This window comes from Suncus etruscus, chromosome 5 (genome assembly GCF_024139225.1).
Source record: "Suncus etruscus isolate mSunEtr1 chromosome 5, mSunEtr1.pri.cur, whole genome shotgun sequence".
NCBI classification, from domain to species: Eukaryota; Metazoa; Chordata; class Mammalia; order Eulipotyphla; family Soricidae; genus Suncus; species Suncus etruscus.
The window spans coordinates 115,369,751-115,441,839 of NC_064852.1; the positions used below are offsets into that span (position 1 = coordinate 115,369,751).

Genomic DNA, 72,089 nt, shown 5'->3' on the forward strand with positions numbered 1-72,089 from the left:
CTCCAGGAGATTAGACACTGATCATCCAGCCTTGAACCCTAAATTCCATAAAAATGACACAATTCTGCACAACAGCTACAGGAACCAAATCCCATCCGGGACATCCTGAATACTGCTCAAACACCAACATGTGCCAGCTCTCATATGATATCCTGACAATGAGGAAATTAGGAACAAATGGACATAAGAACAGGGTATCCTACCTCACCAACTAAAGACAAGACAAAATCAGAAGACTTGTCACGCTTTGTGACAAAAGCCAAGAACGTGATCTACAGTTGACTGGCAGATAGAACCATGACTGGGCAGTATGTAATCTGGGACCAGCAATAAAGCCCTAGTCTAGGGTTTGTTCTACAACCTGCACAACAACCATGATCTCTAATTCCAGAGACAATTGCAACTGAATGGGTCCTCTGGAAACATAACAAAAGACGATATCCCAGGCTCCACCCGAGGTTCAACACAAGGGCCAGGACCACCAACCGCAGAAGACAGATTAAAATGACATTGAGAAAATAGAACTTCTAAAATCACAAAGAAAGACTTCACCGTAAGTTCTACTCCTTGACCTGTGCAGAGACTGAGATCTCTAGATATAGAGGTCTGATTTTATCATCCAGATCAGAGCAGAAGTCTTCCATACAACACAAAAACACCAAGGGGAGAGTAAATGAACTTGAAAGGAGTCTATAGATAATCCCATGACAATATATTCCAAGGGTGGAGAAACCCTGTATCTCTTAGGCCAAGGGGATTCCCTTTTCAAATGACCCCAATTTTTACTGTGTCTATGCAGGAGGGGAATAAAGGGGGGGGGTGGAGAGATAGCATGGAGGTAAGGCATTTGCCTTTCATGGAGAAGGTAATCGGTTCAAATTCCGGCGTCCCATTTGGTCCCCTGTGCCTGCCAGGAGCAATTTCTGAGCATGGAGCCAGGAGTAACCCCTGAACATTGCCGGTTGTGACCCAAAAATAACAAAAAGAAAAAAAACAATAAGCACAAAATAATCTTTTTTTTTCTTTTTTTTTCTTCTCTTATCTAGTTTTTGTCTATTTCTTTGTTTTGGTGTAGATATTTAAGTAGTTGTCCACTTTTTTATTTATATATTTACTTTTTCTTTCTTCTTTTCTTCCTTTTTGCGCTCTGTCATGTTTTTATCTCAAGACCATTGCAATTATGTGGTGCAGATCTTTATTGCTGCAGTGCTCACTGGATATCTTATTTGATACTTCTTTTTGAACTGTTGTGGTGTTTCACCATTTTTCCCCTTCATCTCTCACACCGAGGATGAGAGCCTCTAGAAGAATTCTGCCCATTGTTGGCGTAGTTGATTTTTACCCCATTTTATTACTTTACTCTTCCTCAGACAAAACCACATAACTTGAACTATCTAGTCCCGCCTCCCAATTAGAGGGAGAAGTAATGGAGGTACCATGACCAAACAGTTATAAGATCACTAAGTAATAAACTAGACACAGAGGAGGCCACTCAATCTAGAAGCCCCTGGGATGAGGGTGGAGGATAGGGGAGGCAGGATGGGAACGGAGGTGGAGGGAGGACAATTAGGTGATGGGAATTCCCCTGATTCAATGTTAACATGTACCTGGAATATTACTGTGAACGATATGTAAACCACTATGATTAAAATAAAAATTATATTTCAAAAAGAGCAAAATTTACTATTGGTAAATGACAGTTTAGTAAAGTTACCTCCAGAGTATCTAGAACTTAATATACATAGGTCTCTTTAAAATGGCTTGTTTTTTATTTGAACTAAATAAACAAGTTCACAATAAAAATATAAAACTATTAAAAATTAACCCAAGTCTTCAATAATATTAGGAAACTTTGTTTTCTTCATAACTATCATGTTTGAAACTGTAAAACTATTGCTCATTGTTCCACCTTCTGCTTTTAAACTGTTTTTGTTTAGTACTAATAGTGAAAATGAACTTCCCCCATGACAATCCAACTTTGATTCTGTTAGATTGACTAAGAAAAAAATATCAAGTGTGACTCATCTGTAGTAAGCCTTTTTTCATACCAGAAAATAAAACCACTTGCTACCAAATATTTTATTTTTAATTATTTTTAATGCCCCTTTTCAAAAATTCTTCAACTCTGTCATTTCTGAAATGCAGACTCTTAACTTTTTGTGGCAAGAGACTGGCAATATGACATTTGTACCAGTATAAATGCAATAGTTTTTGTTTTACCCACGCACTGCTAAGTTAACCTTCTTTTAAATTCATAGAATGGAAGTCTGTTAAAAGCAATAACCAGAGTACAGTATTCTGTCTAGAATTTTAAGATTTCTATTTCTTTGCATATTAAAAAAATAAGTTATATATCACTTTCTATACAAGAACATGTGACCTGGAGGGAACAGTGAAGAATACTGAGCATTTCATTGTAAGCTGAACTTTTCCAAGAAACGGGAAAATGTTAGACATAAAAAGATCCTCAGATTTTTAGCACCTCATTCCCCAGTAGTGAGTTTTCATTTGTATTACAATATTCTCTTTTTTCTCAGGTCAGGTCTAAGTTTAATTTGCATGCATAATTTATCTACATGGCAACAATAATAATAGCTATATATATATATCAGGCATGGTGACAAATGCTGAGTATAGACATAAAAAAAGAGCATAATCATCAAACTTTCATGAAGATGATAATACAAAGATAGACAATGATAGCACTTTGTTGTATCATTGACAATCTACCCTCTAAGAAAGACAACATCTTGCCTAAAACAACTAGCAATCAACAGGAACCAGGAATCCCTGCCTTTAAAATCTAGGCTTTTCTAACATCTGATTTTGTTGAAATTGGAACAAATTGTAAAGGCAGCAGTTAGAGCTGTTCTTCAAAGTCCCCAGGAATATTCCAGTTGACTCAAACTAAAAACAGAAAAACATTCAGAGTCATTCCAGTGTCAGGCCTAATAGGGTATTTTGAGAATTTTGATGTTGTTTCAGCAAACACACTCCCAATTCCTTGACCATGTTAATAGATCTCCAGGATAGATAGACAACTATTAATCACCCCTCACTCTGGACCTCTGACCTCTGTCCTCTAACATACACAGTGTCACTGTGCATCGGCTCTCAGTCAGGCACCTTCTGCCCATCATTTCTCTAAAAACTTCACCTGATATGAGCCACTTCATCTATATCTAGCAAGGCACCATCGTTCCTTCAGATAAAGGTCCCTGGACTCATATCCCCTGGCCTAATTTTATTTTTGAGTATTCATTTATTACATACATTCATGAATATAATGGCTTCATTATCCACTGAGGCATTGCTCCTCCTTCCATCTCTATTGGGGCTCTGCTCCTCAGAGAGATGCTCTTTCAGCTAACCCTCCTGATTTTCCATGCATGACAATAGAAAGATGGACTGCAAACCTGAAGTATACAGAACAGAGAAGGCCCCTGGAGACTTTGGCTGGGAGACCCCACCAACCAATGAATCTTCCACTGTAGTCAAACCATATTGACATCAAGAGGCCTTCCTTTCTGCCGCCTTCCCCAGGGACATGAGGGCTCTACTTTTTTTTCTTTTTCCTTTTTTTTTTTTAAATCATACTGTGAAGACAACACTGAAACCCCTTCTCAGTAAGTGAGGAATGCAAATAAATTTACCTCCCTTTTCTTTGAGGGTCAAAATGACTAAACACAACCAGAATTCATCCTGATAGTGTTTAACTAAAGTAAATAGGAAAAACTGAAAGAAAAATGGCATTAAATAGAAACTAAGTGGCTCATTTCATGAGTAAAAGGCAAGTGTTTTTGTTTTGTTTTGTTTTGTTTTCACAAAAGGTTGAGCCTTCCCATCCCACCCTGCACGCTAACCAATCCCTTCCATAGTTCACCCATTTAAGCAAAAGGAATCATTTCTTAACCATTCTTCTCCTTAAAAAAGGGGGGGGGGGCGGAGAGATAGCATGGAGGTAGGGCATTTGCCTTGCAGGCAGAAGGACGGTGGTTGGAATCCTGGCATCCCATATGGTCCCCCGAACTTGCCAGGAGCAATTTCTGAGCATAGAGCCAGGAGCAACCTCTGAACACTGCCAGGTGTGACCCCCCCCCCCAAAATAAAAAAAGTCCTGCAATATTTTACTCTGCTTGAACAAATACACAGGGAAGGCATGAAATGGTCAATTTAAAGGCTACCAAAACTTACTCTTCTGCTTTGCATTGTTTTACAACCCTCATCTTGCAATAAAGTTAATAAATACTAGGTGAGTTGAAATTCTAATCATGGCACAAGATCTAGCCTGCCACTGCAATCATCTGTAAATCATCTCAACATGGTGTTCTTTGGTCTAGTCATTTCAAGAAAATTGACATTGGTGGCCTCACAGGGGCCCTTGCTGGCTGGCTGAAGTCAGGGAGTCTTTTCCTATCCAGAGCAGTGATGTGGAACAGGTGTAGAGGTGCCAGCTGGCTCGCATCTGGATAGGGGTCCGTGTCAGGATCTGTAGGCCGCGAAGTCCCGTGCTGGGGCATAGGGCTGGTAGTATTTGCGGGTAGGGCCCATTCTCTGAGGGGTCATGTTCATGTAGTCACTCTGAAGCATTCTCTTATTCCTATTCTTGACCTGCAGAAAAGAGAAGAATCTCATGAAGAGACAGACAGACAGACAGACAGACAGACAGAAAGAGACAGACAGAGACAGAGACAGAGAGTGAGAGAGAGACAGAGAGAGAGAGAGAGAGAGAGAGAGAGAGAGAGAGAGAGAGAGAGAGAGATGTCCTGGGATGAGTTTTAAGACTTTTGGAGAATCTGTTCAAGAACATGTATTATCCAATGAAATTAAGGTCACCAGACTTCATAAATACCTTCGACTTGAATTTGAACTAGTCAAACCGAATTCATCAGACTCTTTTAAATTAACTTGAAAAATGTGGATCAAATAAAACATTTTAAGGTAGACACCCATGTAGCTTTCAAAGTAATACTCTGATCTGAATTCTAAAAGTATATCTAATTAGCTTATCTATTCTTGCTAAGTAACTAGTCTGGATGGTCCTTTCCCCTTTGAAAAGGTTTAAGAACTGCAATCTTCTTAATTTGCTTAGCCAGCTATTAGCCAAAGAGGACTTAGTCCTCCAGAGTTTGGAATAAATTAGTCAGTTCATAGATGTGAAGTTCCCGCATCAAATAATAATTATGATTCTAGAAAATGAGTCAAAGTCTTATTTCTAAGACTTTTCAATCAGCCTGTTCTGTTTCTTAGGCTCTGTTTATAGAAATGTGATTTTTTTTTATTAAGTTAGAAGTATGAATGAAATTAAGACAGTATTAAACCCAGCACAAGAGGTCTGCTCATTTTGAATCGTGACAATAAATTTTTAAATGATTATGAATGTTTAGAGCTGTTCTTCTCATAGTCCTCAAAATTTGAAAACAACCCAAATATCATTTTTGAGAAAATGGCTAAACAAATTATGGTATATTCATATAGTATGAAATAAAGTTTTGACTTAAAGTTGTAAGCATTTTTTTCTGGATCAAAGTGAAAATAAAATTGCATAAAAAAACATAATTTTTTTTAGTAATAGAGAATTCTGAATATAGAAAACAGGGTGACTTTTTTCCTTAAAAAATAGTAAAAGAAACCATGCCTCTTTTCTGGCACACAGGTCTGTCTGACATATAAGAAGATAGGTTAGGCATTCATGAGATAACAATTCATATAAATTAGGAAGCTAAAAAATTTTATTCCTAGACGTTTTTCATTCAGTACCACCTAGTTCCTTCATACCTATCCTGTCAAAAGAGTATGATAAATCATAAAAGTGAGAAAAATAATAATAATAATATCCTGCTTATTAAATCCAACTGCCATGTTTTCAGTTCTTATCTTGAACTCTCAGCACATTATATTTTTCAACTGCTCTGTCCTTTTGGAGACAGCATTTCTCTGTGCCTTTTATTGTCAGATGACAACCTATCGGTTTTGATTCTACCTCTCTAGTTACTCCTTCTCTGCCTCCTTTGCGAATTCATCCTTTTCTTCCAAACCAATCCCATTAGAGTTCCCCCAAATGAGGTCTAGGCTCTCTTCTCACTTACCGTATTTTCTGACGTAAAAGACGACTTTTGAAACAAAAAAAGTCAACCAAAAATCGGGGTCGTCTTATACGCAAGTATATCCCTAAAAACGTTTCAATATGCCGCTAAACGAAAATTGTCTGAATATTGCCACAAAACGAATTTTCCAACTCGATTCTGCACCAATCACTGCCAGGCTGCTTGGACCGCCTCTCTAACTCAGCCAATCCAAGCAGGCTTTTTATGCATGCAAATTAGACAATGTTCTGGACCCGAATCTACATTGTAAAAAGCCTGCTCAGATTGGCCAGAGTCAGAGAGGAAGTCTATTACAGTATAACCTTTGAACCTTTGCTTGTTGTGATTGGCTCACTGTGGTCCATACAGTTGCAGCACAGGAACGTTCTGTCTGATACAGCGAATATAGGCCTAAACCTATGTTTTAACTGCAAAATTTGGGGGTCGTCTTATACGCCGAGTCGTTTTATATGCCGGAAAATACGGTAATCCTCTTGCCATACATAAACTCATTCACAATCTCTCTGAACTGGACTTTAAAGACCCTAAAGTAAAAATCCCAAAATAGTTCCCTAAATATTGCCATCTTCCAGCATCATTTTTTTTTAAATTTCAGTCATGAACATAACATGGTATATCATGGCTAAAGTCAGACCTCTGAAACCTCATTCTTGATGTCACTCTCTTTCTTATCATCCTGTGTATCAGAGGACATCTGACAATGTCTGAAGGGATTTTTGATAGAATAATTAAGAAGATACAAATCAGATATGCTTTGTTGGGGCATGGATAAAATCTCTTAGCATCAAATATCAATAGTGCCAAGATGAAGAGAGAAAACACTGACCTAAAGAATCAGAACATAAAAAATAATGGAATAACAAGAAACAAATACAAAATCATTGCCAAATCTGAATTAATATTTTTAGACTTTCACTTCCCCTTTCTGCCATTCCAAAAGATGACTGATGACCCAAGTCTGGGTAACTAAGGAAACAGTGTTCTATCCACAGACATAAACCAAGACAATAGAAATAAATTTAAAAGAGGCTATAAATTTTTTTTGGCCATTTGGGAATATGAGATAATGGTCTGGTTGTCTAGATGGAACTGAGAAGAGAAGGCGTTTATCACAGTTAATTGAGGCATTCATGCAGAGAAAAATAGTCATAGAAACCAAGCAGGGGAATTTGCTTGTCAAACACCTAGAAATTTGGCCTCAAATAAACATACAAGGCTGCAGCTGATACCCTGGAAGATATTTGAATACTTACTACAACTTCGAGGATTTCCCTTGTTTGACTCTCAAATGATAGCCTTTCCTCTGAAACACCCAAATAAAACTAGGGCTGTTCAAAATACCCAATAGTGAAGATGTTGAAGATGTTAACTGACTTTCTTGCACACATACCAGTTACACACAAAAGGGGAAAGATCTTTTTTGCAATGAACATTTATGCTTACCCTTATTCTGTTATCAGATGATGAATTTAGTCATTATCACCTTACTCTAAACACAGTGACATAGCAACGATACATGCATGACTGGGAACACTGTATGAAAACGTGTCAATGTCTATCCAGCTGTGCAGATGTCTGAGTGAGGGATTAATCCATTCTGCCCTTCTTACTCAAGGCCTTTCAATGGCTATGGAATTATGTATACTCAAAACCATCATTAGCCTCATTGTAATTCATAATATATGCGTCAAAAAATAAGTAGATAAATTATGTTTACATAATCACACGTAAATTTTTGAAATAAATAAATGTATGTTATTTCATGATAGACTCTTGCTCTGCCCTCTACTCTAGCCCTTACCCACTAGTTTACTGGGCAGAGTAGCAACGCAAGTATACTTAAAGAAATTCCCCCCCCCCCCCCGCCGCCGCCAAAATAAAAAGGTGGTGAGAAATCACTATATTTCAAGGCCATCTACACTCCCTACTTTGAGAATGAAATGAAAAACAAAACAAAACAAAACAAAACAAAACATACTCTCAAGAGATTCCTTTAGATTAAGGAAACAGATTTACAAGCTTAGTCGAGAAGATGAAGTGATAGCAACAGGTGCTAGTCTATGGCAACCTGGCAAAGGGGACATTTATTTACTCCAATGTCAGCAATAGTTTAATAACTAAAAAGATTCTGCAGCTGCTCCCAGAAGTCCACTCAGCTAGCACTGCACACCACACACTCTCAGGAATTTCCAGAAAATAGCACCTTAATCAAGATACATTGCAAACGAGCCCAAAATAGGACCTCAAAAAAGTGCTGGAAATGGGTACACTGGGAGAATCTTTAGTTCTGCTGTCTGCTAGAGGTTGAAACAATGAAAATAGCTAGGGACAAATGAATTGAGAATGATGGTGCTGTTTATTCTATAAAGCACAGCTGTGCATTTATTTCACACTCACGGGTCAGAGAATGAGTAGATGACCTGGGTTCAAAGTGCTAATAAAAGGTAGTTCTTATTGGGTGGCAGAATTATTAAGAGGCCACAAATGATAAAAAATATACCAATTTACAAGCTGCCAGTGAGACAGTACACAACCAAAGCAAGTTTTCATAATGTGAAGATTAACATGTCTAGGAATTAGTAGTACTGTCAAAGAAAAACTCATAATCTCAAATATGTTTCCAAGTTGAAAGTAAATGCTAAACTCGTTGAAATGAGAAGTTACTTTGATCCCTTCAGGAATTCAGGTCATTTAGAAAATGAGTGCCCAATTATAGTTACTGATATTCTAATGTTATTTACAATAAGTTTACCATAATGGGTATCACCCTTCTGTCCTATGAGAGTTGAATGTATCTCCCCAAATTATTTATTGTAAAGCTGATAAATGAATCTGACCAGTACCATCACATTATAGGATGCACTAGGAGCACTTGGCTATTCAATTGGGGTGGAAGAACTGAAGGCATTAATTTAAAAAGCACACACACACACACACACACACACACACACACACACACAAAATCGAGAAACATTACTGTGGTTAAAGCTGGAAAGTACCTGAAAAGAAACATGGGGAATACTGACAATCTGCAGAAGACAACCCAAATAAATTCTCAAAAATGTTATCTAATATTTCAAGGAATAATCAACAGCTTTGTTCTTAATTCTATCAAAGATACTAATCAAGCAACAGGTACCCTGACAAATGCCCATCTATCCCTCCTAGATTCTCTTAAAATGAGAAGAAAGATTTATAGATCAACAAGGGATAGAAATCCAAAAGGATTTTAGGACTGTGAGCCTAGGTCTTCCCTTTCCATCAAGATGACCTCCAGAAATCAATGACCCATGTATGGATAAAATATATGGAGAGCATCTTAATTAAGATTATTCCATATCAGATAGGTTCATTTTAGTCAATCATTTGAGAGTTTGAATGCATCAATTTGATAAGCATCCACTAAGTCCCAAACATAATTAACACCAGATGAATGATTAATGTAAAGAGAAATAATTGTTTATTCTTGTGAAACATTATTAAAGAAATGGCTCTTACATATATGACTAATTTAAAAGAAAATATGTAATTAGTGCAAGAGATATTTTGTACCACTCTGTACAGGAACACAGGAGAGGAAGAGTCTAGATTGCTGGTAAGATAGTAAAATAATTGGGAACTTGCCTTTCATATATTAAATCAGCTCGATCCCACCATCACCATTAAAGCAAAAACACAAGAAAGGAAGTGTCTAAAGGAAAGATTCTTCCTAATAGTAGATCAGCCATCAAGATGTGCTCAAGCTTAGGCCAAACTTTGAAACTGGATCAAATTTTCAACTACACTAAGTATATTGTGTGAACAGTTTGCAAATTTGATAAATCATGAGATCTCAGAAAAATCTAGTTCCCATTATGGTTTCATAATGACAGAAACATCCTTGACCTCACAAAATTCACCTGCTCTGGAGGAGATAAATATATTACTAGGGTAAACAGACCCAGTTTCTTGGCTTGTTTTGAATGTTTAATCTCAGTAGCCACATTTCTCATGAACCTGAACCAAAATTGTTTGTTGGTTTTATTTGTTTAGGATCTCAAACTACCTAGACTTTTATACATATTTATATAAAATAGTATTGTCTGTAATTATTATACTTCAAAAATGAAATTTAAAAAATTATTTCTAGTACTCCCCACTCTATTCATTATTAATTCATATTTGGTCTGATCAGTGCCTACTGGAAAAGAGAATTTACATCAGAATTGTATCTCAGACAAAGTTGGATGGGCTAAAATCAAACCTACCTATTCAAATCTAGTAAGAAAAAGAAAATAATAACCAGATGGTAAGCAGAAAATAAACCACACACATAAGCAAAAATGTGTTAATATTTCAGAATGCATATGCAATGGAAAATTTCAACAAAAACACAGGTCTGTGTTTCTTACCCACAAAATACAAAGATACACTGTTGTTAGAAAGCTATAGAGACCCAAGAATCCAACAGTCACCAACAGTATCCAATATATCATATTAGATTCAGGACATTTTTTATGTTTCTCTGAAAAAGAAAAAAAAAGAATAGATTAAATGAGATGTAAGAAGACTCCAAACATGTAAAATATAGCTATTTAGAACATGTAGATTTCCTCTTTGGTCTGTACCATTTAGGATTTGCCCACATAGATGCTGACCTATTTTTTAAAAATATGTTGGAGATCCTTCATTTACAGTGGTACCCTCATAAATATGTTACCTTTGACATGGATAATGGTTCCATTGCTCTTCTGGTTGTCTATGTAAGGAGGAGGATACATGAGCTCAATTTTGCAGAAGTAAATATCTGTTTGGTTGGTGTACAAATTCCAGAGGTTGAAGGTCACTGTTTCATTGCCCACTGTCACAGAACAGTTGAATCCCGCATTTGAGTAAAAATGAAGTTGATTGGAGTAATTTCCACTCACAACACAGACTTCCAAAGAGCTATCCACACCTTTGTACAGGAATGCCCGAAACTCCTTTGATAAAATGTTGTACGTATAAGTGCAGGTAAGGTTGACTGCATTGTTGTACACAACGAGCATGGGAGATTGCTTCACCAAAATCTGGTTTGCTGGAGAGGAGAAATCATTTGCTTAGAACCAGAATATATGAATTATTTAAATTACTATCAAGACATATATTAATTCACAAAACTTAAAAAATCTCCAATAAAGTCTTTCTTTTGGTAGATGTTTTAAATTTTATGATCTAATATTCTTCATCTACACTTGAGTCCTAGAATGTTGATCATGTTTAATTGTGTTCTTTTATGATGGTAGGTACATTAGAAAGTGCTTCTAACATGAAAAGGTTTGTTCTTAAGATGTACATACTTTTATGAAGGAATTAAATGTTTTTTCAAATATTTTACTTGATTAATCATTCCAAGAATAGGTTATAGATGTACACAAAAAAACCTAACTCAAAAAATTTAACAGCACAACACATTCTGAGAAAGCTTTCTTGAGAAATTTACACATTTGTTCCATTATTTCACCCAAGGTAAAAGAGACCAACAATTCTCTCTACTCCATTGCCAACCCTCATGCTTTTGCAGTAAATAAAGTCTTGAGAAACCATTGAGTTCAGTGCCTCACTTTTATAACAACTTGAAATTTTAAACTATATAAAAGGCAAAAACACATCTTTTCTAACCAATTTTCCACTACACACCCATTGGCCTCTATGTGACAATGTGGTTTTTTTTACATGGTTATATGAGGCCTAGAAATATTCATTGATTTTAAATGACCACTTATACATTAAAAATTAACTTTGAAAAAAACTCTAGACTTTTTTTAAAATTAGTGACTTCCTATCTTTGATTGAAATTTCAATACAAACATTTATTTGTTTTTGATTTATAATTTCCTTGTAAGTATCTGCTTATTGGAGTTTTGAATAGTTTTTATGCCCCACATACCTTTGTTGAACAGTTAAAATAAGACACCATGAGAATGAAATTTAAAACTTAAGCTGAATTTTAATTCATGTTTGTTTTAGCTTTGGAAAAAGGGAAATGGGATAACACTTTATTATTAATAGCTTTTAATTTTCTACATGTTTCACAATGATGACTAAATAATCTTCTCTAATATGGATATACCATATTTGTTTTTATAGACATCTGTTACTTTCTCATTTGGAATTTGAGAAATAATGCTTCTTTAAACATAGAGTTAGTGTATAGCCCACCAATTCCATTCTAACTATATGTTTAATAATAACTCTATGTTTAATGCATAACTATTGTATCATTTGTGTTCCTACAGCAATGTTTGGAGGTTTAAATCCTTGACACCACTTTTTATTGTCCACCATTGTTATTATGACTATCTTAGTGTAAATAACTTAGTACTTTATTATGGTCTGACTTGTATCTCTAATGACTAGTGATTAGTGAGCATTTCTTCATATCCTTATTACAACTATCTGTTAGAGAAAAATCTGTCCAAGTCATTGGTCTCTTAACTGGGTAACTTTTTGTACTCAATCACTTGAATTCTTCATATATTTCTATGTAAGTTCCCTATCATATATTTTATTATATTAAAATGGTTTCTTCCAGTCTGTTCATCAACTTTGACAGTATGTTTAATTTTCCCCAGTTTATTATGGCATTCAATTATAATATGGAACATCTAATAAAGGCTTTTATCTCTACTCACTCAGGGGATCCTTCAAATGCCTAATTCTCATGTCAATTAAACTAGAAAATCTGGGTCAAAGATATATTACAGCAAGTTAGACACTTGCCTTACACACATCCAACCTGGATTCAATCCCTGACACCACATATTCCTCAGTGGAACACCAGGACCAAATTCTTAGTATTGCCTTCTGTAGCCTAAAAATAAACATCAACAACAACAAAGCAAGACAAGACATGGGTACAGAACTCAGAAGAAGAAAAATATAATCTAACAAACATAGTAAAATTTGAAAGGATGTAAAACTGAAATGGAGATTCCCATTTGCACTTAATTGGCCAAATAGATAAAAATATTGATTCCTTATTAATATCTACAATCTTTCCAACCTTATTTCCTCAAACCAAAATCCTGTTAGTCCAGCATTTAGCATCTGTTATGATGCTTCTGTTAGACTATATAAATAATAAGATCTCATTAAATAATCAGTAAGTGAATGCGGTGCTTTGACTCATTTTTACCAACAACTAGGCCAAATACCATTTTATTAAATTCTTGTTCAACATTTGTGTCTTTTTAGTTTGTTTGGTTTGGTTATTTCAATAAATACTCTGTACACGCACTGAAAGTAGAGCATAAAAAGAATTACAAAATCAACCTGTGTTACTTGGAAAAGTAAAACATTTTTGTTTGTTTGTTTTGTTGATTTAGAAAGAGCTATTGGTTCTTTCTTATGGGAAAAGGACAATTATGACAAAAAATGCCAATATCTCCCTTCTTCTCAGAGAGTACAGCTTGATATGTGCAGTTCTGCTAACTCAGTCTTCCAGGAATTAGTTTTCTAATGTTGAAATTGTTTTAATGGTCATTCAAATTTTCTCTGATAGGTCTTTGTGAGATGATAGGGAAACAAAGATAGAATGGAACTTTTGGGGAACTAGAGAAATGTCACATAGGGTAGTATGCCTGTCTTGAATACGGCAAAATTGGGTTTGATCCCTGGCATCCCATATGATCTTTCAAGCCTGCCAGGAAAGAGTTCTGCATACAAAACCAGAAGTAAGCCCTGAACATTGCCAGATGTGCTCCCCTCCAAAATTGGGACTTTTTATGGGATAAATAGGAATCTGAACAATGAAACTGAGTAAGGTTGTAGAGCGTCTCTGAATGGCTCCCCAATGTGTCTAGCTCTCTGGCCCAGCACCCACAGTGAAGGAAGACAGCCTTTAAAATCATTACTTAACTAAACTTGCTTACTTGATAATTTTTGTAACTCAAGGTGTGAGACCTTCCCAACATACAAGTGGGAGGGGAAAAAACTTATTTCCCAAATATAGAAAAGTCTCTTTTCTTTATTTGGAAAGTTAATTCACATTCTAGATTAGAGGTCAAAAAAGACATGTAACTAGAAAATGACTTTTAAAATTGTAGCACGGTGATCTAAAAGCGTGTTTCAGGGAATAATTGTAAAATTAGCTAAAGATTTCTGGGGGAGGGACTACTAACATGACTCAAAGAAATGTGCAAATATTGATTTAAAAGTTTTCACCATGAGTGTTAGTTAGCTTAGCTAAGATGAATCTTTATGTGAAAGACCAGATGAAGTGAAAGAGTGATGGTGAAGAAGAAATTTGAGGGGAAGGTAGGATAGAGAAAAGGAGTCTTATAGGCACAGAAAATGAGAAGGTACAAAAGAGTAGGATATATGTAGGTAATGACAAATACCTAATGTGTTGTAAAAGGTAAGACTGGAAAAGGAGACATAGTTCTAGATCTGAGCTGTCTCCATCAGATGAGAAGGATTTACTGAAGTAGCTAAAACAGAAAAGTGTACCTCCATCTAACACCATGTATAAAGGTCAAATTCAAATGGATTAAAGACCTTGATATCAGACCCGAAACCATAAGGTATATTGAACAACACATAAGTAAAACACTACATGACATTGAGACTTCAAGGAGAAAACAGTACTCTCCAAACAAGTGGAAACAGAGATAAGCAGATGGGACTATATTAAGCTGAGAAGCTTCTGCACCTCAAAGGAAACAGTACCTAGGATACAAAAGCCACCCACAGAATGGGAGAAACTATTCACCCAATACCCATCAGAGAAAGAGCTAATTTATTTATTTATTTATTTATTTATTTATTTATTTATTTATTTCTCTTTCTTTCTTTCTTTCTTTTTTTCTTTCTGTCTTTCTTTCTTTCTTTTCTAGGCTAGTCAAGTAAAGCAGTGGGAGTGGAGAAGGAACAAAGAAATCTGTAACTGGCTGTGATTAATTAATTGTAAATACCACTGCACTTGGACCAGCCAAGGGGCTAATTTCTAAGACATAAAAGATACTGACACAACTTAACAAGAATAAAACATCTAATTCCATCAAAAAATGGTGAGAAGAAATGAACAAACAATTTTTCAAATAAGAAATACAAATGGCTAAAAGGCACATAAAATGCTTCATATCACTAATTATCAGGAAGATTCAAATCAAACAATGGTGAGGTACCATCTCACGCCATAGAGACTGGCACACATCACAAAGAACAAGAACAATCAGTGCTGGTTGGGATGTGGGAAGAAAGGAACTCTCATTCACTGCTGGTGGGAATGCCGTCTAGTCCAGCCTTTATGAAAAACAATATGGAGATTCCTCAAAAAACTGGAAATTGAGCTTCCATATGATCCAGCTATACCACTCTTAGGGATATACCCTAGGAACACAAATATGCAATACAAAAATGCCTTCTGCACACCTATATTCATCATAGGGCTATTTACAATAGCCAGATTACTCTAACAACTATCGTGGCAATGTTAATGAGTGAGAGAAGTAAAGTGCCTGTCTCAAATAAGGCAGGGGATGGAGAGGAGGTAGATAGGGGCATTGGTGGTGGGAATGTTGCACTGGTGAAGGGTGGGGGATGTTCTTGTTATGACTGAAACCCAACTACAATCATGTTTGTAATTACAGTGTTTAAATAAAGATATAATTTAAATAAAAAATATTTAATACATTACAGAAACAGAAAAGTGTCAGTTCATTTACATCATATTTGCAAAAAATTAGAAAGATAAATTTTAAGAATACAAAAATAAAAAACATAGAAGCCAGGTAATAAGTTAGGATATAGTGATGGTAGTCTAAGCAAGACATATGAAGGACCTGAACTATGATCACAAAGTTGTAGATAAACACAAGAAATGTTTACAAGTTAAAATTGGCAGACTTCAGCATTGGTTTAGATGTGGTAAGTGAGGGAGGAAGAGCTTTAGGCCATACAGATTAACATAGTGTTTTCTTTTTGCCTGAATCTTTTAGTCACTCATTCATTATGTAACCAGAACAGGCAGCTCAGAACAGAAATAAAATATGGACATCAGTAATATGATAAAGACATTATTTCAGCCTAAAAGTAATATGATAAAGACATTATATCAGCCTAAAAGTAATATGATAAAGACATTATATCAGCCTAAAAGTAATATGATAAAGACATTATTTCAGCAAATAAAACAGCAATCACCTCAAAGATGTCTGGAAACAACCTAGAGCTTGGTTTAATTGTTAACGGCTTGTTAGAAGGAAGAAGCAGTATTTCTTCTCTCTTGAAACTAATTTTCCTTGACAACACCAAATATAGTGAGATAGTTGGAAAATAGACTTTCTTTTTTGTCCATTTGGTACTTCTGAATTCAAACCTAAGTAATGATATCCAGGGTAGATTTCTCTTTATCACATTCTCTCTCAGCACTATCAACAGAGAAATTTCTTATGGAAGAGAAACCCAAGAGCTCAGTCTTCAGGGTGGACATCAATGGACTTCTGGTTGATGGCCAGTCTTGTCTTCTACCATGCATAGTCTAGCAAAATGTGTGTATTTATAATTCCCTACGGTAGTTCTACTCTTTCTTGCCTCCATATTTCCTCTGCCCAGACTAATCTTTTTTTCACTTTGTGTAATCTTCTCCACAGCCCTTAACGTCAACCCCAGTCTCCCACCTCACTCACCCTCTAACTCAAAGACTCATATCAGGCTGACTTTCACTTATTAAAAACATGTTCATTCAATATATGTCCAACCTTCAAGGTAGTGGTGACTTCCTTTATACTAATTTAAATTTAATTCCTTTTTAATTTTTTATTTCATGCTAAAAATAGAAAGCATCCTTCTTAGGCTAATTTGGCCTTAGCATACCTAGTCTTTTTCCTGCAAATACTAAATTTTCTCTCTGCATAATAGTTTGGCAAGGCATACCTAGGTCAAATCTACTAGATTAAACAAGAAACATTACCAACCTATCAGTTTGCTTCCTTTTTTTGGCATCAGAAGTTTAGCTTAATTGGCATTTTCTAATTGAGTTGACAAGTTGTTTTGATGATGAATTTAGTGCTTTGCTTTTCAAAGCCTTTTCTAGCAGCCAAAACAGCTCAAGGTGTGGAGATAGGAAACAGTAACCTCAAACTTCTGTTCTCATAACTCCTCCTTGACAACTTGAAGAGAAGATTGGAGATGAGAACATACTTATCTGCTGCTTATGAGCAAGGCAGTGAGAGCTCAAAGATTTCTCACAGATAATCTGCAAATATAATTTGACTTCTGGAAAACTGAAGTCTGCTGTTGCTTCCAGGAGAATTGGATGCAAAGAACCTTAGTTACCCTCCCCCCCCCCCAAAAAAAAAACAATATCTGTTCAGGCTGAGTGGATAGCTATCTCTAAGGTGAGACCAGGCACCTGAAGAAAAAAATAAAAGAGTAAAAGCTGAACCTAAAAGAACCTTCTAGCTCAATTGGTAATTAAACTTCAAAAGAATAGTGAGGTATTAAATGCAGAGTGGGAAATATGTTTATTAAATAAGTAATAATAATCCTTTCTTGGTGAGGCAAAACCTTCTCTCATTTCTTATCTTATATAAATGCCTATTTCATCCGGAGAATTAAAATAGATAAGCAATATAGGCATCTTTTTGTACATTTTAACAAATCATTCAAGTAATCTGTTAACTTACAGAAATGATCTTCAGGGCTGAGATCACATATCTTGACTTCTAATCTACTGTTCTTTTCTTTCCACCCAAATTTTAACCCAAAGCTAGTGATTGATTCTACATATTCTAGAAACTGTATTAGAGACTTGAATGAAGTTAGTATTTGCATTGAATAGGGGAGTAAACTGGAGTGGAAAGAGGACAAAGTAAATAATTTTCTATACCATTTTACTAAAGTCCCATCCCATAAAAAATGCTCAGCAAAATGAAACTTTTGAGATTATGTAAATTAATCCCACATTTAACAGAGGAGACAACTGAAAACAAAAGCAAATAATCTTTTTAACAAAGTCACACAAATACTGAATGCTCTCAACTATAATCTATATCTTTATGATTCTGGGAGTATTTTTAATCATGAATGAATAAGAGAAAACCCATGTCTTCAACAAGATTGATCTAATCTGATCACATTTAGAAAATCATTGTATTAAACTTTGTTTCTAAACCATATACACAAAATATTCTGCTTACAATTTCAGTGACTTCCTGAAGACCTTATATAAATCAAGGATAAGCTTTACATATGATGACATGAAATACTACTTATCATCTATTTCAGATTAACAAGCAACATTTAGGCCACTGTGCTACGTCATTTCAGCTTGCCCAAGTGTATGAAGGATTAAATATATACTTGAATCAATATGTAATTTTTCAGTTTAAAACTCACTAACTTCAGATCCTCTGGTACAGATGTTTTCAAGTTCAATTTTTAATGTTCAGTCATTCCATTTCTTGAGCAAAGTAGAAAGAAATAGAAATAAAGATACATAGGGGCTGGTGAACCAGATGGGAGGAAACAATACTGAAAATTAAAATCTGCATTGGGGAGCTAAAGGAGCAGTAAAAATATATTATGCATGTTTAATTAGCAATAATTTTCCTTTAGTATTTTGTTTGTGTTTTGTGACAGTAGGAATGAAACCAAGGCTCTCAAACATGCAAGGCAAATGTTCTATCAAGGAAAGGAGACATCTTCCCAACCCTGATTTTTCTTTAGCACTATTCGGAATTTTATTTGGTTCCATAACTACATCAGTTTCTTTTTACAGTTAAATATTCAGGTTCTGAGATCCTAATCCAATTGCTTCCTTTGTAAACTCCTGACCAAACAGAACAGAATATATTCAGTTCTGGCTAATGGAATGAAATGTTTCTATTTTTGAACTTCAGGCTATATAGTGAGTATTTTCCTGGCACACAAAAATACACCCCCTCCCTCTACTTCAGCCTCAGTGTTGGTGAACTCACCATAAGTTTCCTCTGAAGAGATTTCCTGTTAAGATCCAGGATACCCTTCATCTTGTGACCACCTGACCACTTGCACTTTTTCAGGCTGTGTAAGTGACAGGCTGCTCCTGAAACCAATTCAGTGTTTTCTCGGGAAACTTGAAAATAAATTGTGCTTTCTGAAAGGAGAGGGAAACTCAACCATCTGTTGGTCGGTTAACTCTAGCTGCAAGTTTGGCCTCATCCAGCTGTGAGAAAGAGAAACACTAAGCCCTCATCAGTCTGTAGCATTTTTCACTTTCCTTTGGGAGCTACCAGAAAGAATCAAACAAAGCTGTTAACGAACTGTCGCACTTCATCTATAGACTCTAAAAAACTGTATTAAAATTTTAAAAAAGAAAAGAAAAAAGGAAAACAAGAAAACGCCAGAGATTTAAGGAGAGCCTTTCCTCAAAATAAGGCTTTGAATAAACATAAGAGTGAGATAAACACAGATACAGAAACAGTTAAAGGAGCAGATATATACATAAGGTTTAGGTATAAATGCAAATAAAATGTCTCATTCCAGCAGAAAACTGTTGGTACAGTAAACACTGGGCAATAGGAGGGTTGAATTATGAAATAGTTTTTGGCAAAGCTAAGTTGCACAGGACAATAGTGCTAAGACCTAAAACTTGACGCAGTAGAGTTTTGACAACATTCGGGAATAAAAGGATAAGGAGATGGTGAAATTACTGGAACCAAAGGAGAGAGAGTTAGATAAAAGGATCCATGATGATAGAAACAATGCCACCTTACTTTAAGTAAGTACAGATGATTGCCAGTATCAATAGAAATAGAAATTTGATTAAGTTACTAAAGTATTTCTGATTTCTATTCTTACTTAGGCAATCACTTTAGTATAGAGAACACATGTCCTTATTCTTGTTTGTTTGGTCTCTCTTTAAAAAAAAAAAAGACTGCATGTAAGTGGCTATCAGAAACTAATCCAGTGTTATCCAATAAACCAAAGTTAATAGTTTAGTAGCAACAAAAAAGGTCTTGTCTGAGCACAAACACCTAAGATTTTTGACAAAAGTAATCAAAGTTATCAATGAGTATTTTCTGAAAAGAAATGTTAATGTGTCAAATAAATATTATTTTATATCTTCAAACAGCCATATACTCATTTGGCAAACAGATAATGGGGTGTCAGGGGTCCTCAAACTTTTTAAACAGGGGGCCAGTTCACTGTCCTTCAGACTGTTGAAGGGCCAGATTATAGTAAAAACAAAAATTATGAACAAATTTCTATGCACACTGCATATATCTTATTTAGAAGTAAAGAAACAAAATGGGAATAAATACAATATGTGGCCCGCGGGCCGTAGTGTGAAGACCCCTGCTTGGAACATGAGAAAATATGAGGGACAGGGTGTCTTTCTTCTAGAAAAATCCCAGGGCAGGAATACAATTAATTCTATTCTAAAGCTTAGAAGGTGTTGGTTATCTATCGAGGGTCTCTGCCAGTCTCATGAAATAAACTTTGTTTTCAGAGATGATTTGAGACTTTGGTGTCTTTGAGAGCCCTTTATCTTGATCACACTGTCCGAGGAAAATTTAATCAGATTCTATCAGATAGAAATTTTTTAAAATTAATGTAAGAATTTATTCAAGATTGCAGAAGATGGGGCCGGCGAGGTGGCACTAGAGGTAAGGTGTCTGCCTTGCAAGAGCTAGCCAAGGAAGGACCTCGGTTCAATCCCCCAGCGTCCCATATGGTCTCCCCAAGCCAGGGGCAATTTCTGAGTGCTTAGCCAGGAGTAACCCCTGTGCATCAAATGGGTGTGGTCCGGAAAAAAAAAAGATAGCAGAAGATGGAAAGGAAAATAATGTAGCAGTTTAGCTTTCTAGTTTTATGGGGAAAACTAGAAAAAGATGAATGGTATAGAAAGTCTTTAGTGTTTATAAAAGGCACAGAGATTCTACTAGAATAGCATCAGGAAATGCTAAAGTTATCTGAGCCAAGATTGGGGTTGAAAGTGCCTCTTCATTAACACAACATAAGGCAGTCATGTTGACTTGGAACAAGACTGGCACCAAGGGGCCGGAGAGATAGCATGGAGGTAGGGCATTTGCCTTCATCCAGAAGGACGGAGGTTCAAACCCCGGCATCCCATATGGTCCCCCATGCCTGCCAGGGGCGATTTCTGAGCTCAGAGCAAGGAGTAATGCCTGAGCGCTGCCGGGTGTGACCCAAAACAAACAAACAAAAAAAAAAAAACCCAAAGACTGGCACCAAGACAGATATCAATCAAGACAGTGGTTGAACTAACACCAGGCAGAATCTGAGGACTGAACTGCACAGATGGCAGCATGAATGAAAAAGCAAGATAAGCCCTTGGAAGTCCTCAGTTGAACTTGGTTATTCTGAGCAGGACTTAAGTGTATAACAGTTCATTGACATGGTCAGAGGCAAAATCCAGGTGCATTTGACAAAATTAGGTAGTAAATAGAGGTAATTTGTTTGGGAAAGAGCTGCTGGGTTCATTTGTAGTATAAGTTTTAGGAAGGGTGAGGTGTCCTAGAAGAAAGCTCCAAGAGTAATGTCAGACTAGAGCTTGCAAAACTTGGAGCTAGACATATATACATCATTGTCTGTATTGTGCCTGTTGTCTGTATTGCGGTGACAGTGAATATAAAAACTGATGGGGGGGCGGGAAAAAAAAAACCTGATCAAATGGTCCTCAAACTACGGCCCGCGGGCCACATATTGTATTTATTCCCATTTTGTTTCTTCACTTCTAAATAAGATATATGCAGTGTGCATAGAAATGTGTTCATAATTTTTGTTTTTACTATAATCTGACCCTCCATCAGTCTGAAGGACAGTGAACTGGCCCCCTGTTTAAAATGTTTGAGGACCCCAATAAATCCCGCTCACTCATATCTGCTGCCCAGAATGTCTGGCTATTATTCTCACTTGAAAATTCCCAAATACAAACCAAGATAGTCTTGGGTGTAAAAATGATCTTTTATCACTCCCATCCCAAAAGGTTTTCAGTTGGGCTCTTAACTCCAAAACCTAGGGCAATCTCAAAGAATAACATCTTAAACATGCTAAAAGTCAGCAAATGGCACCTCAAATTCAAATTTTATTTCTCAGAAGGCCAATAATTCATATCATATGTAACCAGGTTTTAGAGTTTTAATATGAATTATATGTCATAAACTCAAATGATAAGAAATATATCCCATAAATGTCAAGAGGCTACCTAATTATTTTACATAAATATTTTAATCAAGCAAGCATGCTTAGGAGCCATATTTTATTCCTTAACTACTAGCATTCAGAGTCCTCATTCAAAACAACTCTGAAAAAAATGTTGACAGTACATGGTTTTTCTTAAAACTGAACATCTCTGAAGGGTTTCTCAGATTTCTTATGAGATTTTTCTGGGTGTCGGAGTATGGAATTTTGAGAACATTTCAAAGGAACCTTGACATTGCCAAAGTCTATAGGAGAGAGCAAAGTCATAAAAACATCAGTTTCCCCCAAATTCTGTAGAATTCCAAAAACTCCAATCTCTAAGCTTCTGGTTTTCCACCTCTCAAAATGATGTCATAGGTATCTAGTTTGCAATTCTCTTTATTTCTTCACTCACATATAAAATTACTTACTTCCTAGGGGACATCTGCAAAGAGGGGGAAGTTGAGCTGCCTTGTTAAAGTTGAGAGAAGCTAGAAATATTTTATTCCAGTTAAGGAGCTTTTTTTAAGCTAGAATTAGGCCTGAGATGTCTTTTTGTCCAATCCCCACATATATCAGATGAAGATATAAAAGCCTAGAAAAGTTATGCCATCGTATGACAGATTAAAAACCACTACTAACACCCTTTACCTAAGAAGAAAAATCAATGATTTTAGATATTTGATTTGAAAAAAATAAATGGAAAAAGAATATTAGTTATGACCTTTCAAAGCCAAGGGCAAGAAACTACAATTTTATTTTGTTGTTTTGGTTTGGTGGTTTGATTTTTTTTTAAAAAAAAAGGTGATATGAGAGCAACTTCCTGGACTGAAAACCAAATTGTAACTTTGAGCAGGATTGTGACCCTGTATCTTAATCCTGAGACTAAGCACAACCATATCAGAATGTGGACTTTTGAAGGTACAAACAAATGTAAAGTGCATATGAATTAAGTAAGTCTTCAAAGTCAAGGTGTAGACTATATTAGTGATCCTTGGTGATAATTGTTTAAGGATCACCTGTCCTGAGGTTGGTGTTTGGAATGGCAAAATAGTTACATTAGACCTATGCATATGTGTGTGTTATATATGTCGGTTTTATTTGGGGGGGGGTGTTTGTTTCCTTTTGTTAACTTTTTGAAGTCTTATCTTCCTCCCCCAACACTCTATTTAAACACAACAGTCCCAACTGTATTCCTTTTAGCCAAAACTAAGGTCTTCTCAAGTCATTATCCACTTCTTCCTCCATTGCATTTATATAACGCAATCTCTTTTTGAACTCTCCTGCTTTGGCTTTATTGATATTTCATCAGCCTCATTCTATTTACCTCAACAAACATATTTTTGTCTCTTTATGGTTCACTACCATTTTGAGTCCTAACTAGAGCTATATTTTAGGGTTAGTTCAATTCTACTTTTCTAGGTATACCCTCTCTTTCCAATGGCTACCCATGCCCATGACTTGCACTTCATGGCAAAGATGGTAATTCCCAAATATACTCTCCATACCCAATTCCCACACCTATATGTTTGGACATTTTTCTAACATTTTAAAACCTTATTTCAAATTGACTATAATTCAACTCTTTTTCCTTAAAAAATTAGTTTAATGACAATATCTTGATTTCACATCTCTCAGTAAAACCACCATTCTTCTAATAAGTAAAAACTTTGGCATAATTTTTTAACATTTGTAGACATGGTCCAAATCACCAAAATGTGCACTTTAACATTCATCACCATATATAATTGCAATTTTTCCTTGTCAATGTTTTCCTTGACAATGTTTAATATTTATTTATTAGTAGCTTCAAATATATTGTTGTACATATTTGCCTTAAGTATAATAACTATGATTTACCTTGGAATCAATCTTACTCTCCCTCTTTAGCCTTCATACAAAACTAAGTCTGGGCATGCCTACTTTGACATCTCTCATTCTTTCTGTCCCCACCTTTCTATTCCCACCTTCTTTCTATTCTCACCTTTCCCATACAAATCTTAACCCACTCCTTCTTCCAGGCTAAGTGGTAGGAACTTAGAATATGATTTCCTTTTCATTATCCTTCATTCAGCCTAGACAATCATACTTCCAAAATTTTTTGGCTGTTTCATAAAGTCTTGACAAAATATTTGAGTTTCCATTATATTTTATCCTTTAACTTCATTCTACCCTACCTATACAAGTCTCCACATATTTGTCTAGCCATCTATTCCAAGAGCTAGAAACAGCATTCTTGGTTTAATTTCATTACTTGTGCTGCTTCTCTTTCCTGAAAAAAACATAATGTTAGAAATAAAATGATCCCTAGAACAAAAATAACTGGATTAAGGTACTTCCCAGCTATTTTCCATAAGCCAGTTGTTCTGCCTGTCTGTACTTCAATTTATTCATCTATAAAATGAGATGCATAACTATGTCATAGAATCTGGGAGAAGAATGAAAGAATTTAACACAGAAAAATTCAAATACTACAAATACAAAGCAACTGCTAGCTAGAGATGACAGCTAATAAGATCCATTCAATCAAGTTTTTAAAGTCCAGATTCTCATAAAGACTTAGTATTCTATAACAATGTTACAAGAATATCTAACTCAACCTTCCTTATTTCAGAAAGAATACATTCATTTCCTTTTCAACAAATAACTGTTGAACACCTCGAATGTCTCTTGAAATGTGCCTCATACTGAGGTTAGAGATGAATAAGATGTGATTCTTCCTGTCATAGGCTAGTGGAAAAAACAGGTAATTCATCAACACACAATAACAATTTTGGGAACCTGAGGAGAAGTCCCTCACTTTGTCATTTAGAGTCAGGTGTGGTAGAGAAACCATCCAGATTATAAGAATATACTCAAATTCATTTATCTATTTCCATCTGTTATATATTATCTTTTCAAAGAATCCTATTGTTTATGAAACCTAAGAATGTATTCATTATGCAAGCAGTTTCTGTGTACCAATCAAGTTTTTGTAGCTCACTTCCATTTTTTATCTTTATAGACATTAAAATACAGCAGAAGTTTAGTATTTTCTGTATTGAACCCTGCTCCCATTGAAACTTATCTTACAGGTTCAGAATAAAAGCTAAATCTCCAGGGACTGCTTCCTCAAGAAAGTGGGTGGAGCACTAAGTAGCATAGTTCAAGATGATGGAAAGGAAGAGTTTAGGGAATACAAAATAGAAGAGTCTTAGAAAGTTTAGGACTGACGCCTGCCCAGTGGTTCCCAACTGTGAGAAACTGGGAGTGTTGCCTGTGCCTGTTTTTCCACTGTCCTGTCTCCTGAACCTCTTGGGAGTGGGCCAAAAAGGGCCCAGAAAAATAGCTCTCCCAAAGGTTCCAGAAGAGCACGGCCCCGAAGCGAAGCTTCTTTCTAATGAAAGAACGCCATTGCCACAAAAAGAAAAAATCACAGTAGGAACTAGGCTGGATCACTGAAGCCCAGCATTTCTCTCCGGACTGTCTTCTCTGCTGCGTGATCCTGTGTGAGGCTTCCTCCACGGAGGGCTCCCCTTCCTTGGAGGTGAGTGGACACACCCAGAAAGGGCGGAGCCAAAGGAGCGAGGCCTCGCACATCATTTAGCCAATGAATACCACCACAACACGTAGAAAAACCCACAATACAAGTGTGACAACGGGGAAACTATGCAGGCCAGCATCAGACATAGAGAATGAAGATGACACATCTGATGACCAGAAAACAGCCAACCACCTAATCAATCTCTCAGATAAGGAGTTTAGACAAGAAATATGGAAGATGCTCAAAGAACTCAAAGAAACCTTGGATCGAGTTGAACGGAACACTAATAAGAAAGTTTAGGACTAAGGCTAATTGAGTATGGAAAGAAATAGATTGGCTAACTAAGATAAGCCTAAAATCACCCAAGGGAATACTGCAATGTCATCTTTTTATTTGTGTCTGATAAAAACAGCCACACAAGTAATTCCCTTTTCTATAAATTATAATATGCCTATATTTTCTCCCATCTATAAATGTTCGTGGCTAAATTTAACAATACAATAAATGTTTCTACTTTGAATTGTTTTCCATAAGAGAAATGTATGTGAATCTACTATCATTCCCTGTGTTCCTAAATTGAAATATATATATATATATATATATATATATATATATATTTAAAATATTTCACAATTCTCATTTTAATTTCCTTGAAGATAAAGGTGTTTTAAACATCTGTAACAATATATGGAATAGACTATCACAAAGAATAAACACATGAATTATTATACCTGGGATAGAAAGATAACATGCAGGTAAAGTAACTTAGTCTGTCATGTTTACCTGGATTGAACCTCAGACTGTACCCATAATGTCCCCCAAGCCCCACAATGAGTGATCCCTCAGTTTAGATAAGAATAATCCCTGAACAGAGCCAGGTGTAACCCCCTAACCGAAAAGATATATCATACCAAAACATAAAAAGCAAAAAAGCTTTAACGAACACAGTCACAGCCTCTCAGAGAACATTATGATGAGGGGAAATTCTTTTTCCTTAATTTTTCAAAGTAATTTCATTTTAAATTTCATCTTCTATCCACCAAAATTATTTTTCTCATGGGAGAAAACATTCTGTTGCCTGCACTTGTCAACCATCTCCTATGCGATAGAGGATGTGGATTTGTCATAGAACCCTCCTAAACTCAACATTCCTAAAACTTTAATATGAGTCCTTGTTATTAGTGATGTCCAATATTATGGAAAGTGGTCAGAGCACAGATAAACTGATAATGTAGCAATGTCAAGTATAGCCTATTTTCTCAGCGAGTAAAAATAAAAGACCAAAAACCCATCTTAGTTCTTAACAGTCAAAAGTTCAAGCATGTCAATAACTCATATTTCTCTGTGAGGTTGTGTATGATATCAGTTGAAGTGCCTTCTAGAATCAATACATTCATTAACAGATAGTCAAGTAGCAGTACTCATGCCACAGCAAGGGACTCATGATTAGATCAGAGGTCAACACGAAATGTGAGTGGGTGGCTCTTCTAAGATACCCAAAGGACCATCTAACCTGGTTACCTAGGCAGCCAGAGTTCCTAAGATAACAAAGATGGTGATGAAAATGAAAAAGATAATGGTAATGATGATACAGAGACAAAAGGGCAGCTTTAAGTTGGGTAGGAAATTCTCCACCATCATTCATCTTCTCTTGCAGTATTTTTTTGTTATGAAGATGTAAGCACATGGAACCTGGCTGTGAGACACAAACTAATTAATATGTCTATGAAATTAGCATTGAAGTATACAAGGAAAAGTCTAAACTCTCTTTTTAAGATCCTCTTCAGAGCAGCTGAATCACTCTTGGTCCTTTCTTCTAGTATTCAGAATGACCAATATGGGAGTAATAGCAAGAAGCTCAATACATGTTTTACTCTGAGGTTTAAAAGCCTAAGGAAACAATTTTCACCCAATGATTTCTTTGAGAATATGAAATTTGCATTACTTTTTTGGTCTGTGTGGCAATACTATATCACTGACCAAAAGAAACAAGGAAAACCTCAGCTTTAGAAACCAGCTAAAGAAACTTTAGACGATCTAAAAACTGTCCATCTTTTTCTGATGCTCAGCTAAAAACCATCAAAGGAGAGAAAAGTCCAAGTCTCTGTGAGATTCTATCAGTATTGAATTTCTTAAATAAAGAGGCAAACAAAATTTAATCAGAATAATCAAAAGAAAGATGTTTTCTTTTTCAATGAGCAGCCAAGCAGTAACAATATAGTATCTGCAATATCTGATTTCTCAACCAAAAATATCTGCAGTGAATTGCATAGCCTTATCAACATTTTTATGTTAACTTACATTAACTTATCCTACTTCATAAAGGGCTATTATATAAAAGATAATAACCCACAAGAAGAATTTTCTTCTGCAATATTGAGGGCAACAAACTTTTTATTTTATAAATGTCAGTCATGCAAGAAAAACTTGGAGTCATATAATCCCACACAATAAAAGCTGAATGATAACCATATACCATATTCATCCCTCATGCAGACAAAACAAAGATATTACAAAAGAACTGAGATTTTTCTTAAGGAGGAGCAGCAATAGTCAAGATCTGAACACAAGCACACAGTTAATTTAGATTCATTTCTATTGCTAAACTAATTGAAAATTTCTCATTTCCTGGTATTGATGATTCATATTAATTTTATGGTTCTGGCTATACAATTCCTTTTAGATATTTATCATTAAAAATAAAAGTATTATGACATCAAGATATATACAAAAGGGATCAGCTACACTAGAAGTCTAGGGAGTAAAGGGGGGAGGTATGGGAGGCATGCTGGGAACAGGGGTGGAAGGACAACTCTGGTGGTGAGAATGGCCCTAATTCACTGTCACTTTGTACCTTAAATATAACTGTGGAAGACTTGTAATCCACATTTGGTCACAATAAATAAATATATATATAAGTATTATGGTAGGGCACTATAATTGAGTAAAACAAATTCTTAATTTCTAAACTGTTTAAATGCCTATCAATTCATTTGAAATGACAAAACACAAAGTCATGTTTTAATAGTCAGAAAAATGGGTTACCGTATATTAGTGTTATGAAGTCCATGTAGATACAATAATCTGTTGTTACAGTGCATTTTTTTCACCTTTTTTTTTAACCTTACCTTCATTTGCTAAGGCCAACTTGAAAGCAGTTTTAATTGTGAGAGATTTCCTATTTACAACTCTTTTAGAGGGGTCATTTGCTGAGCTAAAAGTAAAGTTTTTAATTACCTAAATTTTTATGGTGATTATTGAATATCAATAATTCATTTTTCTCTCTCAGAAAAAGATGTGGTGAGGAACATAGGGAAATTCACTATCTCCAAATTGGTCGCTTTGAATGTTTATTTGCTATGATTTGGGGAGAAATAAGAAAAATATGTGTCCTGGGGGAAAATGATGTTGTCCAGATTTTTCTCATCACACTGAAGGATTTTTTGATGAAAAATAATTGATAACAATTGAAAAATCTACAACCAGCACTATGAATTATATGCATGTTCTTTCTATCAGCTACTGTCTGCCCTTTCCTACCCAGGACTTGCAGCTCAACACTGGATCATATACCAATGTCCAACAAAATCTTCTTTATGGATTATCCAAATTTGGTAGAAAACATGTTGTTCTAGTAAAGTAATTTTGTTTTTAAAAAATCCCTTATTCTTTGTAAGTCAACCTTCTATAATTTAATTCTACCTTTGTACTCATTAAAATTATGAAGACTCAGGTTAGGCTTAATTTCAACAAGTTACATATTTTAAGCAATATTGTGAACCCATTAGCTAAAATTGTGAAATTAATGAATAAAATCACTTTTTTTAGACATAAATATTTCAATGTAGAAATAACAGTAGTCTCTTACAATTTCAAAAAGTTAGTATACTTTGACCAAAAAATCTCCTCCTGTAGAGATTCTTCATGGGGAATAAATATTTTAAAGGTGAATATAAATGGATTGTCACTTTCAGTATTGGAATTATTTTCTTTTTTATATATTTTATTACTGGTGAAAGCATTTTATAAGTGCTTGTCTCTATTCCAATCTATTTTATTTGATTACTTAGCATCAAATCTTAAAAGCTCCTACAAGGAAGGGTAGTTTGATTTTTAAAACATAGTTGTATCTTGTAGGAGAAAAGGAAAAGGTTCCATGCCTGCGAACTTTCATTAGAGCTATTAACTCTCAACTAATTTCCTAAAAATAAATAAATAACTGAGTATTATAAAAGATTTTCTCTAAAAATATTAAAAAGACAATTAATTAATTGACAGCAGATGCTTGTCCACATAGTATATAAAAAAGCTATTTCATGTATGATCTAATTTTCAATCATTTTTTGCTCAAAGTAGATTCTCCTGTTTTCTCTTTTGTTGCCGAAAATTATAAAAATTTAAATACTCTTTTAAAATACCTTTTAATGATCCCCTTTACATAAAGTTTATAGGTCTTTAAAAATGTTTTTAAAGACTGGGTGTTTTGAAATTAATTTGGTACCTCTAAATGCTTAGTATATATCTTATATACTATATATATAGGTGTATATATATATATATGCTTAGAATATATCTTAACTTAGTGAAATTACAAAACACATCATGTTCAGTGAAACAGCATAATGTTCAAGCAAAGAGACTGTAGAGAACACTATGAGGACCTTGGGTTCAGCCAGGAACATGTGATTGTCCTTGAGTAAACCAATGTTTCTAACACTCGGACTCTTCATCAGAATTGAGGAAATTATAATAAAGCTTTACATTCTCTTCCTCATCATATGGAAAATGTAAAGAATTTTAATCTAGAAAAACATTTCAGCCAATAGTTAAAAAAAAAAACTAATTTTGTGCTTGGTGGCTACTCCCAGCTCTGTGTTCAGGAGTGACTTCTGGGAGTTCCTAGGCTACCATACATTTTATCAGGGATTCAATCAGTTATGTGGACAGACCACAAGGCAAGTATTTAACCTATGTATTATCTCTGTGGTCACTAAAGTTAATTTATTAATATTTTATGTCAGCTTCTGTGATGAGTCACAAATTCGATTTGGTACTCATTTAACTTAAGTAAACATAGTTACTAACTTTTTCCTATGTTAATTATGTTAGATAGACATAGAAGTTGACTTTTATCTTGCTAGCCAAGCACTAACTTGGTGAATCCCTTCATTTCTATCCCCCAAATCAATCCACTTTACAGATAAAGAAACCCATATTATAAAAATAACACATACATTCATTTAAGAATAAATACTTCTTTGATATGAAAGCCCCAAAAGTCAAAATTCAGAACTTTCAGAACCAATATAGTAGCAACAATTTTTTTAAATTTCAAAAAGAGACGTTATGCACCTTCTAAAAATTTTTGCTACACTGCTAAATAAACCTTATCACTGCTAAATATCACTGCTAAATAATTATCACTGCTAAATATCACTGCTAAATAATTATCACTGCTAAATATCACTGCTAAATAAACCTTATCATTGCTAAATAAATAATTTATCACTGCTAAATAAACCTTATTCATTACAAAGGATGTTTATTAAAATATTATAGTGTAGTGACAATCAGTGAATTTACTAATAGCCAGTTGCCAGCACATAAAACAAAATAGGCTTTAAAATAGCCACATTTTCTAAGGGTGTTAAAATTTTAAATGAATCAAGTCCATCAAATATTTTAAAAGATACATTTGAAGGGCCAGAGAAATAGTACAGCAAGGAAGGCTCTTACCTTGCACTTGTGCGACCAGACTCAAACCCTGGCATCCCATATGGTTCCCTGAGCATTGCCAAGAATAGCAATTCCTGAGTGCAGAGCCAGGAGAAACTCCTGAGCATCACCAGATGTGACCCAGACACAAAAATTAATTAAAAAGTAATCCTGAAAAATAATGAAATCCTCATGGTTTACCTGTTACTTGAATTGAGGGGAAGAAGTTGAGAGCCAAGAGCAGCCTGAGGATCATAATTGCAGCAGTGAATCAAGACTCCCCAGAGAGCCCCAACTACAAGAAGAACTGAGGGTGCAGCTGCCACCACTACGTATGTCACCTGCTGCCACCACACTGTCCTTCCCTCTGAGCACATGATCAAAAGACCCAACCTACAGGCAGTAAAGAAGCAGAGCACACGGAATCTGCTATTAGTTTGATGACTGTAGACATTTTATCTTCTTTTCAAGACAAATCCTTTCATGTTAGCATCAGCTGACGAGACTTTTTCTCTCTGGGCAGGTATATAAAAGAGGTGCTAGAAATCTTACAGGAAGTTTAGTGATATTTTTTTAAAAAGATGTTCTAAAGGAGAAATAAAATTACTTGTAGGAGGCTAGAGAGATAGCAGATAGGGTGCTTGCCAGACACATGATCGATCCAGATTTCAATTCCCGGTCTCCCATATGGTCCCCTTAGCCCAGTCAGGAGTTATTCCTGAATGTAGAGCCAGGAGAAGCCTGAGTAGTGCTGGGTGTGGCAAAAAAGAAAAAAAATATTTGTGCAAGGAATATTTTGTTAACTAGACTATGCCCCCCCTCAAAAAAAAAAACCCTAAGAATTATATGTAAGAAATGTTGAATTAAATATTAGCTATTGAACCTTGTACACTGGATCTAGACAGCTATGAAAAGATTTGGACAATATTGCTTAGTTCAGGTCAAACTTCTCCCAATTCACTATTTGAAACTTTGCAAAACTTCTCAGCAGACCATTGTGAGCACCCAATATGCTGAGTCTCTGAAGGGGGTTCCCTAAGTGAAGGGAAAGTCAAGAAGCCTCATGGGGGTGGGGAAGTGGCTCAAAGGACTAGAGACAAGAGCCCCCAAAATCACACCAGCTAGGAAGAAGCAACCTCTAAATGTCTCCAGGAAGACCCCCACCCACCCACCTACCCACAGAAAAATAAACCAAAACAACAAAAAAGTTATATGTCCTTAGAGGGACAGTAAAGTCCTTAAAAGCCCTTTGATATCTTATGTTTTCTGTCACTCTAGGCCTCACTCAAGTTTTAGTAAGAAGCATGGGAAGAGCCTATCAGAGGCGCCTCAAAGCCAGTACCCATCCTCTGCTGGCCTCTCCTCTGGTCAGGTTGCCTGCAAGCGGGGTCACTGTATGGGCCACTCTCCTCTGTGGCATCAGGGTCAGTGCCTTCTTATTAAGCATTCTCAAATTCTTTACCATTATTTTTGTCTGAGTTACGGATCATCTAAGCTACTATCTTAATTTGGGGTTTTGTGTGTATATGTATTTTTAAAAATAATTTGTTTTAAAAATATGTTTTATTTAATTTTGGCTATACAAGTGCTTACCCCATAAAGAAAAATTTTTATATAAAATCTTTATTTAAGCACCATGATTACAAGCATGATACCATAAAGAAAATTTAGAAAGAGATGCATTATTGCCTTATGGGGGGTTGGGGCCACACCCAGTGATGCTTAGCACATATTCCTGACTCTACACTTTGGTGAGGTTGGGGCACCATATGGGGTTCTGGGGATCCAACTGGGGTCTGCTCAGGCAAGTTCCCTGCCCTCTGAACTACCTATATGTGGTTTCCTGTTTTATCTTTTTTAACTACTAAAAATATCCATCAAACTTTTCCCATGTTAACATTTTAGGCCATGCTCCTTGGGTGTTTTTATTAAGATATTTACATAGTTACATGTTTTATTTATAGTTTTCAACCAATACTAATAACCAATATCTGCTTTGGTTTGAAAATTTCCCATGGCATTTAAGTTATAAATATTGGCAATTGGTGCATAAAACTTACATTATATTCATATAAGTAGTAGTTTTGAAATGGTCCGTGATAGTTCATGCCTCAAGTAGAAACTACGACACTTCAAAGAATGCAATCAGCAAAGCAAGTTTATTGAACTGGCCAGTCAAAGGCTTCTGCATCTGCCAGAGTCAGATCAGACAGCCCTGAGCTAAGAAAAGGGGAAGCCTTTAGAGTCAGAGGAGGAAAGTAGGGAGTGACATAGCAACTGTTACTAAATTACACAAATCATATATTTAAAATGAATGATTTTCCAGAGTGTCAAAAGTTTGGGTCACGGGGATGGTGTGGTCGGCACATTGAAGTCAGGTCTCAAGAAGCCACAGATAAGGCAGAGGGTCCTGTAATTGGCACATCCTGTCCAAAGTACATTCTGTTGACAGTGTAAGAACACAGCCTGAGGTAAGCATTGGGAGGCCTTATATTTTTTTTATTATACACACACATGTGTGTGTGTGTGTGTGTGTGTTTTCTACTTCCCTAATTTTCTACTTCCCTCATTCAGTCACATTTTGTTATGACAGTATTCAGTATTCAGTGTAATTATTTCTGTGACTGCACTAAACAATCTCTGTGGTGAGCTCATGTCGGGAGCTGGACCCTCCAGTTGTTAGCATTCTTCTGTGTCCCTTTGTAGTTCACATCTAATTTCAGAGCCTTGTGTTCAGCGAAGTTAGCGTGAAAAATTTCTATCCTCTTGATTTTATGGAGGTATGTTTTATGTGCCAACATGTGCTCTATCCTGGAGAATGACCTATGTACATTAGAGAAGAATGTGTATCCAGGTTTCTGAGGATGGAGTGTCCTATACATATCTACTAGGCCTCTTTCTTCTATTTCTCTTTTCAGAGCTAGTATATTTTTGTTGGGTTTCAGTCTGGTTGACCTATCAAGTGTTGACAGGGCCGTGTTGAGGTCTCCCACAATTATTGTGTTTTATTGATATTCTCTTTCAAATTTGTCAATAATTGTATTAGATATTTTTCTGGTCTCTCATTTGGGTGTTTATATGTTTAGTAGTGCAATTTCTTCCTGTTGCACATATCCCTTGATTAATATAAAGTGTCCATCTTTGTCCCTTACAACTTTTCTGAGTCTAAAGTTTGTGTCGTCTGATACTAATATGGCCAACCCTGCTGTTTTAAGGGTGTCGTTTGATTGGATGATTTTCTTCTTTGATTTTGAGTTTATGTTTGTTCTGACTATTCAGGTGTGTTTCTTGTAGGCAGCAGAAGGTTGATTTCATCTTTTTGATCCATTTAGTCACTGTGTGTCTCTTAATTGATTCATTTAGTTCATTGACATTGAGGGAGATGATTGTCATGGAATTTAATGTCATCCTTGTGTACAAGTTTGGTGTGTCTGTTGGTCTGTCTTGTCTTAAAGTAGACCTTTCAGTTTTTTTCCTTTAAGGCTGGTTTTGCATCTGTAAAGTTGCTTATTCGTGAAGCTATGTATCCTTTCTTCAAACTTGAACATGATTCGAGCTGAGTGCAATATTCTAGGTGAAGCCTCCATTTCAGTCAGTCTTGTCACAATATCTAACCACTGTCTTCTGGCCTTGAAAGTTTCTTGTGATGTCTTCTGTAAATCTTAAGGATGCTTCTTTGAATGTAATTTCCCTTTTTGATTTTGCTGCTTTCAATATTCTATCTCTATCTGTAGGATTCGTCATTGTGACTAGGATGTGTCTTGGGGTGTTTTTCTTCGGGTCTCTAGTAGCTGGTACTCTTCAGGCATGCAGAATTTGATTTCATGCAGTCTTTAGCTCTGGGAGTTTCTCTGTGATGTCTTTGCTGATTCTTCCAGAGGATCTCCTTCCTGGGCCTCTGGGACTCCAATGATTCTTAAGTTGTTGCTGTTGAGTTTATCAAAGATTTCTATTTTCATCTGTTCACATTCTTTTAGTACTTTTTTCATTGTATAATTATTTTCCTTAAGTTTCTTTTTCAATCCATTCTGCTGGATGGAGTTGCTCTGCATTTCATCTTACAGTTCACTTATTCTGTCCACAGCTGCTGTTAACCTGTTGGAGAGGTTTTCCATTGAGGTTTTCAGTTCAGCTACATTTTTTTCAGATTTGTTATTTCAGTTTTGATAATTCTGATTTCTATCTTTGTGTTCTGTTCAGCTAGAGCTATGTTTTCTCTGATTTCCATGAGGATCCTCCATATTTCTATTCTAAACTCCTTATCTGAAAAACTAATCAGATGGTTGGTATTTTTTGGGTCATCACAGCTATCATCTTTATTCTCTATGCATGGTGTTTGCCTGCGAGGTTTCCCCATTGTCACACTTGTAGTGTGACTTTTTCTGCATGTTATGGTGGGGCTCATTGGTTAGAAAGAGCAGCAGCAAAGAGGAGTGCTCTTCTGGAGCCTCTAGGAGACAGTTTTTGCTGGGTCCTTCTTGGCCTTCTCAAGAGAGTTTTGGGAGACAGAATAGAAGAGAAGAGAAATGCACAAAGGCTACAGGTCCCCTCAGTCTCTCCTAGTTGCTAATCTCACAGGAGGGGCAGACCCCTCCCACCTGCCTTCACAGATAAAGAAGGTACCTTTCTGCCTGGGTGCCTCTGGTAGCCAGTTTTCACTCAGTCTTTCTTTGACCTTTCTGTTTGGGCGCTTCTAGGAGACAGTTTTTGCTAGGCCCTTCTTGGCCTTCTCAGGAGAGTTTCAGGAGACAGAGAAGAGAAGAGAAACACACAAAGGCTACAGGTCCCCTCAGTATCTCCCAGTTGCTAATCTCACAGCAGGACAGACCTCTCCTGCCTGCCTTCACAGACAAAGGAGGTTCTTTCTCAACAGTTTAAATATTTTAAAGTTTTTATTGAATCACCGTGAGTTACAAAGTTGTTATTTATGACTGAATTTTTCATTGCTGTTTTTTATAATAATTTTTATTGTGACCAAAGTGAATTACAAATCTTTCACAGTAATACTTTAGGTACATAGTGGCATTGAACCGAGGGTATTTCTACTCCAGTGTTGTTCTCCCTCCAACCGTGTTCCCAGCATGCTTCCCATATTCCCTTTCTTTGCCCCCCCCCCCCCGGGCTGCTAATATAAGTGGTTCTCTCTGTCTCATTTGTTGTAAAATGGGTATCCATTCTGTTGTCATTGGCTTTAACTTTATTATTTAAGACTGATCATTTTTTCTACTCAATATTCATACAACTGTTTGGTCTTGGTACCATCCATTCCCCCCCCCCCAATTTATGAGGAAGAACAAGATGATTCAAGTTATGTGGTTCGGCTTGAAGGGAAAGAAAAGAAAAAACAAAAACAAAACAAGAAACCCCCAAAAAAGCAAAAACAAACAAACAAACAAGAAAGCTGGGAGGGATCCATATAGAGGGTTATAAATATCAATTTAAGATAAGAGAGGAGATAAGAAAGAAAAACATCACAAAAAAGACAAAAATGAAAAATAAAAATCAAGAAAATTTTCAAAAAAAAAAAGCACTACCACAATATAGACAACAACCAAGCAATAATCATGAGGCCAAAACAAAAAAAATAAATAAAAAGGAAAAAAATTGTGCTTCCTTCCCCCCCCTTTTGTAAAGGCGCAGTAAATATTGGGGAAATTAGAAAGGGAACTCCCTTGGCCTAAGAGATACAGGGTTTCTCTGCCCTTGAAGCATACTGTCATGGAAATAACTACAGGCACCATACATGCACTGTTATGCTCCCCTGGGTCTTTTTGTAGTGTCTGGAAACTTTTTGCCCAGTTGTGGATGATAAAATCAGGCCTCTGTAACAAGAGATCTTGGTATTTGCACAGGTCATAGGATGGAGCCTAGGATAGAGTCTTTCTTTATGCTTTTAGAAGTTCTATTCCAACACTGTTATTTTAATAAGTTTTCTGTAGTTAGTGGTCTTGGTGTTTGCACCGATCCTAGAACGACATTGCTGTTTTTATACACATTTTATTGATGATTAATGATGCAAATCATCTTTTTTTTTTCTAAACCACACTTCTGACTCTATGCTCAGAAATGAATCCTGACAGGTTTGGGGGGCCATATAGGATTTCTAGGATTAAATTCAGGTCAGCCCACATGCAAGGCTAATATCTATCCTGCTCCAGCCCTGATGAGGCAAATCATTTTTTTTGTTTGTATTTTTGTTATTTTGGGGCCACACCCAGTGATGCTCAGAAGTCGGTCCTGCTTGGGAGACCATATGGAATGTCGGGGATCGAACTGCGGTCCGTCCTAGGCTAGAGCAGGCAAGGCAGGCACCTTACCTCTAGCGCCATCGTGCCAGCCCCAAGCGAATCATTTTTAATGTGCTTTCTGGACATTTATATTTTCTTTTTTGAGAAGATTTTACTCATCTCTTATTTGGGGTTATTTTTGAATATTATAGTGAATGTCTTTAATGACCTAAGTTATGGGTAGAAAAGGGTTTTGTGTTTCTCTCTTCTGATCAATATTGACAGATCACAAATATTTCACCTTCTAATCGATCTCCTTTTTCCAAGTGTCCTTTTCTTGCAAGTACATATAGTTTTTGTCATCTTCATGTATCATTTCACCTTTCTGTTATTGAAGTAATTTGTTCTTGGATATGATCATTCATACTTCTTAATGAAAGGTAAGTGACAAATGTATGCCTTCAGTCCTAGAAAAGAACTGAATTCAGCATTCCTGGTTATAGTCATCATATTTAATCAAATGCCTTATGTCTCTCTGTAGGGACAATTTAGACAATTTCAAGAGACCAAGTGCCTTCTCTAAAATATATTCCTTTCCTGAAGTCACAAGACAACCCAGATCTAGAACAGGAGACTCTAAAACTCAATACAGATACTAAGTATATAGAAACAAAGATCCAACACCCAAAGCTTTCTGGCATTAGAGAGAAAAGGCTGAAAACTAAGTTAACAACTGATTCCAAGCACATTTATTATATCAGGACCCCATCATGTTACTATGTACATAGTAGCAATTCAATGATTGGGCTGGTACTACTTTGGGGACCACCAGAATCTGCCTAGCAGTTCTTGGGAAACCACAAGGAACATACCTAGCACTTCTTGGAGATCATGAAGTGCTAGGATCAAGTCAGTATGCTAGGAATGTGCTCTCACACTTGAGATTTTCACCCAACCCTGCCTTCCATTTTTTTAATATAAAGCTTTATTTAAGGATTACATGCATGTTTGTAGTTGGGTTTCAGTTATAAGCAGAATACCCCCTTCACCAGTACAACATTCTATTTAAAGAAAAAATAAGATATCACACCAAAGATCCAAACTACATTATTTGCATATCTTCACATTTCTTTTGAAGTTTCATGGCATTTACAAATACTATGAAATAGAAGTAGTGAAAATGAAATTAAAGGACTTCAAATTCATCATGTGTACAAAGTAGAGATTGCATTTCCCATCATCATCATTTCCTATAATACTGTAGGTAGCAATTGCATAACAGATAGCACTTAATACTAAGCCAACCTTTATTATCTCTATTTTACAGATGAGAGAACAGATCCTTAGAGAGGACTGAAAGTCAGAGGGTTAGTTTAATCTGGGACACCCAGACAAAACCCGAGCACCACATGGTCAAGATCCACTAGGATTGAGTCCTGCTGAGACTCAACCTTCAAGCACCAAGCAGAAAGTCATCCCAAATTCTATCCAATGTAACCCAAAAGTCAAAATACAAAACAAACAAACAAAGAAACCTCTGAGGAAACAGTGGAACTAGGATTAGTACTAAGAACTTTCTTCAATTGCTAGGACTTACTCATAGCTCTCTATTGCCTCTTGGTCTCCACAGCCCTCTCTAGTATATATTATATTATATATATTATATATATTCTTCAGAACAAAAGGATAAAGAGTGCCCTATAAGCAGATGCATTATTAGAGCCTGAATATCTGGAGTATAAAGGCAATATGAAAGAGTAGCCCAAGAAGGCAATGGGGAGACATAATCAAACTGAATCATAATGTAACATATATAGTCACAGCATTGGGGTCTGGGAGACAGTACTCACCTGAGTTCAATCCCAAAACTATATGGTCCCACAGGTATCATGGGTTTAAACTTGATACCCCTGAGCTTCCAGGATAGCCCAAGTAAGTCCTAACTTCACAAAGTCTGAGAGACAAAGCAAGGGTCCTAAACTGGCTGAGAACATCCCTGAAACAGCTACCAGAATTCCAAAGAACTGCTTACTAGGCCTCTAAAGAACCTCCCCAAAATGTATCTGTTTGTTAATAGAGAAAATTCATATTACTAAAACTTTATATTCTCTTGAAATTCAAGGATTTGGCTATTAGAAACAAATTACCTTAATCAGCAAGTATACTTACATTATTATAACAAGTATACTTGATTACACAGCTTGTCAAAGCAAAACAAAAACAGAATATAAATGACTATATTTTATAGGCCATTTGAAATGTAATAGGAATTAAACCTGAGATAAATCTTAAAAAAGTAATTTCAAGGCATGTAATACCTTTTGATATAATGAAAAATATGTATTTTTCTCTTTGGCTCCTGGCAAGAACTCCAAAAATATCGGTCACTTCCTAAGAGATAAAGATACTTGAAATATCTTTTGTTCTAATACTTGATCTTTAACCCTGATTCCTAACACAGAGAATTCCCAAGTCTGTGGGAATTTTCTGGACGATAGGAATGTCTTTCCTGACAAGATTAAAGATGAGGCTGATCACCAAAAAGATCAAGCTACTTAGTAGAAACTTCAACCTTTCAGCCCTAGATCCTGTCATTTGAGGCTGGGAGAAGTGCTGAAGAGAAAAAGTTAATGAGCTATGATGCCTTTAGAGAGCTTGAAAACCACAAAGCACCTCTGAACTATAGGGCTAGAAGAGCTTTAGACTGGTGAATACATCACAGATCTTAATTCAACAAGGACAGAATGTCCTGTTTTAAGGGCCTTACCAGACCTTACTCTATATATTTCTTCCATTGGATACTCATCTGTAGCATTCATTTTGCAATTTCCTGATAACAGTAAGTATTTTTCTGAGTTCTATGAGTCATTTTAACAACCAATGTTAAAACCTGAATAGCTTGACTTGTAGTCAATCAGCTGGCAGTGCAAATAACAACCAAAATTTAGAATTCCAAATGGGGGATTTTGTGGGACTGAGTTTTTAACTTGTATTATCTGACACTTTCTGCAGGTAGAGTGTGAGGACTGAATTAAAGTAGGACACCTCACTAATATCATAGGACTGGTCAGCCTGGAGGCAGGGAGAACTCCACTTTGTAAAATACCACCATTTGTGTAAGAAGAAAGAGATTTTCCTTTTGGGTGCTTCCTGATTGAGCATTCTCTAATTAGCATATTTCTTTTGATCTTAGTTAATTACATTTATGAAAGTTTAAAGTAAATAGGATCTCTATTTAGAATCACTAAAAAAAATACATTATCTCCTCACCTCTGACTCCTCCTAATAAAATCTCTTCCACCATTCTACATTCCCCATTCCCCAACCAATCTTTATACAATGTGGTTGAATGGCGTGATGAAAATGGAACTCCATTTTGTTTATGCCATAATTTGTTTAAAGCCTGTGTATCCTCTTGCCAGACAGTAAACATATCAGGGATGGAATCCATTTCTTTTATTTACATGTGTATACCTTGTCTAGTGCAAAGTGAATGCTCTCTGAGATATTTACTGAAAGAATGAAGCATGCCACTATTGACCTCTTGACCCTCAATCAAAATGTTTGCAGTACCAGTTTTTACCTCTCTAGTACTCTAACCAACATCATATTTTAATCTTTCCCACTTCGATTTCCTAAGGACACTAAGACTATCAGAGCTACAAATATACCTTATCACTAGTCAAACACTTTGAGCTCGACAACATAGAAAATTTAGTGATCTACTTACTTTAAAATCTGAGGGCTGGAAGAATTGGCCCATGATATGAATGAAGTTTACAACAAAGAATGGTGAGTGCAATTAGCAAAATAACTACACTAACAACTATCATGACAATTATAGTGAGTGAAAGAAATAGAATGCCTGTCTCAAACACATGCAGGGGGTGAGGGGTCAGGAAGAAAGGAGCATTTGTGGTGAGAAGGTTGCACTGGTGAAGGGGGGATGTTCTTTTTTATATCCTGAAACGCAACTACAAACATGTTTGTAATCATGGTGCTTATAAAAAGATATTTTTAAAAAAATAAAATAATAAAACTAAAATCTATTTCTCTTGTGGCCTGAGTAAGAATTATGTTTAACCTTCAACAGCCCTCTTCTCTCCTCTCTCTGCCCCTTGTATTTTCATAGTGACCTTTGAGAGAAGAGTGTGCTTCTGAAACAAAATACAGCATGAAAAGCAGCTTGCCATATTGAATACTGGAATAGAAGAATTTACTCAGAGAGAGAAAGAGAGAGAGACAGAGAGAGAGAAAGACCAGGGCAATAATATAATGGTTAAGGCACTTGCCTTGAATGTGACCAACCTGGTTTCAATGCCCAGCATGCAAAATGGTCCCCTGAGCACCATCAGAAGTGATTCCTGAGTGCAGAGCCAGAAATGACTCCTGAGCAATACTGGGTATGACCCAAAATTTTAAAAAAGAGAGAGATAATTTACTTGGAGACTTCAATGGCTAAGATCATAGGACTTGAAGACCATAGAGTTAGAAGTCAAATCCAAGATGGGTTTCTTTGTTCCTTTGAATCTTAGAAGACTATTACCTTAATTCTTACTTATAAAATGGGCAAAAGGTACCTCATCAGACAAATTATGTCTCATTCAATGGAGAAATTAAGATAGAACCTCAATAGCATGTTCCAACAACAAGTAGGCTCTTCATCCTCAGTGTGAGAAGAATCTTAGGGTAGGACTGAGGCACACAAGAGAATTTTTTATATCTTCAAGAAAGAATTTCCTAATAAAAGACACCAGAGTAGCAGAAACTACTGGTTTCCAGGCTGGCAACCTTGCAGTGGGTTTTCACAACTTCAATTTTCAGGTTCCAGGACCAGATACAGGCTGTGATCTCAGTGGTGATCATTTTTAATGTTTGCAATTTTATTTAGACACCCTGATTCATAAAATTGTTCATAGTCCAGTTATTTCAGGTATTCAATGTTTCAACAGCAATCCCCCCACCAATGTGACCTTCTCTTCAGCAATGCCCTCATTTTCCACTCATTTCCCCCAAATATGGTTTTAGCAGACACAAAATAATTTGCCTATTATTGCTTTTTACAACATATATACCATAGTAGTGTTACTAATGTCATTGTCTGAGGATTTACTGAGCTATTAGGTGCTAGTTCAGCCTTCTGTGTTATTGTTTTTACTCATTGAACTTAGTGGGTTCTTTACAACTTTCTATCTAATGTGCTGTATTCCAAGCATACTATCATATATGAAGATGTCATATATGGAAGTGTCATATATGGCCATGCACTCCAGAAGCTGTAGAATGGGATGTTTCTGCAGCTTTTTGTCTTTCTTAGATTAGTTGTGGAGCTAGAATGTTTGTATACCAGAACAAATTAGGTATAGATGGGACATTGGGTATCCTGGGAAGGTAGGGACTAAGCCTGTTCCCATCCTAAAATGGTTTTGAGATTTCAGCCTGGAGAAAAAGAATTCCTGTGACAATTCATTATAAGAAACTCTTGCATTCTTCTCTAACTTAGAAAGTGCAAGCCTATCAAAATAACATATTCTTTTCATCTAAATGCCAGCTACAAACTTGCCTTTCTTTTTAGCTTTGAAATTTTCCCAGATCTCCACCTTTTCCAACTTTCTTTCTCAAGTCATTACATGGCAATTGTGGAAAAATAATGAAGTCTGATGTTCTCTCTTTGACCTATGCAACTTATTCCAGTACTGGTATGAAAAAATTTTAAACACTTCTTAAAAATACACAAATATGAAGTTAAGGAAGTTGTGTTTGTTATTACAAACTAGAAGACTAAATCCTTAAAAAAAATATGCTAAAGCTAAAAGAAGCTAAAAATAAAAAGTAACTGCTGTATTGATAGACTATCCTATTGAGTGAGCAATTATTACAAAAAAGATAACTTTTCAAAAATAAACTAGGAGTCTATCAAAGATTGAATGTAAATAAAGGTAAAAGTAGATTAAATAATCATTTAAAACTTTGCTTGCAGAAGCAAGCCAAGGCTATGACTTCAATTGCTAAAAGTAGTAGCTAAAATTTACTAAAGTCTTTTTTTCTGTCAGATTTTGTATAAAATATTAAACATACCTTATCTCATTCAACCTCTACAATAATCCTATAAAGTTGATACTATTGATATCTCCACATTATAGCTAAGAAAACAGAATCCCCGAAAGACTAAGTTATTTCATCTATAATTGTACAGTAATTAGCAAAATAAGAGTCTGAATTCAAATGTATCTGATATACACAAGTAGCTTTGGGTTTCAGCATCACAAGAGAATTTGACACAGTCCCAATCAACCATATCTTGAATATCTGATGGTGCAGTGTTTATGTGAAAACTTTATTTCTTGCGGAGGAAAATGACATTTTGTTCTTTTTCTATGATGGCCTTGACGGGAAATAGATGCACACAGATCATTCTCTGCTGAAGAAAATTAGCTATAAGAAAAATGTATCATCTTAAATGGCACATCTGACCATTAATTACCAACTTCATAAAGACTCGTAAGGATTCTGAAAATGCCTTACAAAGTCATCTCTCAGTCAAGAGTGAGGTTCTCATTTCTTGCCTATTGAACATAATACTCATGTGGAACACTCAAGAGAATGAAACATATGTATGAAGTTCTGACATCATTCAAGAGGAATTAATTCTGATGAGGCCAAAGATTTATGAAATGTAGCAAGGATGCATCATGGGCCCAATCAATGCTATTTTGAGCTTTCAGCCAATTTCATGACAAGAAGTTCATTCATCTAATAATCTGGAGGAGAAAATAGAAGTGGGAAGCAGATGTAGACAATATCAACAACCATCTTTAAATATTGACAAGTCAGACTCTAGCTAAACCATTCTAACACTTTAAGCTTTTAAGACTCAAAGAATACAGTTATCATGAGAGCCTTTTACTCTATTCTCAAATCCTTTTACTTGGAAAATCGAATGGCCTCACTTGTTGTTGGTATTACAGAGGTACAAACGACCCTATATTGAGCTTGGTGTTTTATGTTTTTGAAGCCAATAGGACACTTGGCTATTTTCTGGAACAGGAATGTTAATTAAGTATGACTGGGGTTGGGAGGGCAAGGTAAGGAATGCATTTCACTCCACATCTTGTTTTGAACCTGATTTGACCCTCTTCTATTCCCTACTGTGCAATCAGTGAAATGGCAAGGCAGCGACCTCTGACCTTTTCAGGAAGTGCAATCTTGTCCCGGCCTTGGGAAAACTGTCAAGCATAGTTCATCTCTTATTGGAACAATTTTAAGGGCCTTTATCACACACATAACATGTTTCTTAGCACGGGCTCTTCAGGAAATAGAACTGTTCACTTTAACATAACGTTCCATAGTCTCTCATGTTACTGGGTCCCCATGGAAATCTCCTCACTCTACCTCTTACTGTATCTATCATCCCTCTATTACTTTCGTCCCAGTTCCCACACTCATTGAATGAGGAAGGTCACTCTGAATACATCTGTCCACATCGCTCAAATGCCACAGAGAAGTAACAGCTGTTGACCTCTGTTTTGAACTTTTGGATCCTGTTTGTCCCAAAAGTAGCTCTAGTCATTTCAGCTAATATATACAATCTTCACTCCCAATAGAGGACATGAAGCCTGGAGAACTTGTTTTCTACATTGGTGTGTTACTACTGTAAAACAACTTGCTTTGAAATTTGAGCCCTGTCACTTTTAATAATAAAATTATTAAAATAGCTGTGGTTTCTCAAACTTAGTGAACAGTGCTTTGTGACAGATATAGTACTAAGATAAAAGCATGACAAGTTTGACATTTTTCTTTAAGTTTTTTATAATGCAATACTTTTCTTTCCAATTTTTTATATGTCTACATCTTAATACACACACATCTCTTACTAACCTTATATGATAAAAATGAAAGACCTTGGCTTTTTCCAGTATTGGAGAGGGAAAGAAACTTGATGGAGGTGCAGGCAGTGGAAAGGGTAATAATTGCAGTATTATAAGAAGCTCAATAGTAACAGGAGCAAGAATGAGAAAGGTCTGACCAAATTTAAGGTTCACCAATTGAATTTTTCTATGTTGCCATCCAGAAACATCCACTAACACTAGGAACTTAGTAGAACTTTTATACATGAGGTCATGAGGGAAATTCCAAATTACATTTTATTTCATAGCACAAAGCTTCTGATATCATAGAAACTACTTAGATTTGTAGTATCTAACCACCAATTTATTATTATCTTCATTGAAAATCCAGATCAAAGTTGCAAATTCACATGTTTCATCTATGTTGGGAAGCTAATCAATGTTGGTTTCTCTCATACTGTTATATATTATAAAAATTTGGAGCCAGGGACTGAAGAGATAGCATGGAGGTGGGGCATTTGCCTTGCATGCAGAAGGACAGTGGTTCAAATCCTAGCATCTCATATGATCCCCTGAGCCTGCCGGGAGCAATTTCTGAGCACTGAGCCAGGACTAACTCCTGAGTGCTGCTGGGTGTGACACAGAAACCAAAAAAAAAAAAAATTTGGAGCCAGAGAGATAGCACAGTGGGCAGAGCATCTGCTTTGCATGTAGCCAACAAGGGTTTGATCCCTGGCAACCCATATGGTCCTCTAAGCAATTCCTTTGTGCAGGATTTCTGTATGAGTGATTCCTGAGTGCAGAGCCAGGAGTAACCCCTAAGAACCAGTAGCTGTGGCCCCAAACCTCACAAATAAAATAAAATAAAATGTTTATTTTAGGAAATTTGTCCAAAATTATTGCACATCTACCTTTGAAAAAAATAAAATTGTTTGGAGGGTTTCAAAGCAGAACAGCAACCCTATGAACAAGCCTGGCTCTGCACCTAGAGGATCCAGAAGAAACTAAGTATTGCTCTGTTCCCAGAGAATTTATGCCTAGCAGGCTATGGAAGGAGCCCCTATCAGGCCTACATTTTGGCTTCTCACAGACAAAAATGATTTAGAGGATAAGCAAAATTATCCAGATCAACTATGGGGAGGAAAGGGACTTTCCTTAGGACCAAGTACTCTTGGCCAAAGTCTTCATAGTTTCTGACAGGCTTAGGGAGCTATGATCAGTTTAGTGTAATTATGGTAATTACTGCCTCAGCAACAATAACAATAACAACAAACACAGAGAAAAGGTGAGGGAGGTGACAAGCAATTGCTGTTGTTCATCATGTCTTGGTGAGAAGTTTGTTCTTTGTGGCAAGAACAGTGACAATAGGTCAACTGCTGTTACAGTACTAGAGGATAACAGTATTATCTATAGGAATCAGGCTTCAAAGAGTTTTAATCTCTAATGTTAACTCCAATTCTTTAGCATCAGCCACCTGAAAGACCATGCTGAATAGGATTTCTGAGACTCAAACCAGTTTGATGGTCACTTGCATTGAGCAGGAGGAACCTCTGATTGGAATTATAATATAACCAGAAACACAGATCTGATTGCAAACTGCTCTTCCCCTCCAGCTCTTTAAATCTCAGCACTTTTTCATTTCTTGTGCTTAAGGAAGATAACAGATGATTGCCCTCTGCTTAGTAATTCTTTTTTACAAAGAAGAGAGATGAAGAACAGCAAAGGAATGGGACTTATGAAGATAAAACCATCACTGGTTAAAAAAAAAAAACAACAACACTGGAGGATGCAGCTAAGAAGTGAGCTCACAGAAACAGCTCAGCATTAGACAGAGTTACCGAAATGGTAATGGACATTGGTAGAAAATCACAATCTTGAGACTGTAGCAGGCTTCACCATTAAATTACCATTTACCAGCAAGTCAGGGAACAGAAAGCAGCAGTTGTCCAAGGAGTCACCTTCGGGTCCTGTCAAGTCTGGAAAGAGTTTATTTGAGGTGAAAGAGAGAGAAGCATATGGTCTTGATCAGGCCAGGAAGGCATTGCAGAGAAAGACCAAAAAATAAGAAAAAAATCTATAAGAAGAAAAGGAAACTGATGAAAAAGGTGTTAAGAAACAAGTTACTCTGGTTCTGGGATCAATGTTGGAACATTGAGTACCTGATGTAACTGTGTTATGAACAATTATGTAAATCACGGTGTATACATTTTTTAAAAACAGAAACTGAAAAAGATATTTTTGAAATGCAAAAATAAAATACATAGGATTGGCAAGACAACCAAAAATATCGAAATTTCGTTTAAGATGTTCTTATGACTCAGAGTAATAAATAGGCTTTATTAACTCAGTGAATAACAAGACTTAACTGTGGTGTGATAAGCATACTGATATTTTGAGTGACCTATAGAAAATAAAATATGATATAAAAATTTCTCTGATTATTTTTTACTAATAACTAATAAGTCAGAATACTGCTGTCAGAAAATTACTATGGCTTGTGATGTAAATGTACTGTTAAAATGTTAAATTTCAGTTCGAGTGATTAGTAAAAACCGATGTGATATTTTTGATGTCCATGATGATGTAAGATTTCTGGTTAAGAACTTTTGAGTGACTCTGTATAAAGAATGTCATCGAACTCATGTACCTCATATGCACTCACTTATATATGTACACTCACACTCACGCACATGCACACCACCCTGCTTTGTGGACCCCAGAATTCAATCTGACTACAATCCACATGACCTCATAAAAAGGACATTTCTCAGAAGCCTCATATTCTGAAAGATCAAAGAAACTAACATGCCAGTACCATTACAGATCTTCAAAATTAATATTCTTAGGGTCAGAGAGATAGCTCAGTGTGTGTGCAGGGCACTTTCTTTGCATGTACCCAATCTGAGTTTGATCCTCTGCTCTCCATATGGTCCACCAAGTTCAACCAGGAGTGATTCTTGTGTGCAGAGTCAGGAGTAAACCCTGAGTACTTATAGGTGTGGTCCAAAACAAAAATTAAATAAATAAAATCAATATTCTCTTTAGTCACTGTCCCAAATATTGACTGGACATGAATGATCACTCACAACCATGGTTTTCTCACTTTGGTCTGTCTCCTGAATCATATAATAATTTCTATTTTTTTATTTAAAGAAAATGCATCATCACATAGTTGACAAAGTTGACTATAATACATTTTTCCAGGTAAGTGAGAGCAAAGTTATTGAAAAAAAGTTAAAGAAAAAGAAAAAAGAAAAAGGAAGAAAAGAACATTTTAAAAAAGAAAAGAACAAAAAATAAGCACAGTAGCAAGAACATTTGTAAAAATTATTGTATCTTCAATGAAGTCATTAATACAATGGCAGCAAGCTCTTGCTAGTTGTCTGTTCTGTTAAATTAATGTGTTCTTATAGGGATGACAGCTTCTAATAAATGAAATGTCCAAAATTCAAATTACTATTACTGATACTGGGACTTTTAGAACCTTGTTCTCAGCTTCTAGGCCATAACATAATTTCCACTTGCTTTTCTCCTATATTTTAAGTGAGCTCTAATTTCTATGTTGCTAACTTTTATACACAAGAAGTTGAAACTTATAGTAGCTAAGATGAGACTCCCAATACACAATGAAAGGACCACATTCGAGCTCAGACCTCTCTTTTTCTCTTTTCTCTCTCTTTCTCTCTGTTTCTCTCTCTGTTTCTCTCTCTCTCTCTCTCTCTGAATAATAACATCAAGTTCCATTCTAATGTCAAAATCCATTCTGCATATGCTTGGCACATTAAAGGATACTCTATCCTTAATAGTAGATCCCAAAATACTTGCCTTCATTACACCAAGAGTATAGTCTACCCATTACTTTCTATGCTACAGACTATAAATATTGTTTTTATAAAAAGTATACTTTGTAGTTCTCAGGAGACCACACGGTGCCGAAAATAAAATGCAAATTTTATAGTATTTGTGCTCTACCACTTAAGCCATCCCCTTAGTCATGAGTGTTTTTTTCTTTTACACTTATGATTCATAATTTGAACCATTTTCAGTCTCAAAATGTCTCCCTCAATTATCCCAGGAGGCTCATGTCCTCTCCTATAGATCTTATGTAACTTAAATAATTTCTCATGTACATTTCAATTCTTCTAATGCCCACAATTTTTTATTTTTCCATGTACTCATTTATGTTTGTCCATCTCTTCCAGTAGACACTGAAGTTCTTAAGGTTCTGAGCTATATCTGTTTTATTAACCTTTGCATTCCGCACATCGACCCCACACAGCAGGCTCTCAATGAAAATTGGAGAGAGAAAGTAATAAACATCCATTAATCAGTAATCAAGGTTTTCTTTCATGGTGAAAGTAGCTCTATATTTAATATACATGATAAATTCATATACCAGAGCAGAAATGAAAGGTAAGACATAACAATGAACCAGATAGTATGTATCCGTCACCATTCCTTGGGTGCATGGACCATTTTGCTGGCCTGATTTGATTAGCTCATACCAATTGATCTACCTGCTGCAGTTCACTCAACTTTCTAGGCCCTATCTTTTTTTTTTTATTTAAACACCTTGATTACATACATGATTGTGTTTGGGTTTCAGTCATGTAAAGAACACCATCCATCACCAGTGCAACATTCCCATCACCAATGTCCCAAGTCTCCCTCCTTCCCACCCGACCCCCGCCTGTACTCTAAACAGGCTCTCCATTTCCCTCATACATTCTCATTATTAGGACAGTTCAAAATGTAGTTATTTTTCTAACTAAACTCATCACTCTTTGTGGTGAGCTTCCTGAGGTGAGCTGGAACTTCCAGCTCTTTTCTCTTTTGTCTGAAAATTATAATTGCAAGAATGTCTTTCATTTTTCTTAAAACCCATAGATGAGTGAGACCATTCTGCGTTTTTCTCTCTCTCTCTCTCTCTGACTCATTTCACTCAGCATAATAGATTCCGTGTACATCCAGGTATAGGAAAATTTCATGACTTCATCTCTAGGCCCTATCTTATAACTGGGAGAGATAAATTCTTTGCTTCTTGTCCTAATTCTAGGGAGGATGGCAGTTAAAAATTGAATGGTTTAATCCCTAAGTCCATAAAGTTTGACACTTCAAATGCTGCCACTCTGACTGGCCAGGAACTTCTCACGAACCATTTCATTTCCATGTCATGGTGCCAGGAAGATTGGTGGCACCTCTCTGCAGGTTATCTCCTTTGAAGCCATACATTTTACCCATGGATGATTGGTGGGCTTTGATGTCAAAGAGAGGCCACTGGTGTGTATTGAAACTCTTAAGGTAAATGAAATATGTCCTCAAGCAGGCCCTGATTCATGCCTTATACTGGAAAAGAAGCTTTCATGGAGAATTAGAAAGGATAAGCTTCTTCTATGAAAAGACCTAAGGCACTTTAAATGACTCAACATGATGAAGACACCAACAGATACATTTAAGTGTATTTGTATATGGGCATTCACATTCTCCATCTCTTCCAAGATACTGAAAAAAATTAGAAAACAAATCTTCCTCCAAGGGGCATATGAGCCATATTTTATCTTTCAATACTATTCTTTTGTTGTTGTTGTTTGTTTTTGGGTCACACCCGGCAGTGCTCAGGGGTTATTCCTGGCTCCAGGCTCAGAAATTGCTCCTGGCAGGCACGGGGGACCATATGGGATGCGGGGATTTGAACCGATGACCTCCTGTATGAAAGGCAAACGCCTTACCTCCATGCTATCTCTCCGGCCCCTCAATACTATTCTTGTTGCTTTAAGGGACTGTCTGGGGTTGTTACACTGCCCAGCCCAGTAAGCACAATGGAACATTTTCCTTGAGATTACCTCACTCCCAGTGACCCACACAGGAAATAATTATTTTGGTAGTCACCAGTAAACAGTGAAGCTCACTGACTTGAAAAATAAGCTCTTTTTGACCCTGCAAGAAAGTGGCTTCACAAGCTTCCCTGAATTTCTACCCAAATTCAACAATTTTGTACGTAAATGGTGCCTTATTCTTGGAGTGTGGCTTACCAGATCCAGGCCACACTTCAGAGTTCTGCCAAAACACCACAGCAAACAGTGGTTTCCTTGTATTTCTGGCTAAGGAACAATGTAGCTCAAAGAAAAATTAGAATTTCTTTCCTGGGATATATTATGGAAATTTCACAGATGTCCTAGTAACCGATTCAAACAGTGTAGTCATGTCTAATAAAGTATTTTTGCTCCCCCAAACATCAATCATGGGGAGACCAGAGAAATATGACAAAGGTAGTAGTCAGGGACTCCTGATTCTGGTCTTGTTCTGATTTGTTTTGTTTTGTTGAGTCTAAGTAAACCATGTTTTTGACAGGATGTTTGTACAAGTCTAAGTAAAATGTCTAGATCCCTACTCATAACTTCATATCCATTTTGTTTTCTATGTAGCCCCCCATAACACACCACCCTAAAAGGAAGATACAGCATTCTCAGAAGACTAATTATACTACCTATTAGAATAGATAGGTTGGATCAATGAGGCAACATTCTCAACTACAATGACTCTAGTCTACTGAATTTCAAAGTCATAGGCTCAAGATAAAGTCTTAACTTCTTTCACAGAGGCTCAAATTCATAGGACTTTCACACCAGGTGTGAAATGTGTGTTCTACCTCTTTTTAACAGTGTATAAATAAGCAGTTAGGGCAGATGACAGCTCAGAGACCCAGGTGCTTTCTGCCCTGAAGCCCTACAAAACTTGGATACATATGCTCCCAAATGAAACACCCTTATAACATATTCTAGCCAATCATAAGGCAGGATGAGAAAGGGGGGCTTTCCTTCCCTAGATAATCACTGCTGTACAGAGTCCATTAGCCAGAAGTAATAGTATAACTAGCCAAGATTTCAAGTCTATTAGTTAGAGAGTAGGATTCTGACTTTAATGGAAAAGGGTAAAATCTGTTTGGAAGACAACCAGTGGTTCACCACAATAATCAATTTTCAGATCGTTTCTTGCATGATAAGTAATCAACATACATAGTCTCTTTACCTGCAAAACCTTTGGACTTGTGTTCTCCTCTAAAAATGCTCCATATATCTAACCACCTGTTCCAGTATGATTTACTAGTATCCTTAATTCAGATAAGTCAGTGAGAGTGGGACTTTGTGTGATGAAGCTCAGCCAGTTAATGTGACTGTACTTCCTCCAGGAAAGCTTCCCTCATGATGCATTTGTCTTGGGTCTGTGTAATACCATTTAGTTTGTAGACCAAAGATGTAACTTTGATCATTGTAAGACCTAGAAGTTATCCCAGGGTTGTAAGGATGGTCTTGTCATCTTGTCTTCCCTAAGGCAGAATATTGTGATCCATCAATGGCATAAAACTCCACACAGATTATTTTATTTTAATTAAAGTAACACTGGTTTGCACCAATGTTTAATTTTTAAGGACATATTCTATATTTTGGTATCTCTATCTACATTATTATGATCACCACAAAATGTCTATTTCCATTCACTCATTTGGAATTCACCCTCTACGGGGATGTTTCCAATTTAGAAAGGAGAAAGAATTTTCTCATCCATTGAACCTTTAAAGTGACTACTTGATTACTTAGAATTTCTCCATGAGTTTCTAAGGTCACTTCAAAAATTATATTAAACATAAAATTGATTTTAAAGTAACCGATTGAAGTTTCTTCTTGGGTCATTTTGAAGTGATAGCCATTGACTTAGAAGGTCAGTTCCTGCGAAGGGACTTTCCAGAGATTTTCATTCACCAAAGAGGAAGGAGTGAGGAGCTCTGGATCTCTGGATTAGCCTTCCACCTGGTGTTTACACTGAATGGCAGGATGTTCTGAACATCCTGGCATGAATAGGCCAACACTTGGCAGAAGCAGACAGCACCTGTTTACACTGCCCAGTCCAGTTAGATAAACACTATGATGCCTACTCTCATATCAATTGATAGAAAAACCGAAAGAAAGACTCTTTGCTCTATCCTAAATCATTTTTAAAATGATTCATATAAACAATTTCCACCTAGACAGAAGGGGCACATGTGAATTTATTATGAATGATTAGCAGAAAATGGAATTGATTGCCACTAAATTATAGCAAAGTAAAAGAAAAATTTAAATCATTGAGGGATAAATTCCCATTTATGAAAAGAAAATCTTCATCATTTGAATCAAAGTTACAAAAAATGGGAGTAGGGACCAGGAGGGTGGAGAGGTAAGTTGTCTGCCTTGCAAGCTCTGGCGTAGGACAGCCGTGGTTCGATCCCCCGGCGTCCCATATGGTCCCCCCAAGCCAGGAGTGATTTCTGAGCGCATAGCCAGGAGTAACCCCTGAGCGTCACCGGGTGTGGCCCAAAAACCAAAAAAAAAAAAAAAAAAAGAAAGAAAAAATGGAGTAAAAGAATCAAAACAATATCTAAAATAATTTCAATCACAAGAATGTGACTGATACATGTGTTGCCATGCACACAGCTAGAGGACAGGGCCATAGAAATCTTCACAAGAATTTTTATCACAAAGCTCTCCAAAGTCCAGTTAAGGTCTCTAGTTAGGGAACATTAGGACATCCTCTTCCTGTTTCTGCCTGTCCAGAGCTGGAACAGAACTCTTGGAGGCAGTCCAAGATGTCAAGATGAAATTATTTTAAGTGCTTTAGGCTTGGGAGGGGCAGCTGAGCAGCATGAATTGAGTCCTATATCTGTATCCATGTGTACTGATAATCAAGTATTCCCTGAAAAGACTCCACTATGTTCATTTCTGGCAGTGTAGAAGGGAAATTGCACAAATGTCATACACATAGGCATATTTAGTCACTCCTTCCTTTCCCTTAACACGTTGTACATCCCTCTATTAGCACTTACCTCATTCATTACACTGCAATTATTTGTTCACAAGCCTGTCTCCCGCACTGGCCTGTGACATGGGAAAGAGCAAAGAATACTAGCCCTGGAGCCAAAGATTTGAATCCTAGCTGGACAACGAATTTCTGAGGCTTGAAGCAAGTCCTTTAACCTTGCAACACTCAATATTTTTTGATAAAGTTAATATTTGTCTACTACAGTGCCTGAAAATGTTTCATGAGAAATAAATGAGAAAATATAACTTTCCTTAAGGGATATGCTAAATAACTGTTAGTTCTTATTACGATGCTCCAGGGACAAATTGCACTTTTTTTTAATCTACGTTTTTCAGCAGCAGCAAGAAGCTGAATTTCTAAATGGAAGATGAATGAATAAATAAATGGAAAAATGCAGTGTGTGTGTGGGGGGAGCCAGTACCCTCCAATGTATTGAAGTTACTTGGTTTCAAGACAGTGAAGGGACTTTTCTTATTTTTTCAATCATTTTATTTAAACACCACAGTTAACACGTTGTTCATAATACAGCTGAGGGTTTTTCCTTTCACAATTATAAAGTTGTTCATGATTGAGTTTCAGTCATACAATGTCCAACACCCTTTATCAGTGCACATTTCCCATCACCAATGTGAAGGGACTTCTCTGACTGGAACATTTGGGAAGCATAAGTAGACTCGTGTAGCCAAGTGTCACTTTTTCTCTTTAGCCTGATCTGCTTCCAGGACATATGCTAGACTTAATACTCCCATCTCTGCCTGCCCTTTCTTCCAAATCTTTCTTTCAGACAGAAATTCCTTTGGGTAGGAAATTCTCTACAGAAACACACAGTCATTCTCTCCTTTTTTCCAGAAATTGACTCTCCACAGAATTTTTGTGCTGTCTGTATGGTGAAGGCTATCAAATTAGGGCTCAATTCATAGATCTGTTTCCTCACAACTTCATATGAACACTGATAAACATAATGTTATGGCTTTTCTTGTCACTTCTTTTAATTTTTATTCAGTGTGTGCTATTCATTAAGACCTCTCTAAAACAATGGCTCAATTTTTTAAAAATACAATTTTTCAGAACTTTAATCAAGTATTACCCTCAAGAGAAATTACACTAACTTTTTTGAAATGCACTAATTTACTATAAGAGAGAATAAAAGAATCCCCAAAAGTTACAGTGCTATTTATTTTCCTTTTACTTTTCCAAATATATTCTTGACTTTTTCATATTTCAAGAAGTTGGTCACAGGGGAGAGGAAAGGGAGGAGGATGGGATGGAAATGGAGTCATGGTTGGAAGGAAATGTGTACTGGTGAAGGGTATTGGGCATTGTATAACTAAAACTCAATTCTAAAGAACTTTGTAACTGTTTATCTCAAGATGATTCAGTTAAATAATTTCTTTCTTTTATTTTTTAAAGAAATTTGTCACTTTGCACTGCATTATTGAGATACTTTTGCCTTCTGGCTTCCAGATGGGTTCCAATAATTGGTGGTGAAAGAGGAAGACTGAGGTATTTGTTCTTTGGGCAGTGAGGTCTGGGCTATGGCCACATTCCTTCACAACTCCTGTAGGACAGTCCCCCAATCCTTTGTTGGATTCTGTGACACCATTCACTTTCCTGTCCCTTTCAAGCCTGAAAGTAATAAAAGCATCCCAATACTGAGGTACCATAAGTGCGTCATCATCTTTGCTACTTCCCTTCATCTTATCTATATTCCTATAAAGACTCTCTTTGTTTAAACTTCTTCAGAGACTTCTTTGAAAAGTTTACTGCCTCTTTTTCACTGGGACCCTGAATAAATAAGCAGTGAAAAGTGGTGACAGGAAGACATTTTGGAAATGGACAATTTGGACATATGTTGCCTGAAAATTACCCTATTTGGGGGCCAGGGTTATAGTACACAGGTTGGGCATTGTCTTGTATGCAGCTGACATGGTTTTATCCCTGGAATCCCATAGATTCCCCTGAACCTGCCAGGAGTAACTTCTGAGTGAGGAGCTAGGAGTATATTCTGAGCACCACTGGGTGCAGTCCAAAAACAAACACAAACAAAACCCTATTTTGAATATATTTCACCTAGAAATTATGATAATTTCACTTCTATGTTGTTCTAACTAAGAGATAAAAGACTACCCAAGTCTGTAGTAGTCTGTCCCTACTTTTTGAAATTTCATTTTGGCAGTACACTTTTATGAAGGACCTGTTTTTGCTACCTGAAAGAAGTAAATAGATTTTGACTTTACTCTAAATGTCTAAAAGCCAAATGAGAGCTCGGTGTTGATTTTGTAAAGGGTCGTTGCAATGGCATTGGCCTCTAAGACTAAGGAGCATAGTATGGCCATACTTTTTCCCTGGAAATTACTTCACATAGACTGTTTCTATAGTATCATTCCCGAATTCACTACATACTAGTAGGATTTGGGCTTTCATACGTTTGAGTCATGATTTGGTAGATTATATTTTGGTTCTGGAAACACAAAACTATGGGAAACAATTTTGATATCAATTAATAGTCATTTCTTCATAATTTTATTATATTTGACCTTCATCATAACTTTGTTATAATTTAACCTTCAAATGTTTTTGTAGGGCACACTAATTTTAAATAGTGAAGGAAATCATGTTACAAGATTTCACTATAAGTAATTATCTATTCTCAAATCAACGAATTGTTATTGTGAATGGAAAATCATGTAGAGGGGAAGTGGCAGAATTAATTTAGTTTACTTTTACTTGTATGGAAAAAATTAACAAGGTAAAGGGGTGATGTTATAAGATAAAGAGCTGTAAGATCAGGGTTCAAAGAAAGAACCTGAGATTTATCAGACAAGACACTTGCTTCTGAAAATAAAGCCTCTTTGTAAACTTGGGTGGAGATTCAAATATGTTTTTTTTAGCTTTCTGATGTGCTTTCATCTACACTTTTTTTAAGCTTTTGACAATTTTTCAGGTTTACAAGGTACAGGCAACTTCTTAGAGCATCAAAACATCTGCTCAATAATGAATTGTAGTTCCATGATAACAACAGTTTAAATTAGTACTCTGAGATCATTCTAAAATTCAACAGACAAGCAATCATTCCTTGTCTACATAAAAAGTAAAAACAAAGCAGACCACCCCCAGCCCTGTTATACTCACTAAGTCCAATAATAAGCCTTTCTGCCAAGTGCCCTTCATTCATTCTATGATCTGTAACCTGAAACAACTTTCCCATTGTCTCCACCACCCTCTCTGTCTATCCCAACCAGGCTCTTCCACCTGTAGTGCCCAGTTTAGTCCCCCATTCCGCCATAATATTCTTTTGGGTAGCCATGGCTACCCAAAAAGTTCGCTGTCCTCTGACCCTGAAGGACATCACTTGTCAATTGGCATGTCTGTTACTTTTTATCTCGAGTCTTCCTCTAGCCTTAATTCTAAAATAATTCTTTTTTTTTTTTTTTTTTTTTGGTTTTTGGGCCACACCCGGCGGTGCTCAGGGGTTACTCCTGGCTGTCTGCTCAGAAATAGCTCCTGGCAGGCACGGGGGACCATATGGGACACCGGGATTCGAACCAACCACCTTAGGTCCTGGATCGGAAGCTTGCAAGGCAAACGCCTCTGTGCTATCTCTCCGGGCCCTAAAATAATTCTTATTGATTGAATGTTCTTCCTATGCAGCCTGCCCCCTCATTATTTTTTATTCATCCCTAATAAAGAATTTTCTATAAGACCAGTAACCAGTCCTCGATGGTCATTACCATTAAGTACACTTCTTTTATAATTTTATTTTCAATATTTTCATTATCATTAATAAGATTTTCGGGGTGTGTTATTTACATGACTGAAAACCAATTACAATCATATTTGTAATCAAGGTGTTTAAATAAAGATATTAATATAAAAATACCAGTTTAACATAGACTGTAAAATACTGAACTAAAAAATAAATAAATAAAGCAAAAGCTTTTCAACAAAAAATTAGATTTTCATTTTACAATTTCTAATATCTCAGAAGATTCTGTTATCCCTAAAACTCTCTAGTGAATCAAATCTACCATTTTTTTATTCTCTCTTGCCCTTCTTTTTCTAATTTTCCATTTAATTCATCATCAAGTCCAAAGTACATCACTATATTTACCAATTCAAAAAACAACCTTTAACGTTCATTTTTGGGGGGTTTTGGGAGGGGGGCCACACTCAGGGGTTACTCCTGGCTTTGCACTCAGAAACCGTTCCTGGCTTGGGGGACCATATGGGACTCCAGGGATTGAATCCAGATCCATCATGAGTCAGTCCCATGCAAGGCAAGCACCCTACCGCTGTGCTATCAAAAAAACCCCAAAACTGTAACATGCTTGACTTGCCCTCCTTTATAAGGAATCATCTGTTGAAACCTCAAGTCTGATACACTTGAACATGAAGAACCATTCATAGAATTTCCTTGTTCTTAATTTAAACTTATCACTCTGCATTTTTTGTTTTGTTTTGTTTTGTTTTCGGGGCAAACCCGTGACTCTCAGGGATTACGCCTAGCAATGTGCTCAGAAACCCCTCCGGCTTGGGGGACCATATGGGACACAGGGGGAATTGAACCATGGTCCATCCTAGGTCAGCCACATGCAAGGCAAACGCCCTACTTCTGTGCCAAAGTTATGCTTGTAGAGATGAAAAAACTCTTTATATTTGCTTTCAGAGTCTTACTTCCATTTTATTGCTTAATATCTAAATATGGTGATAAATACAAATATTATTAATGGATTTGAGAAAAAAATGTCTCTTAACAAGTATACACTCAACTGAGAACAGGATGGACTATAAAGTGAATAGACTGCTAGTCTAAAGTATTCCTAATGTCATTGACCTCAGGAAGGATCAATTATGAGACTCAAATTCGTGAAGCATTTCATATTTTTAAGACCATAAACTGCCCCAAAATTATGAGAATATAAATAAGCTGGCAAGTCATTAAGTAGAAGTCAGTTAAGCAAATGCCTATTTCTCTGAGCTAGGGATGTAGCTCAAATGATAGAACACATAACTAGCATATATACAGTCTTGAGTTCAGTTCCTGGCATCTCTGAACAATAGGCCACCACAAGGTCTGGCTTCTGAGCACCATACCACTGGGCTCATCACTCAAATGTAAAATTTGCATACCCAAGCTGAGAAAAGCCAGGCATGCCCCTAATCCGCACCCTATGACCCTGGGTGTGTTTCCTATAAAAAGAAAAAGAAAATGCCTATTATATATCACACTGACCTCAAACAAATGAGTGGCCAGTTCCACCAAATAGATTTATTCCAGAAACAACAAAAAAATAAACCAGTCTAGAAGATGTAGTTTTATGGCAAGCCAAGAATGTACTTCCCAGAACAAAGACTGAATTTCCAGAAACAAATTATGCATTTCCAAGAATAAAAAGAGAGAAGTGTTCCTTTAAAAAAAATTGAGAGGAGCTGTCATAAAGAATAGAGAAAATTAGGTGACAGAAGGATAGTAGATTTTCATTTACAAAATTGTAAAATCTCACTGGCTGGCACAGGAAGGATGACGCTTTCTCCCATCTTCCTAGATCCCGATATCACTTCCTGTTAGCAAGCAAGGCATGTCTCTTGCAATTCTGTAGAATGCATGTAAGTGTGTGATTTCTGCTAGCCTCATATTTCTGTTTATTCATTTTCAAAACATAAAAATTAAAAGTATATATTCTATAAATAGAAACCTACAAATAAAGCCAAAAAGTGTTTACTTCCTGTCTCTTCTTTGATGTCAATATTAGGAACATATAATTGGGTTTGCTGGAGTGACACTAAGATTATCAAGCAGACTATCAATTTCTTTGGGCTCTTTCATCCATCATGCATTAGCCTTACTAGGTTTTGGCTTCATTCCATCATGACCATTTTCTAGTTGATGTTGTAATATAAATACCAAGTTTCTAAGATCAAGTGACCTTATTTGGAAGTTCAGAGATAGCATTAAGGGCAATGTTTCTCAACTTGTTTCACTATTATCTTCTTCCTAAAGAAGATTTTTTTAGACATTTTTCCAAGTTGCTTTTCCCCATGAATGGTAACTATAGATACTATATAAACATACAGATAAGTTTATATATTGTATGTCTATGCTTTTTACATTAAAATATAAAATTACACACATACACATAAATCAATTTTTACTTTCATAAAAAACAATATTCCTTGAAAGTTATTTCTTGTTCCTTTGAACTGAATTGCACTAATGCTATATATTGAAAATAAACATCAATTTTGGAAGTGAAAATATTTAGGAGACAGTTGATAATATCTGATATCAAAATGCTTGACATTTTAGAAGCAGTAGAATGATGAAAATAATAAAAATTAGAGTGGAAATAGTAAAGTTAAAACCAAAAAGATATAAAATATATTAAATATATTATATGTAAATATATTTATATATTTTATATAATTATATATAAATATATATAAAATGTCAATGAAACTAAGTTTGTTCTTTGAAAGAACACAAATTGATGAATATTTAGCTAGAATATGAAAACAAGAGAGAAAATCCTAATTAGGAGAATCAGAAATTAGGGAAATAAAATTACAGCAGATATTATAGAAATACAAAAGATAATAATAGGAGCTAGAACAATACCACAGCAGTAGGACATTTGCCTTGCATGTGGCTGACCCAGGACAGGTTCAATCCCGGCGTACCATATGGTCCCCCAAGTCAGGAGCAATTTCTGAGTGCACAGCCAGGAGTAACCCCTGAGCATCACTGGGTATGGCCCCCCAAGAAAACAAAAAGGGAGATAATAATAGATTATTGATATGATATAAAAACATAATAAATGGATAGTCTAGATAAAATAAATAATAAATGGATAGCCTAGTAAAATAAATAAATTTTTAGAATTATGCTACCTTCCAGGATTGAACCAGAAAGAAATAGATACCTTATAAAGACCAATAACAGGGAGGGAGGTAGGGAGGGAGGGAGGGAGGGAAGGAAGGAGGGAGGGAGGGCTGAAATATTTCTTGGGGGAAATTTGGGCACTGCACCAGGAAAGCACTTCTGGTGTGTGCTTCCCTTAATAATGGAGACATCCATGTTATGTGCAGTGACACTCCATAGCTATAGGGCCTGAAACATTAACTATACATAAGAAAACAATAGACAATGGACAATGCCTTCTTAGACTTCAAGTTTAGGTCTGCATTTGTAATCTCTACTTTCATGGCAAGAAAACAAATGCAGAAAGAAACAATTGAGAATTTACAGAACAGTGAAACAAAGTAACAACTAAAAAGGAATATGTAATTAGGAAAAAGATATATGCACATCATATTTCCCACAAGGGGTTGACACCTAAAATATATAAAGTACTCAAACAACTTCAAATAATACAATGAACCATCAAGCCAAAACACAGACAAAAGGTACCAGGGAAATGCTCAATATTCTTCCTAGTAGTGTTCAGAGGACCATATGTGGTATCAAGCACTGTACCTGCTGTACTATTTCTCCAGTTCCTGTTAGCACCATTCAGTGCCAAATGTGGTATTAACTAGAGTCACCATACTGTACATTACAGGCCTGTGACTTAATCATATCTGAAAATTAGTACAGTTTGAACCCCTGCATCTATTTCTCCCACCCTATCAATGGTGAGAAACTTTGACAATTACTACTTTGTTATTTAGTTTATGAGCTTGGTTGGTTTTCTTGTTTTGTTTTGTTTTTGTTTTTTTGGTTTTTGGGTCACACCTAGTGGCACTCAGGGGTTACTCCTGACTCTTCTCAGAAATCACTCCTGGCTGGCTCCGGGGACCGTATGGTATGCCAAGATTTGAACCACCATCTATCCTGGGTCAACTGCATACAAAGCAAACAACCTACCACTAGTAGAGGACTAGTAGATATATACAGGACACTCCATCCCAAAAAACCTGGATACACATTCTTTTCCAATGTACATGGGACAACATACCTCCATAAAATCAAGAGGATAGAAATCTTGCAGGCTACCTTTGCTGACCACAAGGCTCTGAAATTAGTTGTTAACTACAAAGCCACACAGAAGAAAAACTTTAACAATTGGAAATTAAACACCCTGCTACTGAACAACCAGTGGGTCTGAGATGAAATCAAAAAGGAGATCAAAACTTTCCTGGAAACAAATGATAATAAAGACACAAACTGCCAGAATCTATGGGACACAGCAAAAGCGGTCCTGAGAGGAAAATTTATAGCTCTACAAGCAAACATCAGGAAGGAAGAAGGGGCATACATCAATAACTTAATGACGCAGCTCAAAAAATTAAAAAATGACCAACAAATGGAACCAAAAATAGGGAGACAGAAGGAAATAACAAAGCTGAAAGCAGAATTCACTGAAGTGGAAAACCAAAAAGCAATTCGAAAGATCAATGAAAGCAGAAGCTGGTTCTTTGAAAAAATAAACAAGATTGATAGACCATTGGCAAAACTCACAAAGAAAGAGAGAGAGAGAAATCTGATAACCCATATTAGAAATGAAAAGGGGGAGATCACGACAGAAATTGCAGAGATCCAAAGGTTAATCAGAGAGTACTTTGAGAAACTTTATGCTACTAAACATGAGAACATAGAAGAAATGGAAAAATTCTTGGACACTTATAACCTTCTACATTTAAGTAAGGAGATGTAGCATATCTAAACACCCCCATCACTACTGGGGAAATTGAAACTGTAATCAAACATCTGCCCAAAAAGAAAAGCCCAGGCCCAGAATGTTTTCCTAATGAATTTTTTTAAATCTTTCTAGAGGAGCTACTACCAATCCTAGCCAAGCTCTTCCATAAAATTGAAAAAACGGCAACACTCCCAAACAGCTATTATGAAGCCAACATCACCAAAACCAGACAGAGATGCTGCCAAAAAGGAAAATTACAGACCAATATCCCTGATGAATGCTGATGCAAAGATCTTCAACAAAATTCTGGCAAATAGGATCCAATGCATCATCAAGAAGATCATACACTACGACCAAGTAGGTTTCATCCCAGGAATGCAAGGATGGTTTAACATCCGTAAATCTATCAACATCATACACAACATCAACAAGAAAAAAAATAAAAATCACAAGATCATATCAATAGATGCAGAGAAAGCATTTGATAAGGTCCAACACCCATTCTTGATCAAAACTCTCAACAAGATGGGAATGGAAGGAACCTTTCTCAATCTAGTTGAAGCCATCTACCACAAGCCAATGGCAAATATTATCCTCAATGGAGAAAAACTAAAAGCCTTTCCCCTAAATTCTGGTACAAGACAAGGCTGTCCGCTCTCAACACTCCTTTTCAACATAGTACTGGAAGTTCTTGCTATAGCGATCAGGCAAGAAAAAGATATCAAGGGAATCCATATAGGAAAGGAAGAAGTCAAGCTCTCATTGTTTGCAGACGACATGATACTCTACTTAGAAAACCCTAAAGACTCTACCAAAAAGCTTCTAGAAACAATAGATTCATATAGCAAGGTGGCAGGCTACAAAATCAACCTACAGAAATCAATGGCCTTTTTATACACCAATAATGATAGGGAGGAGATGGAAGTCAGGAAGGCAATCCCATTTACAATAGTGCCACACAAAATCAAATATCTTGGAGTCAACTTGACCAAAGATGTGAAGGATCTATACAAAGAAAACTATAAAGCCCTGCTCCAAGAAATAAGAGAGGACACACGGAAATGGAAACACATACCCTGCTCATGGATTGGCAGGATTAACATCATTAAAATGACAATACTCCCCAAAGCAATATACAGATTTAATGTGATCCTCTTAAAAATACCCATGACATTCTTCAAAGAAGTGGATCAAACACTTATGAAGTTCATCTGGAACAATAAACACCCTTAAATAGATAAAGCACTCCTAGTCGCATTACTTTCCCCAAATTTAAACTGTACTACAAAGCAATAGTTATCAAAACAGCATGGTATTGGAATAAAGACAGACCCTCAGATCAGTGGAATAGGCTTGAGTTCTCAGAGAACGTTCCCCAGACATACTATTACCTAATTTTTGACAAAGGAGCAAGAAATCCTAAGTGGAGCAGGGAAAATCTCTTCAACAAGTGGTGCTAGCAGAACTGGTTAGCCACTTGCAAAAAAGTGAACATAGATCCCCAGTTAACATCATGTATGAAGGTAAAATCCAAATGGATTAAAGACCTTGATATCAGACCAGATACCATAAGGTATATAGAACAACACATCGGTAAAACACTCCATGACATTGAGACTAAAGGCATCTTCAAGGAGGAAACTGCACTTTCCAAACAAGTAGAAGCAGAGATCAACAGATGGGAATACATTAAACTGAGAAGCTTCTGCACCTCAAAAGAAATAGTGCCCAGGATACAAGAGTCACCCACTGAGTGGGAGAAACTATTCACCCAACACCCATCAGATAAGGGGCTAATATCCAAAATATACAGGGCACTGACAGAACTTTACAAGAAAAAAACATCTAATCCCATCAAAAAATGGGGAGAAGAAATGAACTGACACTTTGATAAAAAAAAGAAATACAAATTGCCAAAAGGCACATGAAAAAATGCTCCTTGTCACTAATCATTAGGGAGATGCAAATCTAAACAATGATGAGATACTACCTCACACCACAGAGATTGGCGCACATCACAAAGAATGAGAACAATCAGTGCTGGTGGGGATGTGGAGAGAAAGGAACTCTTATCCATTGCTGGTGGGGATGTGGAGAGAAAGGAACTCTTATCCATTGCTGGTGGGAATGCCGCCTAGTACAGCTTCTATGGAAAGCGATATGGAGATTCCTTCAAAATCTGGAAATTGAGCTCCCATTCTACCCAGCTATTCCACTACTAGGGATATATCCTAAGAACACAAGAATACAATCCAAAAACCCCTTCCTCACACCTTTTTTATTGCAGCACTATTCACAATAGACAGGCTCTGGAAACAACCAAGATGTCCTCCAACAGACGAATGGCTAAAGAAATTCTGGTACATATACAAATGGAATATTATGCAGCCGTCAGGAGAGATGAAATTTTCCTATACATGGATGTACATGGAATCTATCATGCTGAGTGAAATAAGTCAGAGGGAGAGGGAGAGAGACACAGAATTGTCTCACTCATCTATAGGTTTTAAGAAAAATAAAAGTCATTTTTGTAACAATCCTCAGAGACAATGAGAGGAGGGCTGGAACACCAGCTCACTCCATGAAGCTCACCACAAAGAGTGGTGAGTATAGCTATATAAATAACTACACAGAGAACTACCATAATCAAGTGAATGAATGAGGGAACTGGAAAGCCTGTTGGAGTACAGGTGGGGATGGGGTGGGATGGAGGGAGATTGGGGACATTGGTAGTGGGAATGTTGCACTGGTGAAGGGGGTGTTCTTTACATGACTGAAACCTAATCACAATCATTTATGTAATCAAGATGTTCAAATAAAGAAGAAAAAAAAGAACATTTTTGGGAGATGTTAAAAAGAATATTTGTTGCCCACACACTTTTGAAAATGAACACTAGAAAACAAAGACCCCGAGTGGGGTCCAGTATGCATTGGGGAGGAGTTTCTCATCCCACCCTCCCCCCAGGGCCCGATTTACCAGGCCTGGTCCTGAAGGCCAGTCTTGCGTGAGGGGATCTTAGTCTCCTGGACTAAGTGGTCAGCCCAGGGGGCCTATGGCTAGTTGTCCTGCCCAGAACCCCCAACATAACAGTCGAAGAGACCCAGAAGTCCTTGCATGTGGAGTCATCTGAGTTCCGCCCCTTCCTCTGTAGTTTGTGTATGCATAGGGGAGGAGTTTCTCTCCCTCACCCTCCCCCCCAGGGCCCAATTTACCAGGCCTGACCCTAAAGGCCAGTCTGGTGTAGGGTCATCTTAGTCCCCTGGACTAAGTGGTCAGCCCAGGGGGCCTATGGCTAGCTGTCCTGCCCAGAGCCCCCAAAATGCTAGTTGAAGAGACACAGAAGTCTTGGCATGTGGAGTCTTCTGAGCCCAGCCCCTACCTCTGTATTTTGTGTATGCATAGGGGAGGAGTTTCTCTCCCCCACCCTCCCCCAGGGCCCGATTTACCAGACCTGGTCCTAAAGACCAGTCTGGCATGGGGGGATCCCAGTCCCCTGGACTAAGTGGTCAGCCCAGCTAGCTGTCCTGCCCAGAGCCCCCAACATACCAGTCAAAAAGAAACAGAAGTCCTGGCATGTGGAGTCTTCTGAGCCCAGCCCCTGCCTCTGTATTTTGTGTATGCATAGGGGAAGAGTTTCTCTCCCCCACCCTCCCGCCCAGGTTTATAACGTTTCTTAAAACTTTAGCTTAGATATATTGCTATAATAGTGATTAAGTTATAATATTATAGCTTATAATATTAATATACAAATACAATGTACAAATATAACTTATAATATTAATATACAAAATTACTTCACACTACTACCACCAAAGTACCAATGACTCTACAGTCCTTCTGTCACCTCTAATCTAATTTTATACCCAGTTTCACTCTTTTTCTCACTGTTACTAATTTTTGTCATTCAGTTCCAAGGGTTTTCATTGTAGAGCATTTTCAGTATTAATTAATCTATCAATGGATGCTGAACTTTTCCTCATATTATGGTATTATAAATAATGCTTTAAAAAGGGGCCAAAGAGATAGTACAAGGGTTAAAGCACTTCCCATATGTGTGATTTACTTCAATTAATTCCTTCATTCCTAGCAACATCAGGCGTGATCCTGGTCCACAAAGAAATCCCTGAACATTTCCAAGTATAGGCCAAAAACTAATAATAATAATGATGATGATGATGATGTAATAAATACAGTGATGCATATATTTCTTTAATTTTTTATTTTCTTTAGAATAATATACATAAATTGAATTCCTGAATCACAGCATTCTCTTTTTTAAGTTTTTAAGCATTCTCTACAATAGCAGTTTCATCAATATGCATCCACAGCAACATTGTCTGGATTTCCTTTTCTTTGAATCTTCAGCAATTCTTGCAAGTTTGTATCTTGTTAGTAATCATTATTATAACAGGTATGTCATTGATCATTGCTATTTTGACTTGTATTTCACTGATTATTAATAACATTGAGCATCTATCAATGTATTGGTTGGCCATCTATAGGCTTTCTTTGGAGAAATAGCTGTTCAAAACTTATGCCCATTTTTAATTGAATTGTTTTCTCTGTTGAATTATATTTTTGTATACTAACCCTTACCAGATGGATGATTCACAAATATTTTTCCACATTTGATAGCTTGACTTTTATTTTATTGGTGGTTTTCTTTGCTGTGAAGAAGTCTTTTCCACTTGATGTAGTCTCACTCATTTATTTTTTGCCTGAGCCATGCCCTCCAATTCTATCAGGTAATTCAAAAAACAGCAACTATATACAAACTTGCAGAATAAGTTTTCCATGGTTTTTTTTCTCACCCCTTAGTCACACAATTCCTAAAGAATTTAGCCTGATTATAGGAGACTGTTTTGGAAAGTAAAATATTCATGTTGTCAAAAAATAGTAAACAGTTGCTTTCTGATCAGCATCCACTATTGGTGCCCATAATTAATCTTTGCCCTCCGTTTTCACGAAAATAAGAAACAAAAGAATTGATCCTTGTTGAAGACTTTGAAGAGCTGCAATATTTAGAAATAGGAATTTTGGAAATATTCTGAAATGTATAAAGTATCAATCCTAAGTACCAATCTCAGAAGTTAATAAGACTTGTAATAGATGCTTCTTAATGTTATTGACATGGAGGAGGAAGGAGATATTTTAAGTCAGGATATGGCCTGGTGAAAGCTTCAAAAATGGCATGATTTTAATGTCAACATTGCACAGAGCAAGGAATGAAAATTGTGCACTAGGGATACTTTTTTATGGAAGTATTTTGCCTTTCAAAAAGAAAATTAGTGTCAGTTCCTGTTCTTTTATTTACTAAATTCTGCTGAAAATTGGAAAAAGCTGTCAAATTTGTATGTTTCCAATGGCCAGATGTGTCCTACATACAGCCTCGACATTAGGAAGACAATTGAATTGATTTCAATATGAGGGCTTTTTTCTCCACTGTAGAAATATTTTTCTGAATTAGTCTTGTGCATAACCCTGAAAGAAACAAAGAAAGAGTTCCTGCAGAAGAATAATGTTGTCTTCCATAAGTAGTGACTCAAAGAAGATATATGATTAGAGAAAAAAATTTGAAGCTTTTCTTAATTTCTTTTTCATATGGACAGCTAAAATAATTATTTCCATTTTAAATGGGGATTTCAAACACCCATATTGAATGGCTATTGGTTATTTTGGTAGGAACATCCAAAAAGATCAATAATACATATCGTTATATAACCATTGGAAGCACTGCTAATCTCTGGATATATACTACTAGGTAATAGTCTATCTAGAAATAGATATTTCCTGTAGTTTTTAAAGTCAAACTAGCGCAAATTTTATTATCAAGTCCTGAAATGGTAACAGTTACAGCAGCTAATAAAGATAATTTTTAAAAAAAAAAAACAGTTACAGCAGCTACAAAAGAAAGAGAAAATAATATTTGTTTTAATATAAACAAATAAAAATATTTCCAAAAATAATTTATGCCTAAAAAGTAGTGGAAAGAAGAAAACATAAAACCTTCTCAAAAGATGCTATAATATGTACAGGTGAGTTAATGGTCACTATACATATAAGTAAGTTCAAATAAACAATTTGATGCTACAGCTCCTTAGATTGGATTAAAAAAAATCTCCATGTATCTTCTAAAAAAATCTACCAGAACCTATCTATACTTCTTTAATGTAAAAGGATAAACACATCTAGTAAAAATGTCATTGTGCTCTAGAGGGTAGGTATAATAGAAAGACAATGGGCTAAGAAAGTAGAATTGAATGGTGAGTGGTCAAATGAATGGACTAGAAAATTGGGTAGCGATTATCTCTGGTATCACAAGGAAATAATAACCCCAGGTGATTGCAGGTAGGTAGAAATAGATTGCCTGTAAGTGGGAAAAAAGAATGTCAAGAAAATAACAACATAGTAGGCAATTGAATCAAATGTAATAGTAATGAGCAAAGAACAAGTTAGGTTTCCATCCAATTTAAATTATTCGGGGGAGTCGGCTCCAAAAGCAGTGCTCACAGAGATCAAGAGCACCACACCCTACAGTACTATACAGTTTTTCAGACCTACCAGTTCAATGCTCAATCTAGAAGATTCTGCTTAGACTCAGCAGAGCTTGCTGGAGCCACCGGACTACAATCAATGGCCCTTGTTAAGTAGGGGACAGGGAGGAATCCACATGCAGTGCTTTGGACTGAACATTATTTCTAGGACATGCAAAATATGTGCGCCAACCCTAAAGCTATCTTAGATAATTCCTTTTCCCATTTTATTTAACTTTCATGCTGTAAGTCATTTATAGGGCTCTGGTAGATAAAAAGAAATAAATATATTACACCCAAAATTGAGGTGTACCTTAGGAAGTTATTGCTTTTTAAACTACAGCCAGTCTCAGACTGTTTTAGAGTTGTGCAAATGGAATGGAAAAAGCAGAAATCTTTGTCTTCCGTAATTATTTCTTCACTTTCATCCAATAATCTTGAAATTTCTCTATCTCATTCATGATTTTGTGTCAGGACTCCTGGATGTCAAAATTTCTGAAGAGATACATGAGAGATTACTTGAGTTTCTTTGCCCTTTTCAAATACAATAGAGAAGCAAATGTTTGTCTCTGCATTGTTATCTTCTCAGGAATATAAGAATTTTATTTAGTTACTATTTCAATAATGTTTTAACAATAAAGAAGCAATATTAAATGGGTAAGTTTCTAGGATCATTTTAAGGTTAAGAGAAAAAAGTAAGTACATATCATTTTCTGTAATTTAATTGTTCATACATTTCTCCTGTATATTATAAATGATTCTAACATATTTATTGATATATAATATAAATCATTCTTAATTTCTTAATATGTGCAAATTAAACATGTTAGAAATATTTATATATTTTAAGACAAGTATTAAAGTCAAATAGCAATAAATTTAGAAAAAGAAAAAGCATTTGCACAACCAAAACCTTACTGACTTGGGATAATCAGAATGCTTAAATCTAAAAAAATTAATTGCTAAACAAACATTGCCCTTTCATATCACAAAACATAATACACATTTTCTTTGTAAAGTTCAGGTCTATTCTTCTGTATTATATGCCATTGATTTGACAAGAATTGATATCCCAGAATATTTCATCCCTAGCAACCCATATTGCCCCCCTGAGCCCGCCAGGAGTGATCCCTGAGCACTGCTGGTGTAACCCTAAAACTTAAAAATAAATTATTTCTCCATCTAAAAGAGCTATACTAATAAACATCAAGTTGTTCACATAGTACATTTGGTAAATATTTCTAATTTTTGTTTAAGTAGAGACAAGCTTGACCACTTTCTCAATCCTCTTTATTAATGATGTCATGTATAAATTCTTAAAGAGAATTATAAGCCCTGCCTGTTCTCTAAGTATACTATGAGGAAAATCTATTACTAGTATTCTTTTTTATAATATCTTTATTTAAGCACCATGATTACAAACATGTTTGAAGTTGTATTTCAGTCATAAAAAGTACACCCCGCTTCACCTGTGCAACCTTCCCACCACCAATGCCACCTACCTCCCTCTTCCCTTGCACCCTGCCTGTCTTTGAGACAGACATTCTATTATTACTAGAATTCTTATTTGTTATGGTTCAGTCTACCAAAATATAAACAAGTTTTCATAACACCTAAGGAAACTCTTACTAAAATAATTTCATCTCTTTTCTTTCTATATATGAGTGATAATATAAAGATGAAAAATTAGCCTTCAGGAAATCCTTGTCAAGGGTCCTGGTTTGGATAATTATGTTATGCTAGAGCAAACTTCAGACCAACATTTCTTAACTAGAAACCATATGGCTCCTTGTGAATTCTCCAGAACATTCAAGGAGTAGCACAAGTAAAACTATGTAAGTGGGTGACCCTCTGGAAGACCCATAGGAAGGAAACAAATTCAGAACAGAGCCATGGTCACAACTAGGTTGGGAAATTACTTCAGACAACCCAAAATTAAATTATTGCTTAGACATATTGATACATTAATGTCAGTTGTTGTTTAAAATAATACTAAATGTGTTGAATCACCAGAATTAAAATATAAAACTTAGAAACTACACCTTAAAATTGCAGTTCCAATTTTCTAAAGTGGAAAATGTAATTTGCTCTCCATGTAAAATCAACATGCTTTAACTCCTGGAGATCATGGTACACAATAAAGTTAATAATAAATCATATGTAAAACTTCGTTAGAAACATAGTCCCAAAGACTGTCCTGTACCTATTGAATTAAACACTGTACTTTTATAAGATCACCCAAGTAATTTTTTAAATATTCAAACACAAAACTTAATAAATCATGATTTATCAAGGATAAAAATTTGGGACATTATTTTTTGAATCAATTAAACACAATGCTGCAGAGCTTACAAAGTATTATACTGTTCTAACTTAATCTTCTCAATGAAGTTGAGACAAGGCACCATAATTCCTTTCATCTTATGTGTGAGACCTGAGGACACTAAATAATTGGTCTGAGGTCACAGAACAGCCAGGATTTGATGATAGTA

General features: G+C 36.2%; 1 protein-coding gene across 1 annotated transcript; it reads right to left on the bottom strand.

Annotated features, from left to right (window-relative positions):
- Positions 1-4,482: 4,482 nt before the first annotated feature.
- Positions 4,483-56,121, bottom strand: CD28 (CD28 molecule). Its single transcript, XM_049772908.1, has 4 exons — positions 55,869-56,121; positions 10,807-11,163; positions 10,499-10,611; positions 4,483-4,611 (listed from the first exon to the last, which is right to left on the bottom strand). Exons 1-4 carry the CDS (start codon positions 56,119-56,121, stop codon positions 4,483-4,485), a joined length of 852 nt encoding a protein of 283 aa, XP_049628865.1.
- Between the last annotated feature and the right edge of the window lie 15,968 nt (positions 56,122-72,089).

What these genes read in the sequence shown, in the direction of transcription:
- CD28 (XM_049772908.1), bottom strand. Translation starts at nt 56,121, where the DNA reads ATGAAGGGAAGTAGCAAAGATGATGACGCACTTATGGTACCTCAGTAT. An exon ending in CTGGAAGCCAGAAGGCAAAA is followed by an intron (nt 11,164 to 55,868) that starts GTATCTCAATAA and finishes TCTCCTCTCCAG; the next exon opens with CAAACCAGATTTTGGTGAAG. An exon ending in AACCATTATCCATGTCAAAG is followed by an intron (nt 10,612 to 10,806) that starts GTAACATATTTA and finishes TTTCTTTTTCAG; the next exon opens with AGAAACATAAAAAATGTCCT.